The 72,089-nt window shown below is 36.9% G+C and overlaps 3 protein-coding genes and 1 long non-coding RNA gene across 4 annotated transcripts; 2 read left to right on the top strand and 2 right to left on the bottom strand.

Annotated features, from left to right (window-relative positions):
* Nucleotides 1-12,681: 12,681 nt before the first annotated feature.
* LOC138906102 (uncharacterized) lies at nucleotides 12,682-13,631 on the top strand. Its single transcript, XM_070194624.1, has 2 exons — nucleotides 12,682-12,895; nucleotides 13,255-13,631. The coding sequence occupies exons 1-2, from the start codon at nucleotides 12,682-12,684 to the stop codon at nucleotides 13,629-13,631; spliced, it is 591 nt and encodes a 196-aa protein (XP_070050725.1).
* Nucleotides 13,632-28,514: 14,883 nt separating this feature from the next.
* LOC138906101 (uncharacterized) lies at nucleotides 28,515-35,191 on the bottom strand. The gene is made up of 9 exons (XM_070194623.1): nucleotides 35,161-35,191; nucleotides 34,794-35,082; nucleotides 34,119-34,135; nucleotides 33,971-34,035; nucleotides 33,534-33,877; nucleotides 32,631-32,898; nucleotides 31,966-32,050; nucleotides 30,866-30,953; nucleotides 28,515-28,626 (listed from the first exon to the last, which is right to left on the bottom strand). The coding sequence occupies exons 1-9, from the start codon at nucleotides 35,189-35,191 to the stop codon at nucleotides 28,515-28,517; spliced, it is 1,299 nt and encodes a 432-aa protein (XP_070050724.1).
* Nucleotides 35,192-37,877: 2,686 nt separating this feature from the next.
* Nucleotides 37,878-44,878, top strand: LOC104098489 (MLO-like protein 6). Its single transcript, XM_009605237.4, has 15 exons — nucleotides 37,878-38,450; nucleotides 38,539-38,596; nucleotides 38,831-39,087; nucleotides 39,482-39,598; nucleotides 39,827-39,887; nucleotides 40,027-40,115; nucleotides 41,147-41,221; nucleotides 41,592-41,686; nucleotides 41,803-41,852; nucleotides 42,430-42,470; nucleotides 42,668-42,841; nucleotides 43,297-43,332; nucleotides 43,494-43,561; nucleotides 43,700-43,760; nucleotides 44,109-44,878. The coding sequence occupies exons 1-15, from the start codon at nucleotides 38,328-38,330 to the stop codon at nucleotides 44,595-44,597; spliced, it is 1,794 nt and encodes a 597-aa protein (XP_009603532.1). The 5' UTR covers nucleotides 37,878-38,327; the 3' UTR covers nucleotides 44,598-44,878.
* On the bottom strand, nucleotides 43,997-49,450 carry LOC117277296 (uncharacterized). The gene is made up of 2 exons (XR_004507568.2): nucleotides 48,781-49,450; nucleotides 43,997-44,510 (listed from the first exon to the last, which is right to left on the bottom strand). It is a non-coding gene; the product is annotated as an uncharacterized lncRNA (long non-coding RNA).
* Nucleotides 49,451-72,089: the final 22,639 nt, after the last annotated feature.

Below are 72,089 nucleotides of genomic sequence, written 5' to 3'. Positions count from 1 at the left end.
TTGTTCCAAGTTAGCACGATCAATGGTTGCCTCATTAAAAACTCTTGCCGAAAAACCCATTTGGGACAAAACCGGTCTAAGGAAAAAAGAGTGTAACGCGTGCTTTCAGACCTAAGGCTTCGTGTTGAATAATCCATCTTTGTTCCTGATCAAATTCATTAATCCTCGTCTTTGGTCGAACACCTGCAAGGGTTAGTTTCGAAATATAATTAAACATGGGGGGTCGTACCTTAGCAGTATTATCGTTTTAGCCGTTTATCATACCGAGCTTGTAGGATTTCCACTATACAGCCGGTATCGGTCTTTGATCGACCTCTATTCTCAGTTGGCAGCCGTTTTAATAACGGGCCCAGAACCCAACTGGTCGTCTTCGACTCTTATTTTGGATTGATATCGATTATGCACATTGGCCCAAGTAATAGCTCGGTACTCGATCAGGTTATGCTTCAACCGCCGTGAATCCATCGAGCTTTGTTAGTTTAGACCTTGAATGAAAACTTGAACATCCCAATCGTCTGTGACTGAGGGTAGATCCATTCATTCCATTTGGAAACGAGATACGAATTCTCTTAGCATTCGTTATCCTTTTGTCTTAACTTGAATAGGTTCGACTTCCTGGTCTCGACCTTTATGGCCCCAGCATATGCTTTTACGAAAGAATCTGCAAGCAAAGAATAAGAATCGATAGAGTTAGACGGTAAATTATGATATCATATCATTGCTCCGTTTGTCAGGGTTTCACCGAATTTTTTCAATAATACAGATTCGATCTCATCGTCCTCTAGATTATTCCCTTTTATGGCACATGTGTAAGAGGTGACATGTTCGTTGGGATCGGTACCATTATATTTAGGAATCTCAGGCATGCAAAACTTATTTGGGATCGGTTTAGGAGTTGTGTTTGGGGGGGAAAGGCCTTTGTGTAAATTATTTGGAATCTAAGCCCTTCAGTATCGGTGGTGCCCCCGGGATCTGATCAAACCCGGAGTTATATGTTTCTACATTTTTGTCATTTGCCTCGGTCCTCCTTTCTCCTGATTCTATTCATTTGGTAAGTTCTTCGAACATCTTAGCAATTTCAGGATTAGTCCCTGACTCTTGCTCATTTGGCCTTACTATAGCTGGTTCCATTTTGTGGGTGACTTCTCGGGGTGGACTGGGCTCCGGCCTGCTCGGTACCTTGGTTCGACTCTGCAACTGAGCTATCTTTACCTGTTGAGCTTGCAACATTTCGAAAAGTATACGCAAGCTGATTCCGTTTTTCTCAACGTTATGGGTTTCTCGAGCTGCAGATCAAGTACCACCATGAAAGCTATTTTTCGGTTCAAAATGTTGGTTTGTCTCAATGGCCTTATGCGAATTAACGTCTAATGGTACTTCAACTCGAGCTCCAACGGCATCGATAAGTGGCCCTTCGGCCCTGGGTATCGAGTTGTTGTTCTCATCTTGAAGGCCAGCTTCGTTGTCGATAGGTAAGGCCATTTAATTGGGAACTCGTCGTTGCTAATCCGAAATCAAAGATACTTTCGAAAAGAAGCGTAAAATGGTGTGTTTTTGCAGATTCGTATCAAATAACAACTATTATCCTTATCCCCACGGTGGGCGCCAAACTGTTTACCCAAAAAACGGATAGAGTTAAATTTATACGTAGTTCTAAGGGTATGTAGTATAACTTGACACAAGTCGTAAGAGTAAATAGAAATATCGAGTGTTGATTGTAGAGAATGAAAAATAAGCAAAATTGAAAAAGGATTATTTATGGATTAAACAAGATGAATCAATCTATGAAGTTAAAAAGGGATAACTCTTCAATATAGGAGTGTATGATATCTCAGTTATAATGTATGCAAAACTTGATGCTTTGCAGAAATATAGCCATCCATTTTATAGTGGGGGAATCATACTTTAGATATAATTAAAAATACATAGTGGGAAACCCATGATAAATTAGTTTTTCCCTAATTCCCGCCGAGATTCTCTCCCTTAGTGCGGCTGCAACGACTCTTGTCTATGAGCTCGATCTTGATCGGACTCAGTATTGATCAATTTCCAATTTTAGAGCTCGATGCGGGTTTGAGCTTGATGCCGACTCGGGGTCCGGTAATGACTTGGGGTCGGTATTGGTTGGCCTCTGGCCCTTAAGCTCGATTCCATCATATCTCATCATAGTTCGATTCGGACCCGAGCTCGAAGGACTTCGAGCTCAGTATTTGACCTGTCCCTGAAACTTGAAGCTCGTTTGTGCCTTCTTCGGATCCCATCTCGATATTATGAAGACTTTCTTCGGTCCATTATGTTCTCATCTCGATCAGACATACGAATGCCGAAATCAGTTTCGACCGTATACATAAATCTATTCGAGGTCTTAAATCACATAACGGAATGCTATAACTCTAAACTATCAGTTGGATTATTACATCCGTCTGACGAGTAGGTGATCATTAGGTGCCAGTCACGGATAGGAGTATTTTGGGTCTTCACACCTAAAATTTTGCGCATTAGTTGTTTATATGAATTGCGTTGTTAATTTTCTCCGGAGGTGAATTCATATTTCCTCTCAGATAGCTTGGCAGCATATGATTGTAATAATATTAGTGCTATAAGTATGTCTTTTTTCAATTTTCTGCCTAGCTTTGTCTGTGTGTTCTTTTAGAGAGTGTTTGGATTAGGTTTTACGTTCGTCAAACTAACTTTTAAGCTTTTAAAATTATTTTTTCTGTGCTTAACAATTTTTAAAAATATTTAAACTAAGTTAAAAATATTTAAAATAAGTCAAAGCCATAAACCGGACAACCTCAACTTATAGCTTGTTGGCTTTTAAGTTATTTTTGGTTGACCTATTTACATTTGTATCCCTTGTAAATTTTCATAATTCCTGCGATATCCCTAGTCTACTGTTATTTTCATTTCTTCTTTCAACTGAATCCCTCTAGTTCTAGCCCCCTTCTCTGCTTAATATCTATGATGACTCCCTTCCCTTTCCATTTCAGATGGATTACCTACTACTTACTGAGACTTGGGTTTACTAGTGGAGCATAACGTTTCTGTTATTTGCCACTATTTTCTCAATTCGTACATAACATTGTTTCTGTCCTTTCTCAAGATAGCTTGGTACAGATTTTAGTACCTTTATTTTTAAATTTATTGAACTTAACATTTTTATCTAAATACAAATAATTTCTAAAGTTTTTTTAGAAGCCTCCCACGACGACATCTTCAATGTTAACATATTTTAGGATACTATAGTAATTTTAACAGAAAAATGTGCTCATAGGCACTTTTTTACCAAATATATTACTGTTTATTTTTAGTTTTACTATATCTATCCAAACACTTATAAAACTCACACAAACACTTAAAAAGTACTTTAAGCACGCTTAAAAGTTACTTTTATTTAGCTAATTTTATATCGGTTAATAGCATTTGGCCAAGTTTCTTCAAGTTAAAAAGTATTTTTTTTTAAAAAAAGTGGTTTTGTTTCTTTTAAATTTGAAGTGTTTGGCCAAGCTTTTAGGAGAAAAAAAAATATTTTTGAAAAGAAGCAGAAGCAGAAAAAAATAGCTTCTTCCCAGAAACACTTTTTTGAAAAGCAATTTTGAGAAAAATATTCTTAGAATCACTTTTTAAAAGTTTGGTCAAACACGAATTGCTGCTTAGAAGTATTTTTAAAATTAATTAGTCAAACACAAACTGTTTCTCACTAAAAGTACTTTCCAAAAAAACACTTCTCAAAATAAACTGATTTTTTCAGCTTGACCAAACGGGGTATAAGTCTACTTAAGCAACAAAAAGAATTGAGGGAATACCGCGATCTCTTTGATCGATTGAGTCGGTGATTCTGTATTGTCATTTAAGTAACTTTGTATTTTTCACATGTCCAAAATACTATAATGATTAATTCTAAATTTTAAAAAAAAACAATTTTAAAAAATGCCAAATAGAAGTATTGCTTGATTAGCTGAATCAGGGTTCCTTGTAAGAATAAAATACGGTCAACAACTGGATACGTAATCAACGAAAAGATCATCACCAGTATTAAAATACATAAAATATGAAAGAAATGTCCTCATGGAGTCAGCAGTCTAACCAGTTTTCTCCGCTTGGCTGTATACTGCATTTTTTATTTATATATTATCTGAAAAGAGAAAAATGTATGTGAAAAGAACCGTTCTTTTATTATTAAAATATGAGTAGTTTAATCTAACTTCCATCTGTTATCCTATATATTATGTCTTAATCAACCTTTTTCAGTCAATATACGTTGGCCTAGGACAAGATTCTTTTGCCTTTGATTGGTAAATGGCTAGATACAACAGCTACTAATCATTATTCTTGGAAAAACAGGCTGATTTGGGGAAATATATAACGGTATTCCCAGTCTTATTAAAGGTGCTATGCAAATTAGATTTCAAAAGTAAGTCATTTTCCAAAGCAAGTAAGGGTGTCCATTATTCGGATGAAAGCGAAAAATCAAAACGAACCAAACCGAAATTCTAATTTGGATTGTTTTTTCAGGTTTTTAGTTTGATTTCGGGTTGAGAAATAAAAAATCAAAAAATATTAAAAATATTAAATATAATATATGTTTGTATAACAACTCGGCCGGTTGTTTTGAGCTTTAGCGTTCCATTCGATAGTTTGAGACTTTGAGTAGTTCGTATTATATATTATAACTTGCGTGTATGGTTGGTTCCGATTTTCGAACTGTTCGGGATTGATTTGGAATAATGATTCTCGTTTAAAAAGCTTTAAGTTGGAAGAGTTGATCAATGTTTGACTTTTGGGTAAACGGACTCGAAATCGGATTTTGATTATTCCGATAGGTTCATATGATGATTTTGGACTTGCGTATATGTTTGAATTTGATTTCGGAGATTCGTAGAAGAATTCGAGACTATTTGTCAAAGGTTGGCAATTTGAATAACTTAAGAGTTCATAAGTTTGACCATGAGGACTTTGATGTTATTGGACTCCAATTGGTATTTCGAGACTTTGGATAAATCTATATAGTTGAATTAAACTTGTGTGCAAAGTTTGAAGTAATCTGAAGTGTTCAAGTGTGATTCAGACACTTTTTTGAAAGATTGAAGATTTAACAACTTAAGAGAAATTTTATTCGGTTTGAGCCTCGATTCTTTGTTGAGATATTTCCGTGGGTATTTTGAGGCTTTGGATAAGTTTAAACAATATATTTGTACTTTGTTGGTATGATTGTATGGGGTTCCGAGGGGCTCGGGTGTGTTTTGGATCATTGGTTGAGAAACTAGTTAAGTTAAGGATTTGAAATTTGACCATGATCAAATCGGGTCAAAATTACCTCTTTTCGGTGTTTTGAATGTGCGAGCAGCTTCGTAGCATGTTTTATGATTGAAATGCATATATGGTTTGTGTCCGGGAGGTTTCGTATGAGTTTTGGGTGCTAAAACGAAGATTTTCTAATTGTTGGTTTTCTTTCTAGCGTAAGTAATTACGAAAATATCATTTATGTCCCTGAAATTTTCAGATTTCTTTTAAAGATTCAAAACATCATATCTCCCTCTTTTTAATGCCATATTGGGTGATTCTAGAGGCTATCTTGAATTTCGAGATCATCTAAGAACTTATTCACGCTGGGGATAGTTGCTGCATTTTTTTCTTTTTCCAAATTTAGTTACCTTTTTTCACAAAATTTTGGAGCTCGGTTTTGACTCGTATTTTTTATTATTTAATGATTCAAACCTCGATTTTAGTGTATGATAAATGATTTGAATTGGAAAAATTGGAGAATTTAGGAAAAAATTTCTAAAACATAAATTGATAGTTTGAAGGAGGATTTGAGGTCGAAATTGAATGATTTTGGTATGGTTGGACTCATATCGGAATGAATGTTCCGAATTTATGGGTTTTGTCAGGTTCCGAGACGCGGGTCCGGGGTTGACTTTTTAGGTTGACTTTTTTTATTTTAGTTAAAGATCGCATATTTATTATCCGAAATTATTTCCTATGGCTTTTATTTATGAAATTAAATTATTTTGGCTAGATTCAAGTCATCCGAAGGTAAATTTGCACGGGAAGTGCTTATTAGTAGACTGATTTACCTTGTTTGAGATAAGTATCTTGCCTAACTTTATGGGAGGGAACTACCCTTTAAGATTGGGTTTGATTTTGCTATTTGAACAATGTGGAAGACGTGTACATGAGGTGTGTAAATTTTGACTGATTTAGACTCTTAGGCTACTTATAAGCACTTAATTAAAGTTATTATTGTTTGTTCTATCTTTCGTTATCAAGTTTAGTCTTACATGCCTTATTTGAAGTCGTTATTACATGTTCTAGTTTTCATTGTCAAGATTACTCTTATATGCATTTATTGGTATTTGTTGTTATATGCTATTGAGTTATTCTCGTGCAATTAGTCGTAGATGTTATTTCATGCTATTTCTTTCAATGCTAGGCGTATGTTATGTACTTAAATTGGAAGTTGCCATTTCATGGGGATACCTTCATTGTTGAATTATTGAAGTTGTAGTTGCGAAAGCTATTAACAGGTTGTGGTTGAAGTTGTTGATTATTGACATGTCTTTCCTTGTCGAATTGTTCCTCATTCGTTTTGTTGTTATTGAGATTCTTGAACACATTATGGTTGAGTTGTGGGTTATGTATTGAGGTAATATTGGTATTGCTGTTGTTGGCAATGTTGTGGCATATGGGCACGCGTGGTACGAGTTGATTATTATTGTGATATTGATGCACATGCGGCGGTATAAGGATAGGGGTAGATGTGCATACGGCGAGATAAGGTGAGATTTATACACATGCTGCTAATAAGGGAATTATTTGAAGCCACACAGTGAGATACAGAGGCTAAAACGCGTGTAGCTATTTTGAAAAATATATTTTAAAAATATAAAGGCAAGGCTCACATGGCGATATAAGGAAGTTTGTGATTGTGACTTGTGAAATGTTATTGTGAGGTGTGGTACCTCGGTTGTGATTTGACTTGTACATTCTATATTGGAACGACTTGTTGATTGAACAGTTATTGTTTTTCTTACATCATTTTACTTGTATTTTGGTTGTATTTGGTTATTTGTTATTATTCTTGAGTTGAAACAATTGTGACTTCTTGTGTGAGTCATGCATTGTACGTGATTTGTTGTATTGCTTTAATGTGCAAATTTGTGCCTCTGTTGTTACTGGTGAGTTGATTGTCAAGATGAATTTACTTGGAGGCCATTATCTCATATTATGTTGAGTTGTTGGTAATATAACGGTTTTAAATAAAAGAATTATTAACGTGCTTTATTTTATGTGACTCTTAAGATACAACCCGTTATCTCACTCGATGCTTTACTATTTTTAAATGGTTATCATATTTTTACTTTAATTAGTTTCTCAAATTAAACTCATTATCCTATTTTATGTTGTCCATATTTAAATCATTAACACGCTTTACTTTAACAAAATACTATATTTAATTCGTTAACTTGTCTGATGTTTTACTTTGTTTAAAAAATATTATTTTACTTTACTTTATTAATTTATAAACTAAACTCATTTGATACTCTAGTTTGTACAAATTATACTTTATTTTAATTTATTTAATTTCTAAAATAAACTCATTATCTCATTTGACACCATACGTTATTCAAGATTGTTATTATGCCTTATTGCATTTAAATAAATCTCTCAAATATTTATTTGGCATTTGACACGGATACAATGCACATGATAGCACGTGAATCTTGTTGTGTGAAGGTGATCGATAATGTGGGCACGAGGTGCCATACATGTAAGATTCGAAATTGTGGCTTATGATTTGTGGTTACGAGATGTGGTGCCTCATGCAACTCTTGTTGTAAGACATACATTGGGAATGGTTTGCTTACTTAAATTGAGTTCATTCATATGCATTTGTATTCTGATTATTTACCCATTTGCTTTGTGTTCACATTTGTGTTTCTATTATTCCATTGTTAGTTTTATATTAATACTATATCTGTTATTAGTCTTACATTGATGTTCTTTCCATTTCCAGATTTATGTTAATATATTGCACATATTTTATATCTAGTGAGTGTCTCGACTTACCTCGTCACAACTACATCGAGGCTAGTCTTAATAATTACTGGGTACTGCTATGGTGTACTCATGCTACGCTTTGGAATAGGTTTTGTGCAGATCTAGGTACTTCAGATCGTGTTGTTCTTGAGAGTTGTGTCTGTGCGGCTGGATACTTCAAGGTATACCTGGTTGACGCTCGCAAGCATCTGAGTCACCTCATGATATCATCTTTACTACTATTTATCTTTATTGCAAGTTGTATTGTACTTAGAAATTCTAGTGTATTTCATTAGAGCTTATGACTTTGTACTACCGGTTCTGGGGAATTATATACCTATTGTTCAGTTTTAGTTATGTTATTTTGTTTATCAGTTTAATTTTTATATAGTTGAATTGATTATTTCTGTTAGATCTCTCCATGTATCAAGCTTACCTAATCTTAGCGACTAGGTGCCATCATGATACCTAAGGCAGGATTTTGGGGTCGTGACAATACATGAGTTAGAATTTAATATTTCATCACTTTCTGCCTTACTTAATTAATGGCCAATTTGGACTAGGGTATATAATGCCTCATTCTTCGTCTTTAAAATATAACTCCTTGTTCCTCGTCTTTAAAATATAACTCCTTGTTCCTCGTCTTTACTAGATTGTCAAAATAGATTTACATAATACATAATTTATGGTGTGTTGGGATTTTCTTCTGAGAACACTAGTTGATTATAATTTTCCTCTTTCAATAATTAAGCTTATTGTGAGTTGTGTTACTGGCGCTCTTCTATTATTTGGAATAGTGAGACTTTACCTGCCTTTAAAATGAATAGAGGACTTAGGCAGGGTGATTGTTAATTACCTTATCGCTTTGTGTTATTGTTGACCTGAGTGGATTTGGTTTTGATGATCGACAAAGGAACACATGCATGAACCAGGTCTATGGACAGTATACACATGTGACAGACAGAATCAAGAAAAAGGCATACACGTGAAAGGGATAAGTATAAGTAGTTATTTCAGATAATCTCTAAACGAAAAGGCTACATATTTGATAAGGAGACGGATCCTTACTTGAAGAGAATTCTATCCAAGATAAGGAAGGAGTTAGAACATGAAGATAACTAGAACTCCTCCACCAAGGAGGAGTAAAACATCAGGTTTCTAGTTAACTCTTATTCTACTAACTCTATAAATATCAGTTTGTTCTTTTTTACAGGTGACACACACACGCTGAAGTTAAGCAAGAATTGAGAGCAAAATAGCAAAGCAATTCTATGTGTTTCAAGAGTGTGAACCTGAAGCTACATGAACCAAATAGAAGAACCAGTTCCATGTGTCTGTCTTTTATTATAGATCAATTGTAGTAGGTGCTTTTGAGTGGTACCTTAAAGCTTTTGTTAGAAGCATTTGTATTAGGTACTTGAGTTGTGTTGTTCAAGCTAGAGTTAATTTGAAGCAGACGCAATAGTCTGTGACTTGTTGCTACAAGCGTTAGAGTTAATCCTTAGGTGTTCAAGAGTTTGTAAACATTGTTGTTTGGATCAGAGTTGTAGTGAAGTTTTAGGAAAACTCCTACTGGGTAGTAAGTCGTGATTTTTTCACATTTTGAGACGGGTGTTTGCCACGTAAAAATACTTGTATTATTTACTTTCTGCATTATTTATTCGGCAAAGTAGATTAAGGAACACATAGAAGATGTGGGTCGGTGCACGCGAAAACTAGACACCACACAAATCATCCCCTCTCATTCTTGTGTGGTATAGTATAAAACATCAATTGGTATCATAGCGGGTTATCCTTGAAGAGGCTATCACCCTAGGAAAAGATCAATATGAGTGCACCACCTAAAAATTGGAAAAGGCAATCCACTGGTAGGCCACCACTCTTCAATGGTCACTACTACTCATGGTAGAAAACTAGGATGAGAGATCACATGCAGGTAGAAGATTACGAGTTATGGGATATTATCACTGATGGTCCACTACCAACAAAGAAGAAAAATGCTGAAGGTGAGGATGTTCCAAAGACAAGAACTGGCCGCAATGCTGAGGACTTGAAGAAGTGGGAGAAAAATGCTAGAGCCAAGAAATGGCTTATTTGTGGACCTGGTCCTGATGAGTACAGCAGAATCTAAGGTTGTTCCACTGCCAAGAAAATATTGGACACACTACAAGTTGACCAAGAAGGAACAACTCAGGTAAAAAGATCAAAAGGAACTTTGTTCTTTTCCCAATATGAAAACTTTGCGATGAGAGATAGAGAAACCATTAAGGATATGTACACAAGGTTCACTATCTTGATAAATGAACTAAAGTCTCTTAGAAGGACTACTCCTGAAGAAGAAGAAGAAGAAGAAAGGGCAGAGAAGATACAAACTAGGGTTTTACCAATCACATTGGAAAGGAATATCACTGCCATTTTGGAATCAAAGAACATTGCTACACTTTCTTTAGATGAGTTGATTGGAAATCTCAAAGCTTATGAACTTAGAAGGAAAACCATGAAGATGGATGTACCTTAGAAGGAAATGAATCTAGCACTCAAAATCATTGAAGGTTATGATTTGGAAGATGATGAAATGACCATGATTACTAAAGACTTCAAGAATTACCTAAGGAGAGGAAAGGGTTCTTCAAGAAGTGGAAGCTACATCAAGTCCAAAGCTCCAGAGAAGCAGGAAAATGATGAATGCTATAAATGTGGAAAGCCTAATCACATCATATAGAACTTTCCCTTGTGGGATATTGAATGAAAAAAATAAAAAGGAAAGAGCTGAATGACGGAACAGAATGAAGGAACAAGTTCATCCCAAGAAAACCAACAACAAAGGATCAACGAAGGAAATGGTTGTTGCTTGGGAAGATAGCTCAGAGGAGAGCTCAGATGATGATGATGATGATGATGATGATAATGATGATCAAAAAGCTCTAATGGCTATTAGAGAATCTGATGAAGAACCTGAGGTAAGTGTCTTTCAATTAAAAGATAAGATTAAGTTTTTGTCTAAAGAAAGATTATTTGAATTACTATGTTTTTGGCTATTAAGTTTTGAAAAGGAACAATTGTCAAAGGAATATGTCATTTTGAAAGAAAAGTGCAAAAGCTTGGAATAACTTAGGGCTTGTGAAACTAAAAATGAAAGTGATGTGTTGAAGAACCAGGTTCATGCACTTGATAAAACTATTTTAGAACTTAGATCTGGGACACTGAAATTGATGTTACTAATATGTAAAGAAATAGCTAGTGACACACAATTCACACTAGAAGAAGATTTAGGTAAGGTGAAAGATGAGTTATATAAAATGGGTGAACACGTAAGAGCTTTAAAAGAGGACTTGACTAAGGTTAAGCATGAGCTAGACAGAACATGTAAATAGAAGAGGTCCTCTGATGCACTTTTGTGGCTACAAGAACACTATAGTAGCAATAGAAGGGGACTTAGCTTTGGGAACTCTGCACCTAAATGGGATCCCAAAAGCAAGTACCTCACACTCCTTGAAGAATAAGATTCACACTCACTGTGATAACACTAAACACTATAAGGTGTGCTGCAAAATAAAAGGCAAGTCTAAGAGAAAAAAATTCTAGGGAAAAATAGGTTACCAAGTTGGGCTAAAAAGAATTTGTTTTATCCTTTTGCCTATAGAAAGGGACCCTAACTAGTTTGGGTTCCTATGACTAACCCCTGATTTTCTTTTGCAGGTCCAGGTGAAGGAGAGAAACCACATATGACACATAGATAGTGGTTGCTCAAAGCACATGATAGGAAGCAAAAACCAATTCCATTCACTTGCGGACCTTAAAGTGGGTAATGTCTCCTTTGGAAATGGAAAGAAAGGCGAGATCATTGGAGTTGGGAAGCTAGGCAAATCTAATTCTCACTCAATTTAGAATGTATACATGATAGATGAACTGAAATACATCTTGATAAGTTTATTACAACTGTGTGATATAGGAAACATGGTAGCTTTCACCTCTACAAAATGCTTTGTGATAAATCTTACCACTCACAATATAGTTTTACAGGGAAAAGGAGTGAACAAAATATATGTGGTGGAACTGTCCATACTCTCAGATAATGAACTCACTTGTTTAAGTATGTTGGACGGTGATCCCCTCCTTTGGCATAAGAGACTTGGACATGCAAGTCTGAGTCAACTCAACAAACCAGTCTCCAAGGACTTGGTGATAGGACTGTCTAACATTAAGTTCAAGAAAGATAAAATTTGTAAGGCTTGTACAAGGGAGAACCAGTTAAGATCCTCTTTCAAAAGTAATAAAATGGTGAGTATTACCTGGACGATGGAACTGGTCCATATAGATCTGTGTGGACCAATAAGGATAACAAGTTGAGGTGGTAAGAGATATGTTATGGTGCTTGTTGATGATTACTCTAGGTTTACTTGGACACTATTTTTAACATCTAAAGATGAAGCATTTTATACGTTCACTTCATCTGTTAGAAAAACTCAGAAACAACTAGGTAATCAACTTGCATCAATTAGGTATGATCATGGTACTGAGTTTGAGAATGCTAAATTTTCTGAATTTTAGGATGGGCATGGCATATATCATAATTCGTTTTCTCCTAGAACTCCACAATAAAATGGAGTAGTTGAGAGGAAGAATAGGACTTTAGAGGAAATGGCTAAGACTAAGTTACTTGCTAGTAAATTGCCTCATAACTTCTTGGTAGAAGCTGTGAACACTGCATGCTACATCATAAATAGGTACATGACTAGACATCTTGTTGAGAAGACTCCCTATGAGTTACTTAAAGGGAGAAATCCAAATATATCTCATCTTTGGACATTTGGATGCAAGTGCATTGTGCACAATAATGGAAAAAACTCCCTAGGTAAGTTTGATCCCAGAGGTGATGACAGAGTATTCTTGGGATATTCTTCACATAGTATGGCATACAAGATATATAACAAAAGAACTATGTGTGTGGAAGAAAGTGTACATGTTATTTTTTATGAAACTAACATTCTTTCTGAGAGGAAGTAACAAAATGATGAAGAGAATGGACTGATAAGGAACTCAAATAATGAAACCACAGTCTAGCTTGAAGTTGTATCACATGAAGGAACAAGTGATGGAACAGGTCCTTTCACTCAGGGAAACCTGACAGGGAAACTGATAACTGAGGAACTGATCCTCAAACCTCGAGGGAACCTGTCCATGAACCTGTTCTTTAGTAATAAAACATTGAAGAAACATCTAGGGAAAACCATTTGGTTGTGAAGTCTTACAAGTATCAAATTTCTCATCCCATTGGGAACATAATCACTTATCCAACATCTGGAATCAAAACTAGATCTTTTTTAAAGAATCTATGTGCTTTTGATGCTTTATTATCTCTTATTAAACCTAACAATGCTTATGAGGCTTTGCATGATGCAGATTGGGTGAATGCAATGCAAGATGAACTCAACCAATTTGAGAGAAGTCAAGTTTTGCATCTGGTATCAAGACCCAAGGATAAAATAATGATTGGCACTAAATGGGTCTTCAGAAATAAACTTGATGAAGATGTAACAGTTACAATGAACAAGGCAAGATTGGTGGTTCAAAGATATAGTCAAGAGTAGGGCATAAACTATGATGAGACTTTTGCTCCAATTGAAAAATTGGAAGCTATTAGACACCTTATAGCCATTGTTACTTACATAGAATTCACTCTCCACCGTATGGATGTCAAGAGTGCCTTTCTCAATGGCTATCTAAAGGAAGAAGTGTTTGCCAAGCAAACATTTAGCCTTGAAAGAATGAAATGTCCTGATCATGTGTACTAGCTTGAGAAGGCACTTTATGGGCTCAATCAGGCTCCAAGAGCATGGTACGAAAGATTGTAAAAATTCTTGTTTGAGCATGGCTACAAGAGAGATAAAATTGATAACACTTTATTCTTTAAAGAAAAATGTAAAGATATCTTGGTAGTTTAGATATATGTTGATGATATAATCGTTGGAGAAACTATTGTTAGGTTAAGTAAAGAGTTTGCTAAGGTAATGGGGAGTGAATTTGAAATAAGTATGATGAGTGAGCTTAATTTATTTTTAGGCTTAAAAATTAAATAAAATTCAAATGGGACTATGATCCATCAACAAATTGTCGCACCCCTACTTTCTTGCGAAATCGAGCTTCGACGTCGTGACAACTCTTTTAAATGAAGGGTACTAAAAGAAAGAGTCGCCACCTAACGGATTAAGGTGCGTTAGGGCACCTATTTTTGCAAATAACTCTAGATTAACCAGTTCGCGTCACCAAATATTGTGTAAGGGCTCAAATTACCTTGAGGAGAAGGTGTTAGGCACTCCTCGAGGTCTACAATCATGGGTCCCGGCCAAACTCGAATTATATGAATTAGTCTAAGAGAAGGGAAGCAATATGGGAAAATAAAAGGATTGACTTTAAACAAAGGTGGGGGGAGGGGGGTCCTAAGTTTTTTAGCCTAAAGGATCACCCCGTGCAACATAAATAATTCTACTTAACTCCCTCAAGATGGGGTGTTACTCATACTATTCAGCGGGCACAGACTATCATCTCCTGCTACCCGATTACTACCTTTAAGTTGTTTACCTAAAGTGCACTAGTCAATTCTAAGTCGTACTCTATGCGTGCACTACCCGTCCTATGCCTATGGTCAAGGAGGCATTTGGACCTCTATTTCAGGGTAGTTCTAGACCTTAACTTAGGTTGATCAAAAGGGAAAATACTAGGCGACAAACAAAACATTTAGGACTTTCACATATAAGCAAATAAGGGCTCAAGTTAGCCTCTGCATTTAGACAACAAATGCACGCCAAACTGATTAACGTTGACAAATTTTAATGAGTTAAGGTTGTAGAATCCTATAGGCAGGATCTCTATGTGATACCAAATTAATGAGCAGACAGCTACACGCAAAAGCCATTTCCTAAATACGATTTCCAGAAACCTACATAATTTGCCTACTGATTTTAAGCATAAGGGGATTAAACCTATAGGCATGATATCTAGGTATTCTACTTAATAATAAATAATGGTAATCACGTAAGGATATTCAGAATTACTTATTTAGTCCTATAGGCATATTTTCTAGTGATAATAATGACACAGTGTCGAGAACTCCTGAATAAACGAGCAAGATGATAATTAAACTAATTTAGACCTATATGCATGCTTTCTATAATTTAATCCAATTTTAGATCCTATAGACATGATCTCTACAATTTGCGAATAGGGCAGCATGTAAACGCATATTGAACCATACAATTCCCTATAGGCATGGTTTCTAATAAGCATAAATAGAACACAATTGAACCAAGTATTGAAACCATAGGCAGGATTGCTAACATATAATGAATGAACATAATAGGATACCTATAGGCATGATTTCTAACACACGATAACTAAACACACATTATTGAACCTATAGGCAGGATTTCTATCCCATTTATTACAAATATAAGATAAAAATCCCTTTCCCAATTTCACTAATATCCCAAATGTTATTATAATAATTATTACAAACCCAGAATGAATAGCATGAATTACATAGGAGAATAACTATAGGGAGCCTACAACACGCCCAAAATACGGGTTTCATCATGGAAGAGCCTAGCCTTTATTCTTACAAATCACAACAGTCTCCAAGTTACACAACCATAGACATACAACAGCCAGGAATTGAATGATTCACCCAATAAGCACAAGATAAAGTTGAGCATTTAGAACCAAGGCCTTAGTGTGTCAGAGTTCCCAAGGGCTTCAAGAACCCCGGGAAGTGCTCACACTAGGGTGGTTAACAAGAATAGTTTAGAGGAGGGATTAGAGACCAAATCCTAGTGTGTCAGAGTTCATAAGGGTCTCTAATGAACCCTGAGTAGTGCTCACACTAGGGAGGCCAAAGGACAGAACTTGGGCAGCATTGGCTAAGAATAGGATTTAAAAGAGCTTAGGTGACAGAGAAAGAAAGACCAAAATTGAGAAGACATGAATTGAGGATTTAAACAGACATGACCAAATTGAGTCAACAAGCAGACACTTAAATATAACTTAAAAAGAACTAGTTTAATGAAACTGATAAACATGTTTCAAACTCAGCACAATAGCAGTCACATGCTAAAAGTTGGCAAAGAACATGTTTGCAAGTTTGGCAAAATCATAGGTGTAGAATGAGTTAATGCATGCTGAATCATATTAAGTACATTACCTAGTGTTATTATCAAGAAAACTAGAACAACATCATAGAAGGGGGGAGGGCATCATGTTTACAGTCATAAGTCAAGACATACACACTCAGTAAAATCATGTTAAGTAGCAGATAACTTTGTTATAATGATCTAACCAAAGATGATCCAGTTTGTATCAAAGGATAAAGCAGCAATTCGAACATGATAAGACAACTATTCCAAATTACAAACAAACATTAGAGGGGGTGTGGGATCGAGTGATCATGTTAACACAATAGCAAAGAGGCAGATTATAACTAGTAATAAGAGTCACATATGTGAGGCATTCACTACAGGAGTTCAGGGTAAGGGGATAAATATGTTCATAGGTATTCAAGGATTGATACACTAACTGGATAGACCTTAATTAAGTTCAAATAACTTCAACACATGTATCATTATGAGCAATTAAGTGTTAAAGGGACTAAGACATACAGATTTGATAGAGCTATACTCAAACACCCTTCCAAAGCATATTGAATAAAAAATTCAGTAGTAATCACCTATACAAATTAGGGACATGTAAGAATGAAAGTGCAAAAGTTAGGTGACTCATCAGTTAAGCGAAAAAAATGCACAAAGTATGGAAGTCCACAGTATATATCAAGATTTCAGAGTTGACTGGCCTTGGCTTCCAGCCGGCCAAAGTTAGAGTATAGAATGCAAAATCAGAATAACCTTAGGTCTAGTAAGTCTGTAGTGAGTTCAGAAAGTAGTCGAAGGTCCTTTTTAAAAGGGAATGGGGGAAGAGCATATATAGTGATAGAAATCAGCACATAAACATGGAAACAAATCAGTCATATGCAAGAAAATATTTCAGAATCAGTTATAGGTAATTTAGGGCACAAATCAAGGGATTCAACAAATTAGGGAAACACCCGAGATTATTCAGAATATTTAAGGTAAATACACAGACATACCAAAACAGAAATCGTTCAGACTTATTAAGGCAGACTTTAAAGGACACACAAATAATATCGAAACAAAAAATTATTCAGAATATTTAAGCAAATATTAAAGGAAACACAAATAATACCAAAAACAATTATTCAGAATATTTTAAAAAATATTAAAGTAAAAAACAGGGAAAACATAAGGAAAGAAAGTAATCGAACACATAAAGGAAAGATTCACCAGAATCGGTAAGAAAAGGAGAAAGTTTCAAACCCTAGTTTTAGGAAAAGTGTGAAATCAGTGGAAAATAAAGTAAAAATCGCACAAAATAAGATGAATAGAAGAGGAATAACATTAAAAATTAGAAAATCTGACCTATTTTGGTCTGATTGAAAGGGTTTAAAACCCCTAATTTGGGGTAGGTAAGAATCATCAACAGATGTGAAGAATATTCGTTACTCACAAAGAATCAATGATGAACATAGACGGAATAGCCACAGAAATTAGAGGTGTGAACCGATTTGTTTTAATTTTGGCAAGATTTGCTTGCCATGTTAGGCAAGCAACTAAGTAAGATCATAGACGAGTGGCCAGTGGTGAGGAGAGGTAAATAAGGTAAGGGAATCCATGGTGGATTCTGTTTTGGGGCCGGATTTGGGGGGGTTTGATAGGAACGACGGCTAGGGTTCATGAGAGATGAGAGACGAGGGAATTCCAGGGCAGGGAAGTGGTATAGAATGATTATGGTTAGGGGTTTAGGTTGGTTTAAAGAGGAGGGTGTAACGTGGACCATTGATCTTAGAGATCAACGATCACGATTTAAAGGGGTCCTGGGTCAGGTGTTTAAATGGGTATGGGGATTGGGCTAATGGGTCTTGGGCCAAGGGTATTGGGCTGGTGTAAGGGTGTTGGGTTAAATCAGAAAATAGGGGATTTTAGGGCTAGATTTTAAATACCCATTATTTAAAAAATAAATAATTTATAAAATAATTAATAAATAAAAAAAATATCATTTGTGTATAAAAATGATTAAAAATAATTACTTAACATTATAAAAATATAAAAAGTCATTTTCTGTATGAAAAATGTAATTATATATGCATATGGGCTATTATTGCAAAATATGCAATTTGGTCCTAAAAATACAAATATAATTATGATAAATGCACTAAATATATTTAAAACCTCATATTGGTATAAATTATAAGTTTAGATGATTAAATCATCATAAAAATAATTTGTAAGGTAATTATTGGATATTTATATAATAAAAATACAGAAATAAATTGATTTAAAGTCTTTACAAATTATGAAAAATACTTGTGTATGCTTGTAAATCAAATGATGATGCATATGGGATATTTTGAAGGTGTATATATATATATATATATATATATATATATATATATATATATATATATATATATATATATATATTTGGAAAATATGAGGGAACAATTGGGTATCAACACAAATGTATGTGAAAGATTTGCTCAAAAGGTTTAATATGGAAGATTCAAAAGACATTGACACTCCTATAGCCACAACTACGAAATTGGATTTGGATGAACAGGATTCATCTATTGATCAGAAAATGTATAGGGGAATGATTGGCTCTTTGTTTTATCTCACTGCTTGTAGACAAGACATTATTTTCAATGTAGGCCTTTGTGCTAGATTCAGGCAAATCCAAATGAGTCTCACTTGAAGGTTGTCAAGAGGATCTTGAGATACTTAAAAGGAACAATTGATCTTTGTCTATGGTATCCAAAATGTAGTAATTTTGATTTAGTGGGATATGTTGATGCGGATATCATGCCCCGACCTCGGGGAGCGTGACTGACGCTCAACAGAGTTACCCGGTCGAGCAAACTTGTACAGTGTCATCTACCCAACTCACCCATGAATAAACAGAAGAATATATTTTATTAATTAAATAGTAAGAGGTCATGTGAATAATACCAGTTCATTTACATCAGTTACGTCATTAACAAGTCTCCAAAACAGTACATTGTTCAATCATAGTTAAAGTGGAATAGATGATATGATTACAACATATTTAGTTTAACCTTCCAAAAATAGATACAACCCACATTATTCTACGGAGCCTCTAACAGGAACAAAAGAGTGCTACGACAGTGCCGACAATAAGGCCCCGACTATACCTCAAACGATATGTACAAAGGATAAGAGATACAGGACCCCGAAATGAAGTGGGGCTTACCAAGTCAGCTGAGGAGAGGGTGTGCTGCTATCACTGATCAATAACACTTGATGTGGAACCACCTACATCCATTAAAGATGCAGCGCCTCTAGTAAAAGAGACGTTAGTACATATGGAATAGTACTAGTATGTAAAACTAAATATCCTCTCAATAGAATGAGTAAAAGTAAACGGAGAATAAAACATGAAATCAATAAGAGACTCAAATAGTACCAAGGTGTCAAGTTAGGGGAAAGGTAAATTTCAAGTATGTTTCAGTAATTTAAGTTGGGAGATCTTTAGCACCGATACATCACTGTATTTTAGCACAAATTCCGATCTCAGCCCGACCGGCTAAGCCGTCACACCCTGATACATACACTCACAATACCACCATGTGCTCGGCATGACGTCCAATATCAGCCCGATCGGCTAAGCCGTCTCAACACAATGTCGTGTGGGTCGACATCACATCACATCTCGCTAGCAATAATCTCATCCCATTTAAGGGGAAACACTTCAACACACCAATCTCATCCCATATAAGGGCAAACAATCTCATCACATTAACACGAGGATTTAACCCTCAATCACTCCTACACCGGCATGTGTAGTTTCAGGGTTGGGTTGTTCTGACCTACCCTTCCTCGGTGGCTAAATAATAGTCCCATAACATTTATTATTAAAAGGATTTACCACTCATTTCGTAATCTTTTTCATATCATTCATATTATTGGCACCATTGGCCATAACGGAATATCATTCTTGGCACGTTGGTCATACTTCATAATTCATACTCACTATTCCACTTTCAAACATTATCACGGATTGTCAACAATAAACATTTCTACTCAAGACTTTAAGCACACATTTGAGCAATTTAGGGTCTTAGGCACATGAGATTTCTTACATAATTGACATGATAGCTTTCATTAAAATCACGTTTTAAAATCATAACATAATAACACACAGCCCATACTTAAACCACATTCTCAACAATGACTCAACATAACAAGAATCTTTGGAATACATATTGAAGGCATATTTATTTTGACACAAGGCTTATTTGGGATAATCAATTTATAATGAGTATCATGGGACTTACAAGGATATTGTGGGGTTCAATTCTACATACCTCGCTTTGAGCTTTTCTTAACTCAGTACACCATTCCGAAAATCGTAGCAATTTTGATCTATTTAGAGATATGGCCAAATTGAACACAAATTAGGAAGGAGTTCATAGTTCTAGCACACTTGAGAATTTTATCAAACACTAGGTATGCATTAAGGTTTCAAGGTCCTCCTATGGTGGATATTTTCATCCTACTACCCAAATTTTACCCAAATGAGTTCAACAATCTTCCCACTACCCTTGATGGTACATGAATATAAAATAAATAACTCCCACACCTAAGAATTGCTTGGCTTATTACCTATTTTCAGTTAAAATCACGAAATCGAGGGCTAAGGAATATAATCTTACCTCTAAGATGAAGACCTAGTGAATTCTTCTTGTAAATTCTTCAACTTTGAGAAAGAATTAATGAATAATAAGCTTAGAAACTTCCCCTCTCACTCTATGGTAATCACTCTCTCTAGAAATATCATATTTTTGCTTCAAAAGTGACCCTTTGCCTCAATATATCGAAATAGGGTCGGGTCAAAAATTAGAAAACAATGAAGCACCGATGCAGATTTGCGGTCACATATGCGACCACATACCGCTTCTGCGGTCCACAAAATGGACCGCATAATGGTCCTCCAGAATGAAGCACCCATGCCTCACTCTGTGACTGGTCTATAGTCCGCAGACCAATTCTGCAGTAGCATAATGCACCGCAGAACTGCCCTCCAGAATTGTTTTTGTGTTGGGTCTACGATGGCTTATGCGGCTCGCAAAATGATTATGCGGACGTATAATGGACCGCATAATGGTCCAAATATTTTTCCAGATTTCTGCCTTAGTCTGCGGCAGATCTGCGGACCATCAGTTCTGCGACCGCAGAATGGGCTGCAGAAGCTCCATGCACCTTCATATAGTTTCTTCAACTCTCCAACGCACTGTTTAACCCAATGTGAAGAATCTCTACAATCATCAACACATAAGTGTACTTTGGCACCACGAAACCCCGACCGATCATTTTATGTATTGTATCCTCGTCCCCCTATTTATCACTTATTTTATATTCATTCATAGTTATGTGATTTGCTGGGATGGTTGGATTTGTTTCATAGAGGTTTCAGAATGAGCTGGAATACTTAGTCGCAAGGTTGAAAGTTTAAGTTGAAAGAGTTGATCGAAGTTTGACTTATGTGTAGACAACTTCGGAATGGAGTTTTGATGGTTCTGATAGCTTGGTATGGTGATTTTGGACTTAGGTGTATGTCTGTATATTGATTTGGGCGGTCCGTAGGTTGGTTTGATGTTTTTTGGCGAAAGTTGAAGGTTAGGAAGGTTGAGAGGTTTGATCGAGAGTTGAATTTATTGATACCGGATTCTAATTTTGTTTCCGCGGGTTGAAATAGGTCTGTTGTATTATTTGAGACTAGTGTGCAAAATTTGAGGTCATTCAGAGTTGATTTGATATGGTTCGACATTGGTTTTAAAGTTGGAAGTTCATTAGTTTCAATAGTCTTGAATTGGGGTGCAATTCCTGATTTTAATATTGTTTGACGTGATTTGAGGTTTCTACTAATCTCATATCATGTTTTAGGACCTTGTTGGTATGTTTGGATGGGGTCCCGGGGGCCTCGGGTGTGATTCGAATCAAGTTCGGCTTCATTTTGGTCTTAAGGAACTGTTGATCTGATGTTTGGTGTATCCTTCTTCACGATCATGACATATTGGTCGCATTCACATAGTGTTATTCGATGGTAGGTGGTTTTGTTCTTCGCGTTCGCGAAGAAGGTGATGTGTTTGTGAAGGTTTAGAGGGGATGTGCATCGTGATAGCGAGAGTGGAGCTGCATTCGCATAGAAGAGGGAGGTTGGCATGGGCACCAGGCCTTAGCCTTTGCGTTCGCGGATAAGGGGACACGTTCGCATAGGTGTAGCACTGTGAGGCATCGCGTTCGCGACCTGGGCATCGCATTCGCGTAGGAGGTTTTGGAAGATGGTGTGTTTAGTGCTTCGCGAATACGAGGAAGCTTCTGCGTTAGCGAAGAGGAATAACTAGGGCAGACTATGTTAAATCCCATTTCGAGGGTTAGAGTTATTATATCATATTTTGAGGTGTACATCTGGGTTTTGGGCGATTTTGGAGAGGATTTTCACGTCTTGGATTGGGGTAAGTGTTTTTGACTCGGTCATTTATCATGATTCCATCCTAGTTTATATCATTTATTTGGTGATTTGGAGTAGACAAATTAGGGATTTATTACAAATTTTTCAAAATGAAAAATAGAGATTTTAAGGTCGATTTGAGATCGAAATTGGATGATTTTGGTATGGTTGGACTCGTAATCGAATGAGTGTTCCGAATTTGCAAATTTTATCATGTTTCAAGGTGCAAGAGTGGGGTTGAACTTTTGGATTGACTTTTTGATTTTGGTTAAAGATCTTAGCTTTATCATATGGAATCGATTCCTATAGCTTGTATTGAATATATTAAGTTGTTTTTGACTAGATTCGAGTCGTTAGGAGGCCGATACACATGGAAAGGGATCTTTGGAGTATCGAGCTGCGTGTTTTGAGGTAAGTAACATTTCTAAACTTGTAATTGAGGGTATTTATCATTGGGAAACATGTTATTCTTGTTGTGTTGGGGTGACGCACATGACAGGTGACGAGCATCTGAGTGTACACCATGTTAATCATGATCCTGATTGATTACTGTGTTGATGTCAAGCCTTGTTTTATCTGTGTAATCCCTACATGTTAGAGTAATTGAGTTGTGATTCATGTTAGAAATCATGTGTAGGCTATGCGCTTATTCAGTTGAGACCAAATGAGGGTTATTTTGAGTTATCTGCTTTAACTGTAATTATATTTTGAGTCATGGTTCTTCATTTCCATATCATATCTCAGTATCTGTTTATTATTGACTATACAACATATGTTATCATTATTGGTCTGAGTGGTACGAGATTGTGAGCCCTTGAGACTTGAGAGATTAATTACTGAGGTGGGTCTAAGAGCCATTTTGTGAGTGATATCGTGGATTGGGCTATACGCTGCAGCATGCCATATTGGCTTTACTACTACTATTATTATTATTATGTGGATCGGACTGCACGCCACAGTGGGCCCTATAGGTTTTGATTAGCGCTTGGGCAGGATCTGCCCCTCCCGAGTCTAACATACCAACAGTGAACATAGGCACAGTAATATATAAACGTACTTTCGTGAGGGTCATTGATGCCAGGCACCCGTATAGTGCCGAGTGACTGTGTGTGTGATGAGTGGGCATTTGAGACAAATAGATTGAGTATTCTAAGAGTGTGAGTACTTGGGAGATATCACTGTGACATAATACATTTGACATTCATATTTGACATGCAGGCATACAAATGTATCATTCCTCATGCTAGTTGTGCTTGACATGTTCTTATCAGTGTTAGCCTTTAATTATTGAACATGAAAGCATGTCTAAATTTCGGTACCACGAACGAGCTGATTATGAAAATTCCTCTGAGTGAATTATTGTTATTGTCATTAATATACCAGTGTTGTCATTATATTGGACTCTGGTTGTCTTCTTCTGTGCTCGTCACTACTTTCACCCCAAGGTTAGTTCTGTTACTTATTGAGTACATGGGATCAGTTGTACTCATACTGCACATTGCTCTTCATGTGCAGATCCAGGTGCATCCGGATGTGGTGACTGCTAGATCTGTGTTAATACCTATTTGGAGACTTCAAGGTAGTTTTTGTGACATCCGCAACCCTTGGCTCTCTTTTCTTTTACTTTCCTTTAGTACTGTTCTATCACTCAGATAGTTATACTAGTGATTTGATTTATTTTTTATACTTAGTAGAGCACATGCACTCGTTGACACCAGATTTTGGGGTGGTTGTATTAGTATTTCAGTTATTTGTATCAAATATTTATGAGATTTTCGATGTTGAGTTTTATTAAAACATGTCTTATTCAAATTGTAACGAGCCGACCCATCGTTTTGAGATCTAGCGTGTAATTCGGAGGTTTGAGGATGTGAGTAACTTTACTTCATATTTTATGACTTGTACGCATAGTCGAGATTGAACTTCGGGAACTTCAGAGTTCATTCAGATGGATAATTCTCAATTCGAAAGCTTTAAGTTGGAAGAGTTGACCAAGGTTTGACCTTTGAATAAACAACCTCGGAATCAGGATTTAAGGTTCCAATAGGTTCATATGATGATTTCGGACTTGGGCGTATGTTCGGGTTAAGTATCGGGTGGTCCGGTAGCATTTCAACACTTATTGTGGAAAGTTTGCATTTTGAAGGTTTTAGAATTTTCTAAGTTTGATTTGAAGTGGACTTTGGTGTCATAGATGGACGTTTGGGATTCCGAGACTTGTAATAGGTTCGTATTCTGATTTTTGACTTGTACGTGAAATTTGACATCATTCTGGAACGTCTAAGTGGGATTCAGACGAGTTCGACGAAGTTCGGAATTTTGAAAGTTGAAAGAATGATTTTTATCGTTAATTCATAGTTTTGATATTTTGTTTTATGTGATTTGAGGCTTCGGCTAAGTTCGTATCATGTTTCAAGATGCGTGGGTATGGTTGGATGGGGGCTCGGTGGCCCCGGCTGTGAATCGGATTGGAGTCGAATCGAGTTTTGGATTTAAAGAATGGCTGAAGCTTAAGGCTTTTGGTGTGATCGAACCTGCGAGGTTTGGGCGCATGTGCGAGACCGCAGAAATATTCCAAGGGTGGCAGAAGCGGTTGGGGTTGAGGCTAAATGGATTTGCAAGTCTTCCGCAGATTTAGAGGCTCAAGCACAGGTGCGCTTCCGCGAGTGCGAAGTATTTTCCACAGAAGCGAAAAGGGGCCTGGGATGAAGATGCGCATGAGTGGAGAAAACATCCACAAAAGCGGAGTAGTAGTAGCAGATCTTTGTCCGCATAATCGAAAGTGATGGAGGAGGAGGGTGTTTGCAGATGCGATGCTTTGACAACACCTAGGGACCGCAGACACAGTCAAGTGACCGCAGGTGCGATGATCGTTGGGCGGAAGTGGGTTTTATTTCGGGACTTAGCCAATTCCTCTCACATTTTCACTTGGTTGGGCGATTCTTGGAGCTCTTGGAGAGAATATTTTCATCATCTATTGTGAGGTAAGTTATTCCCAATTATTATAAGTTAAATACATGGATTATATATGGATTTAAACACGAAATTTTGTGGAAATGGTTGGGTTTGGAAGAAAAACCTAGCATTAAGTATTTTTGGATTTTGACCACGAAATTATACATGGAATTAAGAATAAATAATATATTTGAGTTCTTGGTGCTATGGGTAATGTTTACCTTCGAAAATATTCGGAATTCGGGAACGTGGGCCCGAGGTTGACTTTATGAACTTTCGAGCAGAGGTGAGAATTGTTATAAATTATTAATTTATGAGTGTTGAAGTATATTTTGATTTTTTTGCACGTTGTTTGGATAGTTTTAGATCGATGGGCACCAGTTTGAGGTGTTAGAGAGGTGTTGGATTCAGTTATTGGAACTTCGGAGCAAGGTAAGTCTCATGTCTAACTTTGTGAGAGGGAAACCACACCGCATGTATTAAGATTTGTTATGTGCTACTAGTTGTGGGTTCTACGTACGCACGATGTGACGAGAGTCCGTACGTAGCTAAAAGCATATTTATATCCGGGTAGACTTAGGACTTTATCACGTAATATTTGAATTATTTGAACTCATTTTGCTAGCTTAATTAAGTGAATTTATAATTGAACGATTTGGGAATATATTAGGTCGGGCTTTATCGCCTTGTGTTGTTTGGAGAGATATTTAATAAACGGTAAAATTCATGTTTACTTTATGCTCATATACCTATTTTGTAAGCACGCGACTCGCAGTTTGATAAGTTTCCTCCTTTCTTGTGGATTGGGCTGAACGCCTCGGTAGTATATGTATTTATATAAAATGCATTTATGGATCGGGCCGTACGACCTCGACAGTGTATGTATGCGATTATATGGATCGGGCCGAACGACCTCGACATAATTCGTGCGTGAAATTACTAAGAGTCTAAATACCCACGAGATTACCCTCTTAATTAAACTTGGGAATTATGTAATATTCTCTTTATGAACGGAGATCGGGTATTTAATTGATGGTTCCTATTTATTGAGATAACATGTGGCCTTTGGGGGCATTTTAACTGGTAATATTTGTTAAAGGATTTCCTTATTTATTGTTCCTTATTTTATCGATCATGTTGTATTTCATGCCTATTTATGATCCCTACATTTATTTATTGTACCACTAGTAAGTGTCGATGTCATTCCCTCGTACTACTTCTCCGGGGTTAGGATACATACTTAATGGGTACGTGTTGATTTATGTACTCATACTACACTTCTGCACTAAATGTGCAGGATCTGACAGGTTCCTTTGATGGTCATCTTGGTGCGTAAGCGCAACTGCTAAGGAAACTTTATGGTGAGTTGTACTCTATGCTACGCACCACAGCCCATAAAGTCCCCATCTTAATTATTTACTTTATCATGTCTATTTTACATTTCAAACATATGTTGTATTATTATTGTACTCCTTAGTAAATACTTAGGCACTTGTGATACCGGGTTTTGGGATGTTCAAAATTTTGTTAATGGTTGCCTTACATTGACACATTTTACTTTATATTTATCCAAAACGTATGTATTTATGACTTTAATGCATAAATTCCTCTATCTAATAAGATTCATAATTTTAAAAATAATAAAATGAATAATTAAGTTGGTAGTTCACCGTTAGCTTGCCTAACAGTGACGTTGGGTGCCATCATGACCTATAGTGAGTTTTGGGTCGTGACAGCTTGGTATCAAAGCTCTAGATTTACTTTGGTCTCATGGGTCATGAGCGAGTCTAGTAGAGTCTTGCGGATCTGTATGGAAACATCTATACTTATCTTTTAGAGGCTATAGGGCAGTTAGGAGCACTTCCCTTCTTGATTCCTCGTCATGCGATTTGACTCCATCGAAGCTTATGCCTTCATTTCCTTCCTACTCATTCTTATACGATGTTGAGCACTCGTTATCAATTGGGAATCGGCGAGTTGTAGTGGTACTGCAGATGTGGTGCAGGATATTTCTCCCTGTGTATTCGAGCATGTTATTATCATCGTCTTGTGAAAGGGTGTTCTATCGTTTCAGCCCAGTGTTAGTGTTGCCTATGGTTTCGAGGCTATGCAAAGTGTATTATGATGTTCATGTGTTGTTATTGTGCAGTATTGGTGTAAAGGGTAGAGTGCTTATTTATGTGACGCGACAATGAATGACTCGAAATGAGGATTTCTCGATTCTTGGTTGAGAGGGTCGGCATTTAATTCTAGCAGAGGAAAGGCAATCTGACTATGGATTTTCAGGCCTTGGTTGACGGAGCAACGAGACTTGAATGGTTCATTTGGTAAAGACTTGCTTCAACCCATTTAGTGATATTTTGGTAAAAACTTGCTTCAACCCATTTAGTGAAATAATCGGTTAAAATAAAAAGGAATCTTACCTTTCTGGGGTCCGGTGGTAGTGGACCAACTATATCTATCCCCCATTTCATGAACGTCCATGTGGACAATACCGAATGCAAGAGTTCATTCGGTTGGTGCACCAACTGTGCATAGCTCTGGCATTTGTCACATTTCTGAACGGACTCTTTTGTGTCTTGTTCCATCTAGGGTCAGTAGTATCCTTCCCTAACCAGCTTTAGTACCAATGAATCTGCATTGGAATAGTTTCCGCAAATTCCTTCATGGACTTTTCTCATAACGTATTTCGCCTCGGAGCCTCCTAGACATCAGGACAACGGGCTTTGGTACGATCTCCTATACAATTGTCTGCACATAAGGCAGTAACGAGCCGTTTTGGTGCATAGTGCCTGGGACGCCTTTGGGTCTTCAGGCAACTTGTCAAGCCGAAGGTATTCGACAAACGTATTCCTCTAGTCTCAGACTAGGTTGGTTGTATTCACTCCACAATAGATGTACACATCCAACACCGAATGCATAAGCTAAACAAAAGTACCGGAGTCAGATCCTTTCATCTTCGTGGACGACCCCAAATTGGCCAATGTATCAGCTTCTACGTTCTCTTCTCTCAGAATGTGTGTGATCCACCACTCCCTGAAACGTGCAAGCAATGTCTGAATTGTAATCACATATTGGTGCATGCATTCCTCCTTTGCGTCGAAAATCCCGTACACTTGGTTTACAACTAGTTAGGAATCATATTTGATATTTATGACCTCGGAGCTAAGTGCTTGGGCCAGTTCAAGTCCTGCAACCAAAGCCTCATACTCGGCTTCATTGTTAGTTAACATAACGGTCTTACTGGCCTACCTCAGGGTTTCCCCCGAGGGTGTGATTAGAACGACCCCGAGCCCGGACCTTTTTACGTTGGAAGCTTCATCCATAAACAAGGTCAAAACTCCCGATGTCATTTCTAACACCAACATTGCTTCTTTAGCAGCTAGGGGCATTAACCCGGGACTAACATCGGCTACGAAGTTGGCCAAAACCTGTGACTTGATTGCAGTCCTGGGTTTATACTCAATGTCAAATTTACTAATCTCGACTGCCCATTTAGCCAATCGGCCTGACAACTTGGGCTTGTGAAGAACATTACGCAAAGGGAAAGTTTTCACGACGACTATCGGGTGGCACTGAAAATAAGGCCTAAGCTTTGGAGAGGCGACTACGAGATCTAAGGCCAGCTTTTTGAGGTGTGCATAGCTAGTATCTACCCGTGACAAAATTTTACTAACATAATAGACAGGAAATTGCGTACCTTAATCTTGCCAGACTAAAACGACACTTATCGCTACTTCCAAGACTGCTAGATATATCAGTAATTGTTCACCTTCCCCCGATTTTGATAATAATAGGGGGGTTTATAGGTAGCATTTCAGGTCTTTCAAGTTCTTTTGGCATTCTAGAGTCCACACGAAATTGTTCTTCTTCTTCATAAGTGAGAAAAAGCGGTGACAGTTGTTTGAGGATCGGGAGATGAAACTGCTTAAAGCGGCCAATCTTTCGGTTAGTCTCTATACTTCTTTTACACTTGTTAGCTGGTACGGAATGTCTTCGAGGGATTTAATTTTGCCGTGATTCACCTTGATCCCTCGCTGTGAGACCAAAAATCCCAAGAACTTACCGGAGCCAACCCCGAACGTGCATTTTTCGGGTTGAGCTTTATGCTATGCTTCCTTAAGATATCAAATGTTTCTTGGAGGTTGTTTCAAATGATCACCTGCATGCAAAAACTTGATTAACATGTCATCAATATATACTTCCATTATTTTGCCTATTTGCTTTTGGAACAACTTGTTCACGAGCCTCTGGTAAGTGGCTCTGGCATTTTTAAGCCCAAATGGCGCCACATTATAGCAGTATGTGCCAAAGTTCGTTATGAACGAAGTTTTTTCCTAATCCTCCGGGTTCATCTTGATTTGATTGTACCCGGGATAAGCATCAAGGAAACACATTAACTCGTGCTCGCTCGTTGCATCAATCATTTGATCAATTTAATAGTGGGAACGAGTCTTTAGGGCACGCCTTATTTAAGTACTTATAATATATGCACATTCTAAACTTATTATTTTTCTTTGGAACCACAACTACGTTAGCTAACCATTCGGGATACTTTACCTCACGGATCGAACTGATGTCAAGTAGTCGAGGTACCTCTTCTTTAACAAATTTGTTTCTGACCTCGGCTATCGGGCGTTTCTTTTGCTTCACCGATGGGAAATTTGGATCCAAGCTTAGCTTGTGCACGACCACCTCTAATGAGATACCTATCATATCCGAGTGCGACCATGTAAAACAGTCAACGTTAGCTTTGAGGAAATTAATAAATCTTGACCTGAGCTTGAGATTGAGTCTTATTCCCAAGTGAAACTTCCTTTCCAAGAATTCTTCGAACATAGCCACTTGTTCGAGTTCTTCTGTAGTGGACTTGGCTACGTCTATATTTTTTGATACCTAGAAGTATCTCGGCACCTAGTGGGATTCCGATGACTTCTCATCTTCATCTTCATTGGTTAGGGGATAAGGCGTCGGTTCCAATAATTGCTATTTGTTGGGTTCCTTCCCTTTGCTACTAGAAATAAAAAATGTGTTCATCTCTCTTTTTATAGGTTGATCTCCTCTAATCTGTTTGATTCCCTTCAGGGTCGGAAATTTGAGCAGTTGATGATATGTTGAGGGTACGACCTTCATCTCATGTAACCACGGCCTTTCGAGGATTATTTTGTAACCCATGTTGTCGTCGACCACTTTGAACATGGTGGTTTTTGTTACCCCTTCGGCATTCGTGGGCAGAAGGATCTCTCCTCGAGTTGTCACACTTTTCATGTTGTACCCAGCGAGGAGTTTTGTCGCTGGAATGATGCTTCTGGTTAACTTTGCTTTTTCCAGCACTCTCCATTGAATGATGTTGGCTAAGCTTCCTGTGTCAACCAAAACATGCTTAATTTTGAAATCTAAGACATTGAGAGAGTTACGAGGGCATCGTTATGTGGAAGAACAAGCCTGTCATCGTCTTCCTCCGTGAAGGTGATATCATCTTCTGTGACCTCCCGAAGTCTCTTGGTTTGAGTCACTGATACCTTTGTCTTCTTGGCCACCTAGAAGCTTACACCATTGATTTCATTCCCTCCGAAAATAATGTTGATAGTCAACTGAGGAGGGTCTTCTCCTATCTTCGAGGGCTTTGCATTGTCCCGGTTGCGGCCATAATTGTTCCTAGCCCGGTCGCTCAAGAACTCCTGAGATGGCCATTTTTCAACAACATCGCCACCTCTTCACGTAGATGACCGCAGTCCCCAGCTCTGTGGTCATGAGTCCCATGATATTCGCACCATGAGTTAGGATCCCTCTAGCTGGGATCCGATCTAATTGGCTTCAGGAATCGTGCTTCTTGGATATTCCTCATCGCCGATACTAATTCCACTACGTTGATGTTGAAATTGTAATATGAAAACCTGGGATATGTGGAATCTCGGGCCCCCGGTACCTCTTTTTCTTACAACGATCTGTTGTTCCAGCCACGGTCAGTTCTTCTATCGGGAGCGAACCTATCCCAGGACCAGAACCCCTTGCTGCCGGATCCTTCGGTTCTCTCGTATGGCAAGAACCTACCTTTAGAAAATCTTCGGACCGTATCAAAATAACCTTTGAACTTATCATGGTTCTTATCTTGGTCCCGTCCCTTGGTTGATGTCGGGAACCCGAGCTGATCATCTTCTATCCTTATTTTTGACTCATAGCAATTTTGAACATTCACCCATGTAGTTTCTTGGAATTTGAGCACGCTTTTCTTCAGCTTTAGGGAGGCGTCGGAGCTTTTTGGATTCAAACCCTTTGTGAACGCCTGTATTTCACACTTATCTGGTACGGCCGGTAGTAGCATTTTTTCTTTATGGAACCTGATCACGAACTCCCGCAATAATTCTAACTCACCTTGAGTGATCCTAAATATATCCGCCTTTCTGGCTGGAACCTTTCTAGCTTCGGCATAGGCCTTTATGAAGGAATCTTCAAGCATCTGAAATGATTCAATTGAACGTTCGGGTAAGGGCGAATACCATGTCAGGGCCCCCTTTTGTGAGGGTTTCTCCAAACATTTTCAATAGAACCGATTCGATCTCATGTTGAGCCAAGTCGTTCCCTTTGACAGTCGTGGTATAGGTTATGATGTGCTTTTGTGGGTCCGAAGTCCCATTGTACTTTGGTATGTCTGGCATCGTGAACCTCTTTAGAATTAACTTTGGTGTTGTGCTTGGCTTAAACGACAACTGGGTATTTTTTTTTCAAATGTGGGACCTTCAAAACTAGTGGTGCATCGGGAATCTGATCCATTCGGGCGTGAAACTCCTTCGCATTTTGATCCACCCGTTCATTTATTTCCCTCATAAATCTCAATGAGCTCAATTTTGAAGGGATCATTACTGTTGTCGTTACCAGATCCGCTACCGGTCCCCCCGCCACGATCAAAACTCACCTCACCCCCCGGGTGTTGTTATCAACGTTTTGAGCCGTTTGATTTTCAGGAGCACCGAAAGGAACCAGGCCCTTTCATTTATGTTGTTAGAAGCGCCGGACAATGCTTACTTCAATTCTGTTACCATCACTTGATCTTTTCTTGAAAGGTGGCTCATGATGGCTTTCTGGTGCTCACTTAGGATTCTGACTTTTTCCTCAACATGTTCCTCTTCCACGTCATCGGGAGTTGGCTCCCATACATGTCGGGGGTACTTTCCTCTATGGACCGGAGTTGCCTCGTCCCTCTCGTTGTGGGTGTCACTGATTAAAGCCTCATGTTGAGGTAGATTTTCATGTCCCTCAACGTTGTGTGTGATGATGACATCGTTAGTTGCCATTTTCGATTTCTTGCTAAGGAACAAAGAATAAAAAAAGTTAGTAATAAAATGCAAGGATCGACTCAATTACGCAACTGTCTGAGACCCACAGTGGGCGCCAAACACTCAAGTGTCTTAAAGACCTTAATTCTCTATCAAAATTTCATAGCCACGAACAGTTCGGAGTTACCATCGAAATCGGGCCTCATTCGGGCTTCTAGAGAATGGATGCTCTAGATTACGTCTAATTATATGCTAAGGCATTAAGAACAATCCATAAATAAAAATTGCAAAGAGATGTTGAAAAGTAAAAGAGGCGGTGTTGCCGAAGGAAATGTTTATATATATATATATATATATATATATATATATATATATATATATATATATATATATATATATATATTTCAAAAGGTATTTACAAAGGCACGATAAAAAGGCCTCAAAATAAACAAAAATGAAAATGTATAAAAAGGAAACAAAAAAGGAGCTAAGGGATCTCCGCCTAATCTTCACTAGAGCTCTACTCGGCACCAAAACCTTTGGGACCTTCAGGCTCATAAAGAGTTTTTGCCTCAGCCTCGAGCCTCTTCAATCTCGACCGACAGATCAAATCCCTAAGCATGAATCTCCTTGAGGGTCTCCCTCCAGGACAACTGCTTTACATACTTGGCCTTCATTATTAAACATGTCTCGGCTATTTCCACATCAGTTTTATACTGGGCCAGCATTTCTTCGACCTCGGAGGAATCAATCGAGGTTGCCTCTAACTTGGACTTCAGAACAGTATATTCCCGTCCAAGGTCATCCAGTTCCGAGACGGCTGAATCTAGTTGTGCCTGGAGTTCGTCATTTAGCCTAGACCACTTGTCAGCCTTATCCCTTGCCACCTGGAGCCGGTCCTTGACCGATACCAAATCATCTTTTGTAGCCTCATGTTTCAAGGCCAGAAGGTTCATCCTGCTCCTCAGCATCTTGGCCAAAGCTTTGAGCTCGTTCATCTCAGCCCGGAGCTAGTAAATCAAGTCTATATTCTCTTGTACCTACGAGGTTGTGTCATTAGTCACTACGCGTAACCTCTCGTATTTAACCTCAAAACTTCTTACCTTATCAACTAGTTCAGCATGCTCCCGTTTGACAGATAAAGTTTCCTTTTGAGCATTCTTCAGCTCTGTTCAAAGAATAGGGAGATCCTTGAGGGCCTCGTCTTTTTGCTCACTAAGGACCCAATACATGTCCTTTTGCCGAACTTACTCCTTGAGCACCGAAGCCTGAAAAACAAAACGATAAGATCATAAGGACATACTAAAGTTAATTAAAATTCACAAAGGGCACAAGGAAGGGGAAACTTACCTAGTTCGGTGCTTGTTGTGCTTCATTGAAGAGACTCGAAGTGCTCACTTTGCTCATCTTTGCCCGGTCACCTTCGGTCACCAGGCAGTGAAGGTAGCTGGCTACGCCCACTGGAGAGGACAACACCTGAGTGTCCGCCGAGATAGTAAACATAACTATTTTTTATGGTCGGGGTCCACGCTAGGAGTAGGGAACAACCTCACCAGCTTCTGGCTCGATCTCGGCTTGCCTGCCTCCGATGACAGGTCCTTTTTCGGGATCTCCAGGTGGCCAAACTCAGAATTATCCTCCAGCACGCCCATGTCCATGCCATCAAAAAACATGTTGAGGGCCTCATCTGCGCGTCGTGCCATATCATTTGACTTCTTATTATTGGCCTAAGCCTCGTCGAACATGGACTATGTATGAGGCGGTGACTCCACGATATCAATGACACTGGCTATTTCCTTCGTGGTAGGGATAGTTTCTCAGGAGGCCATAGCCTCGGACTTTCCTTATGGCTCCAGATCTAAAGAGGGATCGGCCTCTCGGTCACCTAACCCGGTTGCTGCCCATTCTTCTTCGTCAATGGTTTACCTATGAGCAACGGACTCTAGTTCATCATCTTCATAGTAATCCTTGAGTCGGTAGAGGGAGTTGGGGTCTGGTAGCCTGGCTTGGGTACTCCTCTTGTTTCTTTTCCGAACCCACACAATTATCCTCTTCTTCTTGACCTCGGCGTCCGGAGAGCCGAAAGATTTTCTCTTTTTCTTCTTTTTCTCCTCATGCGCAGCAATTCTGAGTTGTCCGGAAGCAGAGGGTTTAGCAAGTGAGGACAGAGCTTCATCCTCATCCAGTGGCCGAAGCTCAGTGGTCGTGGGCAAACCTATAAGGACTTAATAGAAATAAAGGATGGGTATAAAGGTAGACTTGTTCGGGAAGAACACTCACCATGGGAACTGACCTCCTACTTGCCCTTTGAAAGTTTGCGCCATTCGCGCTCAAAATATGACAATTGTTTGCATATCCCTTCGTTTCACTCCTTAAAGCGAGGGACTGTGGTAGGAACTTGGGCGACCACTGCACGATGATAGGAGAAGGGAATTATAAAAAGAACAAAAGAAATTCCAAGTACTCAAGAAGGAAAGAAACTTACTGGTTGAGTTCCACTTTTCACAGAACGGTAAACATTCCGGGGGAATAAGGTCTCTGGTTTTCACCCGAACCAATCTCCCCTGCCAACCTCGATCCCGATCTTCATCGAGGCTCGAGAATAGAGCTTTACTTACTCGACGAACGAGCTTGAGCAACCCCTCCCCCTCGAAAATCTCGGGGCATGGAGAGAGGAAGCAGGTAGTTAATGGTAAATCGAGGTGCTTCCGTATAGTTGACGAAATGGCGGAGGAGGATTACGATCCTACAAAAGGACAGGTGAATATGCCCAAGGCAGACCTCGTGCCTTTTGCAAAAACTGAGGATTATAGGATCCATCGGGGCGAGAGTCAAGGGATAAGTATAAACACTTAGATACCCCTCCACGTGAGTGGTAATATCCTCATCGGGATCAAGGATGACCACTTCTTTGCCCTCCTAGTGGAGTCCTTCCGAATTGTAGGGAGTGTATCCTTGGTAACAGAGCACATGTACCTTCATGCCCCCTCGCCTCGGTCCTGTTGGCTGGAGGCTTTCTCGACTTTGAAGTCATTCTCAATAGAGCAACCCCCGGTGATGAAGCTCTTCTTGGCCGGGTTGGAATTTGAAGGGACTGTCTGTTGAGGTACGAATTTGGAGATCTTCGCCATTGAGTTTTGGAAAATATGAAGATTTGAATGTGAGGATGAAGATTTGAAGGTCAGATTTGAAGATTTGAAGGAGTATGAAGATGAAAATATGAAGATCTGGAAAACAATGTATGAAGGTTTGAAGGGATTAGGAATAAGTGAAGAGTTCGAGGGTAAATTAAGGAGCTATGGAATTGAAAAGTAAAAAGGTGAAAAGAAGTATTCAATGTGTGACGTTTCGCAATCGGGGACGGTCAACTGGCGGTTGACACATATCCAAAGTCAGAACGACGAGACTGATGAGTCATTTCACTGACCCATCAACTCAGTTGAAGTGTACGGAAGAAGGAACCAAGGTTAATTTATCGCTTCCCGTCACTTCGATAAATTTACTCTCCGAGAAATGAGGGGACTATCTATGTACAGGTAAAATCGGGAGTAGAGTTTTTCCTGATTCCCCGATGAGGAAACAAAGGAGAAGCATGGCTCAACGTGATTATAATCGAGGCCCAAGGAACCCTCATATCAAAATTTAGGAGGAATGAACGATGTACTTGGGATCGGGCACAGTGAAATAACGGACTCAGACCTAGTATAGTTTCTGGACCTCGGGAAACGCGAAGAACGATTATGCATGACGAGTAGGGGACCGTAATATTCACCCTCAACTGGATATTACGGCGCGAATCCCGTTTGATATCAACTGCGGATCGACATTTACTGAAAAAAAAAATATTTACCTTATTTAGACTTGTACTAGGACTAAAAGTCTCCTACTATATAAAGGGAAAGGTTTTCTTTATTCTGACATATTGTGACACGCAAATCAAAGCAATAAATTTTAATTTTGTCTTCTAGTTATTATTCAAAGTGTTCTTCATTTGTTCTCTTCTTATTCGCGACCGAGCTTGTACCGAAGGTCCGATCGAGGACGAATTCCATTGTTCAACCTAAGATCATGCTTGGTCATCACATTGCGATTGGTTTGATCATTTATTATACTTTTAACCTATATACCTGTTGTTCTTAATTATTCGTATTGAATTAAATCACATATCTTTAAAATTACGTACAAATTTAATTGTTACTCATTTTTGGGATAAACAGAAGGTCATAGACAAGAAGAAAATTTGCTAACTTGGGAAGATACGCTTAAGACAATGGAGTTTTTTTTTTCTCGGAGGATCGGAGCAATGTAGCTTATGAAATATTTTATGAAGTTTACTTAGTCTTTCTCAATGTACCAAAAATATACGCCATCCGTTTTAATTTATTTGGACCTATTTGACAGGACACGGAGTTTAAAAACAAATAGAAGATTTTTGAACTTGTTGTATAAAATGAAGCACACATATTGTGTGACTATAAATTATTACATAAAGGTAAACTATTTCCAAATATAGAAAGAGGTCATTTTTTTGACATAGACTAAAAAGGAAGTTCACATAAATTAAAACGAAGAGAGTATAAGAATAATATAAAATATTTTTACACGGTAAATACATGTAAGTTAACTCCTAGAAAATTACATACATTTCCATAGTCCATAACTAACTCATATATAAATCTGTTTCCTCTTTCATCAAATCACGTTACTTATTAGAGAGACTCAAAGAAATCTGCATATGCATGATGACTAGATAATTATATTGAGCAGTACTTATCTAAGCCTAATTATATATAACAACGTGAATGAACTGAAATCATGTTTGGACATTAAAATAGTCTGAAAATCGTATAGTTTGATAAAGTCAATATAACTCAGAGATAAATGTTAAGTACTAATGATTTCGGATTTGAAATTTAAATATAAAGTGATATTTGTTAGGAAATACTTTATTCCCAATCTAAAATTTTGCATCGCGAATTCATATTTAATCAAGACCGAATGCATACATGGGACACAGTAGAAAGTTCTTTGTTTCTCTCACGCGGCAATGAAGTCAAAGCCATCCACCTCATTCAGTCATTTCTCTGCCTGCTGCCTCTTCTCTTCACGACCACTTATATAAAAATTCACTAATTGATTGAACCATTCTTCCCTCGTATACTCATTCCTAATATTCTTCTTTGCAATTTTTCTCTTATTTCATTTGCCATTAATCCCCAGCAATTGAATCCTTATTGTTCCCACATATTGTACTCCTTACTAGGATTCTTCTTTGCACTTTTCTCTTATGTCACTGCAATAAATTGCCTGCAGCATTTATTGTGTTCGATTATTAATTTCGACAAACTAGCTCGTCTTTTTTCTTGGTTTTATTATTATTTCTCTCTTATAAGTACTTTATAAGGCAATCTTAAGGAAGAAGTTTCAGGTTTTTTTTTTAAAGACGGCGAAACAGAAAAGATGGCTGGTAGTGGAGGTGGAAGATCGTTGGAGCAAACGCCGACGTGGGCGGTTGCCGCAGTTTGTTTTGTGTTAGTTGCAATTTCCATTGTCATAGAACACATCATCCATCTAATTGGAAAGGTATACTTTATCATGCAACATTTCAGAATAAAATGCCATAAATCTTTAATTACACTTCTTCACTCCTTTTATTTCTTTTTTATTGCAGTGGTTCAAGTCTAAAAAGAAAAGAGCCTTGTTTGAAGCACTTGAAAAGATCAAAGCAGGTTCTTTCCTTTAAATTTTAGCCTATTTTGTAGTAACTGTGATCAGTGACAGATTCAAAATTCAAACACCATCATTTCTGAAACGCATATCTAGCTCTCTCTATATGCTTGTTTTATAACCTCGAAACGTTGATTTTGCCGAACTCGCAAACCCATGGTTGGATCGCCACTGCTGGTCACCATTTTATGCTAATTTTCAAGTTAATTAACCATAATTCCTTTTTTTTTTTGAAGAGCTAATGCTGCTGGGATTCATATCATTGCTGCTAACAGTAGGACAAAGTCCGATTTCCAACATATGTGTATCTGAGAAAATTGGAAATTCATGGCATCCATGTAGTAAGCAGAAAGAAGAAGACATAATCAAGGGTGAAGACATTAATTCAGAAGATTCGTCGGAGCAACACCGCCGGAGACTTCTTATGGCGGCTGCCGGCGGGAGCGTTCGGCGAATTTTGGCTGGTGGTGGAGAGGACAAATGCGCAGCCAAGGCATGACTATTTTGTTGTTCAATTTCCTTTTTGTTTTTTCATTCTAGTAATTATTACCAACTTTGAACAATTTAAAACATATGAGAGAAATCTTGAATGATTAGCATATTCAATCATTCGTACAAGATATAAATGAAAATCTTTTTTTTTTTTATAAGAAAAATTTTCCCAGGATGTTTTTCTTTTAAAAATTTAAGTTATGTACACTGATACAATGAAAAAGAGATTATATTATCAATATTGCTTAACAGCTTGTTATAGTTAATAAGTAACTTATTATTCTTTTTTGATTAGTAATTAATATTTATAATAAATAAAAAAGTTACTTGTTAAAAAATGCACAACGTGTTTACTTTGAACAGAACATAAATTCTTTCTACTTTATTTTTTTCAGGGAAAAGTACCATTTGTGTCTGCCGATGGTATTCATCAACTACACATTTTCATCTTTGTGCTGGCTGTTTTTCACGTTCTCTATTGTATTCTCACTTTGGCTTTGGGAAATGCTAAGGTACTTTATTATTTACACTTTTTAAATATCGTAAGCCTTAAAAAGAATACTAGGTTTTAGGTCTTCTTGGCTTTTTATAACGTTGAATTTAAGAAAATATCTTTTTTAGATCTCTTATGTGTAAAAGTAAATCTCTCGTATGTAAAAGACCAAAAAATCAATTGAAGAAAAGTCTCTTTCAAATTCGTTTCACTTTTTTTTTTCTTTCTGAATTTGTTTAATTTTCAGATGAGAAGTTGGAAATCATGGGAAAACGAAACCAAAACAGCTGAGTACCATTTTACTCACGGTAAAAGAAAACTCAATTTCTTTTTAACGTTCATATGTGAATAGAAAATATTTTATGTCTTTTTCACGTACATTTAGAAAATTAAAAGAATCTAGAAAAAGTTAAATCTGACATTGACGTTATCTTACATGAATGACAGATCCTGAGAGGTTTCGGTTTACACGAGAGACATCGTTTGGGAGAAGGCACTTGAGTTTTTGGACCAAAAATCCTGTCCTACTTTGGATTGTAAGCATATTTTAATCTCCATTACTTTTTCTTTTTCTCTGTTTTTTTTTTTTTTTGAGTTTAACTTCTTTATTATACGTTGACAATGGATAGAAAAAGTTTTACATTGTCAAATCATGCCTAAAAAGATAACAACGGTTAACAAATCAAATAAGTAAAGATAATGAAATATTCTTTACAATATTAGAGTATATTAATTATATCCTTTTTGGGCAATATACGATTATATTACACATGAATTACACGTGTATATTATATATTTGTTGATTATTTTAATTTAAACGATTGAGTTTGCAGCTATTCAGATTAAAAATATACTTTCTTTAAACATCTGTATGGAATAATCCTAGATCCTTTTTACCTAAATATTTAATGATAAAGGTCTTGTTTATTGATGTTAAATGAAAGGTCAAGAATTATTAAATGACAAATATAGACGTTTACCCCAAACTTTATGGGTTTAATTGTTTAAGAAACTTACAGACATGGAAAGAGAGAACATTATACAGTATTAGATAGCCTAGGATTATTCAATGAATAATTGCTATATTTTTCAATTATCCTTACTTTTTCAAGAAGCAACTTAGTTTGACTTTGACTTCAAATACATGAAAAATATACCTCGTAAAAGCAAGTTTCCTGTAACTTTTTATCTTTTGGTTGAAATTTCTTTTAACTAGTCGTTTCCGAATACCTTTGGTTGATGTTCACATCTGATGCACTGTATACACAAATTACATTTGCTCTCAAAATTTATAAAAATTGTAGTCAGACTTAGGCGACTTGGCCGTCTCCACAGAAACAATCCAGAATTTGAGTTGATGGATTCTATATTTAAAAAAAAAAAAAAAGTTTATTGGATTCTAAGTAAAATTTCTATATATTTAACCGGTAGTTAGATTGTAGCTCTGCCTCTGCATCTCCATCACTTTCGTTTCTCTGTTTCAGGCTGCCCCCACAAGCCTAATTAAAACAAGATAATAAGCTAGATATTCTTTTTTTTCTTAATTTTCACTTGGCCTTTTTTGCAGATTTGTTTCTTCAGACAATTCGTAAGATCTGTCCCAAAAGTTGATTACTTAACCCTAAGACATGGATTTATCACGGTAATTTCATCTTCATTTGTTTTTAGTTTCACGCATGAAAAACAAAACTAGAATAGATATGTATTTAGTTATTCTCGTCATTAAATTTTGAAAATAAAATGTAAACGGTAAATCCGATATACATAAATTATATGCTAATTATATACGGTTAAACGCATTTTATACATATACATATACATATATATATATATATATATATATATATATATATATATATATATTGCCCAACTATTTTTAATTTAAGTTGGGTGAATGACTATTTAGGTTTATTCTTCCAAAAGCTCGTGGAATATCACAATACAAAGTATTCTTAACAAAAACTTGTATTTTTAATTATATTTATTTTACTAATTTGCTATAATATAATCAGGCGCATTTAGCACCTCAGAGCCACCACAAATTCGATTTCCGGAAGTACATCAAACGATCACTCGAAGAAGATTTCAAAGTGGTCGTAGGGATCAGGTTATTTTAGCCTTCAATTTTAAGTTTTAACTTAATAATATTTTACATTATTTAGGTTATTATGTTATGTTATGCTAATCTTTTGAGTTTACTTTTATCTTTTATGCTTTTCTCAGTCCCCCAATATGGTTTCTCGCTGTGCTGTTCCTACTCTTCAATACTCATGGTAAACTACTTCACATATATTTTTAATATATATATATATATCGATAATGGAAAGAATGTTCAAGTTATTGATATATAAATTTTAATTCATATGTTATAGTAGGTAAATTATTTTATTTTTCAAGTTAGTAATCTCAATACTTATCTATTAGCTGATCAAATAGTCCAGCAAAACATGACAATATGTAGCTGTCAATAAAAAATAAAAATTATCATGTTCACTAGCACTTGATATCCTAAATTATCACACACACGCACACAGAGTCTCCCGTTGAGAGATTTATTAGTGATTGTGTCACCCCCTCTCCCCCGCGAAGAAAGAAAGGCAGGTTTAGGCGATTGATCAAAGTCTTTATGATAGAACAATGGAATGAAGCGGTGGGGTATATATGTACTCCTATACTCTTCGAGATCCATGACTATATCAAAAATATTGATAGGCTTATAAATAGGTGTAATGATGTATTGCAAGTGTTTATCTAGGTGTAGAAACAATTACTTTAATTCTCAAGCTGTGTCAATCATTCCTTAATTGCGATTAGATTTGACTAATACAAGGCATTACTATTTGTGGACAGGCTGGTACTCTTATCTCTGGCTACCATTCATCCCCTTGATTGTAAGTTGTAGTTCCCAAGTACATATCTTTCAATTAACTTTGTGTGGATGTTTCATTTTCATTTTTAACAATTATCTATCTGTTTTCAAAGTTTACACATTTATTTTTTACTATGTTTTCTTTGGTCTCATACCAAAAATATTAGCTTTATTTATAATTGTATGATGGAAATTTAAAGGGTGGCGAATAAAATGCAGGTCATATTATTAGTAGGGACCAAGCTACAAGTGATTATAACAAAGATGGGATTAAGGATTCATGAAAGAGGAGAAGTAGTGAAAGGAGTCCCTGTCGTTCAGCCTGGGGATCACCTTTTTTGGTTCAACCGTCCTCGTCTCATTCTTTATCTCATTAATTTTGTCCTCTTTCAGGTAACTAATTGTTTTTTAATCAAAAAATTCTATACTATCAAATCAGCTATAAGATAATTATATGCAACTGCTTAAAATGAAACTTAATTACCTAGTATAAAATAAAGTAGTTAACCTATTAAAACAGTAAATTATGGAGTACTACTAATGTAAAACTTATTTAAATTATCAGTGCACCTAAGTAAAATCCAACTATCAATTAGATTAATGTTATATTCATTGACAATGCAAATAAATTTTACACAATTTGTTCAAATTCATCTTTTATAGAAGGTTAGTTGCTTTAGTTGTCATGTTAATATTTTCATCAATTATGAATAATTACCTTTAAAATAACCTGATAATGTAAATATTCTTTAGGTTGTGAATGCTAAATATTAGTCAAATACTTATACATTTAGCTCTCTTATGGCTCATCTTAATGGTTTTTATTTACTTCTTGTGAATGAATGCAGAATGCTTTTCAATTGGCCTTCTTTGCTTGGACTTGGGTAAGCACTATGCACCAACTTTTTCCTATTGCCAGTATTGCTAAACTTTTTGTGTTTTTTAAAACCAAATTATTGCAAAAGAAGCAATGAAATTTAAAAAGTGAGAAGGAAAAGAAAACTAATAACCGAATCTTTCTTTTCTTTCTTTTGGGTAATACCAGTATGAGTTCGGGCTGAAATCTTGTTATCACGACCATACTGAGGATATCGTCATCAGAATATCTATGGGGTAAGGACTCTTTATCATTTGCTGTTTGGCTTTTGCTTCTATTTCTTATTGGATTTTTATATAAATAATCAGTTCTTCATTACTTCTTTTTCTTATCACCTCTTCATTTCATAACATTTACAATGATATTATGAGCAGGGTTCTCATTCAGATTCTCTGCAGTTATGTCACCCTTCCTCTTTATGCTCTCGTGACACAGGTAATGAACTGAATACAATTTCAGAATTCTTGTCATATAAATCTTGAATATTATATATCTTTTATTAGTTTTGACCGGCTCAATCTCAAGATAGCTACCTACCAAGAAATGAGTGTTGTATTTCATAGAATTTAAGTTACATACACCATAATTGTTACATTATCAGTTTAGCTTTTCATGTTATAATAAGTTATTTATCAATTATTCTAAGTTAACAATTAGTGCTCATCAACAGATTTACATGTAATCATTTTAAGTAACTGATTATGAAAATATTTTTCACACGGTCAGTATATATATATATTCTTTGGAACGAAATGCTCAAATGTGGTATAATTATGAATACAGATGGGTTCAAACATGAAACCAACCATATTCAATGAGAAAGTAGCAACAGCATTGAAGAACTGGCACCACACAGCAAAGAAACACATTAAGGATCAAAGCAAGCATTCAAATACAGTGACACCAATGTCAAGCAGGCCAGGAACACCCTCTCATGGCATGTCACCCGTCCATTTGTTGCGCAGTCATTACAGGAGCGATGTGGGCAGCCTACAGAACTCGCCTCGTAGATCAAACTATGATCATGCTGATCACTGGGACAATGAGGGCGGCTCCCCTTCACCCTCCCGGTTTTACCAGGAGGGTGATGGCTCATCATCGTCCTACATGCACCAGATTCAACTTGGTCACTTGGAACATGACTCGCCAGAAGTTATTGGGCCTAGTTCGTCACAAGTGGTTCCCCTGCCACAAGAGGATCGCGACCAACATGAGATCACCATTGCTGGATCAAGAGAATTTTCGTTTGAGAAAAGAACGACAAGTTTATAGAATTAACAAAATCTTGCACAGGGACTAAGTGAAGGAATTTTTCCTAGCGCATTGCAAAAAGAAGTCTGTTTAGACTGGCACAAAAATCAGAAAGATGGGGTAGATAACATACGCACTCGCGATATTTTTTATTAATTTATTACTTGATTTCAGAAATGAAGATTGTAAATTAGATCCTGATTGCAGTATTGCACTGTGTAAATCTCTGTAATTAAGAGATCGAGAATTTGATCGGAGTTCTTCTACTAAATACAAGTAAAACATTTGATCTTCTTCGTTCAGTTTTGGGCTTTTGGTCTGGATCACACAATCTAATTGTAGGGCGGTTAAATGTTTGAGCGGGGTAAGATTGTTAAAATTCGAATACACACAGAGCCTACACAGTGGAATATTAATAGGAACGTACCTTTAGCCATGTTGTTTAAGCGTCGTAGGGGCCTTTGAAACTTTTAGCAGATGCCTATCGTAGGATGCCAAACTGATTGAGTCACAAGCGTATTTATAGGTAGGCTAGGGACTCTTAGGCAAATACTTTAGCCCAATGGACTTTTTCTATAAAATACGGTTACCCTAGCGACTTTTTCCATAAAATACGGTTACCCTAGGGACTCATAATTAATAGTTTCCTTCAATCAAAGAAACTACCATATATACATAACTACAGAATATTATTTGATATATTATGTACTTGGGAGATAAGGTAAATAATTTATTACCTAATATGTAGGCCACACTAGAAGTCTCCAGAAGAGATTGTGAATTTCTAACATTCTCCCACTTGGCCCACATATTAAAATCAGAAAATCCTTTATGAGAGATAAACATAATAATCTGGTCATAGACTTTATCACTCAACTAAACTTTATGCAACAATCACTTTAACTAGAATATATTATTACATGAATCATGGCGGTCATGCTTTTAAACAAATACTTCCTTCCATGTATTACAATGCACAATATATTCTAACAAAGTATCTAACAACTTTATGAATAAACTTAATATAAGTCATTCAGAGTCCAACTATATCGATCCAATTATCACAAATAATACATGAAAACCCAAAAGTGTGCATTGTCATGTATATCAAAATAAAAAAAAAATGTCTAGACAAACTGTTAGAGAGCAAAGTAAGACTAAATTGAGCTACTAAGCCTCATATGGGTTACATGATCCTTGAAAATATTAGCCGGCGGACCTTTAGTCATAGGATCAACAATCATCAAAGTAGTACTAACATGCTTAAAACTCACATATTGCTTCTTCACATAGTCTCTAACCATCAAGTACTTTATGTCGATGTGCTTGCTTCGGCTGCGACTTTTATTGTTCTTAGAAAAGAACACTACAACTGAATTGTCATAGAAGATTATCAATGACCTTGAAATGGAATCGATAATCCTAAGGCCGGAAATAAAGTTCTTCAACTATAACGCCTATGATGTAGCTCCATAGCATGCTATAAATTCAGCTTCCATAGTGGACGTTGCAACAATTGTTTACTTGACACTTCTCCAAGATACAACACCTCCAGCAAGAAGAAAAATGTATCGTAAAGTGGATTTACCAGTTTCTTTGCATCCACCCAAATCAGAGTCTGAATATGCAACCACCTCCAATGAGTCAGAGTATCTGTATGTGAGCTTAAAATCCTTGGTTCCTTGCAAATATCTCAAAACTCTTTTACCAGCTTTTCAATGATCAAGACCAGGGTTACTTTGATATTTGCCAAGCATTCCTACGATAAATGCAATATCAGGTCTAGTGCAGATTTGTGCATACATAAGGATCCCAACAAGCGAAGCATAGGAAATGCCTTTCATTTGCTCCTTTTTCAATGCATTTTGTGGACATTGATTCAATGAGAATTTGTCACCTTTAATTATAAGTGCTGCTATAGGTGAACAGTTCCTCATCCCGAATCTTTCTAGAATTCTTTCAATATAGGCCCTTTGAGACAGTCCAAGTAATCTTTGGGATATGTCTCTGTAAATCTCTATACCAGTGACATAAGAAGCTTCACCCATATCCTTCATCTCAAAATTTTGGATAAGAAACTGTTTAGTCTCGTGCAACAACCCCAAATCACTACTTGCAAGCAAAATGTCATCCACATATAGGACTAGAAAAATATATTTGCTCCCGCTTATCTTAAGGTATATACACTGATCAATCATGTTCTCCGTAAATCCAAATGAAGAAACAACATTATGAAAAATATACCATTGGCGGAAATCCTGCTTTAGCCCATAAATGGATTTATTCAACCTGCAAATAAGGTGGCTTTTGTCCTTATCACTAAATCCTTCAGGATGACGCATCTATACCTCCTGTTCAAGATCTCCATTCAGGAATGTTGTTTTCACATCCATTTGATGTAACTCTAAATCAAAATGAGCTACTAATGCCATGATTATTCTTAATGAATCCTTCTTTGATACTGGAGAGATGGTTTCATAATAATCAATACCTTCCCTTTGAGTAAAACCTTTAGCTACAAGTCTGGCTTTATATCGTTCGATATTACTAGATGAGTGTCTTTTAGTTTTAAAGACCCATTTGGAACCTATCATGGCATAGTCACTAGAAATTGTTGGTTTTCGAACTCTTGAGGATTTTCTTACTCCCGCTGGTTCAGACTCTTCATCAGTGGGTTCGGATAAAACAGATTGAACTTCATGTGGCTCCTCAAGTGGTGGTGGCTCTTGAACTTGTTGTTCAGACAATTCATGAGAATTTTTCTGAGCAACATTCAAGTTCCCAATAAATAAAAGGTACGACAAGTGGTTCCTTTATTTCTTCAAGTTCCACCTTCTGAGTCAAACCACTCCCACTTTCTTCATGTTCCTCAAGAAATTTAGTATTTCTAGCCTCAATAATTTTAGGAGAATGAGAAGGACAATAAAACCTAAATTTCTTAGAGTTAACCGCATAACCTATAAAATAACCACTTATTGTTCTTTCATCCAACTTCTTTAGTTGTGGGTTATAAACTCTCACTTCAGTTGGACATCTCCAAACGTGTAAATGATTTAAACTAGATTTCTATCCTTTTCATAGTTCAAAAGGTGTTTTGGGGACAACCTTCGATGGAACCCTATTTAAAATATACACAACACCTTTAAGGCTTCACTCCATAAGGATAAAAGTAAACTTGATCTTCTAATCATGCTTCTTACCATGACCATTAATGTTTGATTCCTTCTTTTTGACACACCATTTTGTTGTGATGTTCCTGGCATGGTATATTGGGCAATTAACCTTTACTTTCAAGGAACTCAGTAAATGGACCCTTAACTTGTCCCTTATCTGTGTACCTACCATAATATTCGTCATCCCTATAAGATCTTACAATTTTGATTTGAGCACCAGTTTGTTTCTTTACTTCTAATTTGTAGACTTTAAAAGTATCAAGTGCTTCTGGTTTGTTAAACAGAAAATAGAGATACATATATCTTGAATAGCCATTAATAAATGAGATAAAATATCTCTTGCCATTCAAGCAAGGGGTAGGAAAAGGTCCACATATGTCTGTATGCATGATCTCAAGCAATTAAGAACTCCTTTTGGCACCTTTAGTTGATTTGTTGGTCTGCTTACCCTTTATGTAGTCCACATAAGTCGCAAAGTCAGAAAAATCAAGAGCTTTTAGAACTCCATCATTAACCAACCTTTCGACTCTACCAATAGAGGTGTGTCTCAATCTCTTGTGCCAAAGACTTGATGAGTTCTCATTGATAATATATCGCTTACTGCCAATTTTTTTGTCATGCAATGTTAAAACATTGCATTTAAATGTGGGGTCTAGATCAAGTTTATATAAATTTCAAAACAAATAACTTTATTATCTTTCAAAAGTTTTACAGAAGGATAACGAAAATTTAAATCATATCCACTAATCGATAGTCTTGAAAGAGAAATTAAATTTCTAGAATATTCTGGAACATAAAAAAAAATTCTAAATGTAAGTGAAAACCATTCTTCAAAATCGGCCTATAAGTCCCCACGCCTTCCACACGTGAACGCGTTCTATTGCCAGAATAAACGTATTGTTCACTTCCTATCGGCTTCCTATGAGTTAGAAAGATTTTGGCAATGTGAATTGTAGCACCGGAATCAATCCACCATGTATTATCAGAAACTTCAGTTAAATTAGATTCATAACATACAAAGGTAAAATTACCTTTTTTCTCAAGCCATTTCTTGTATTTCACGCAATCCTTCTTCCAGTGTCCCTTTTTCTTACAGAAATGGCAAGCATCTTTGTCAAAGGTGCTTTTCTTCTTCGTGGCAACACTTTTTCCTTTCTTTGCATTTCTCTTACCACTACAAGAAAATTGTTAATTACCTGGAGATTTGATTCGCAGATAATACTTGTGGATTTTTATGGGAAAAATTAAAATTCCTAAATTTAAAATATTTTACCTGCGAAAACTATTTTTCTACGAAAATATGTAGGTAACTTTGGCGCCATTATGCGCCAAAATATTACTTGAAAAATTACCTGGGGAAATAAATCGGCAAGTACATTTCCGTAAGAAAATTTGCAGGTAAACAAACAAAGAAAATGGGGAAAAATCATACGTTAATCTAAAGGAAAATCCCTAGGTAACTCTACATGCGAATATAGCCGGGGCTATTTTCTTCGGGATTTACTTGGGCATTTGGCTATTTGGGAAATTACCTAGGGATATTGTTGTTGCGGATTTAGGTGGAGATTATTTCTTGGGAATTTACCAGGGGATTCTCTTAGCTGTGGAATTATATGGGGATGTTATTACTGCGGTTTTCGTTAGGGATATCTTTTTGGGGATTTACCTGAAAATTCTTTTGCTTGGAAAATTACCTAGGGATTTGGTTGATGTGAATTTAGTTAGAGTTTTTTTCTTGGAATTTACTTATTTGGGAGAATTACATGGGAATTTTATTATTGTAATTTATTCTAGAAATTTATTAATATAACTCGGGAATTACCTAGATTTACTTATTTAGGAGAAGATTGTTTCTTGAGAATTTACTTGAGTATTTCATGATACGATTTTTATTGGGGATTTGTTCTTAGGATTTAGGTAGAAAATTTATTGTTGTTATTTTAATTGGATATATAATACTTGAGAATTTACTTGTGAATTTTATAACTACATATTTTACTTTGAAATTCTTTAAATACTTTTAAAAATATTATTTAAAATTTTAAGATGTTATTTTTTAATTTAAGAATTATATTTTTTTAAAGTTGCAAAAATTTGATATGTAAAAAATATCCATAAGAATTGATTTTATCTGTTATATTTTGTCGATTTTTGTGTAGGTAAATGTATAAATGCTGATCCTATATAAAACTTAATGATGTATATATTTTTGGCTTGAGCATATAAGCCATTACGCATAACATAGTCCGTTATAATAAAAAATTCTTTATCACAAAGTTAATTATTTTAAGAATTTAAAATTTAATATGGTTGATATAGAGGACATACTTAATAAAGCTTAAATTCGATTACATTTAACATATTTCTTCTAATATCATCATAAAATATACTAAATGTAACTAAATGATTGAAAGGTTTTTAAGTTTAATTTCTAAGCAGAGAAAAATTATGTTATATTTAAAAAAATATAACTTATTTTTATTAACTTTCTATCTTATGTATGCCATTTTTTATCATGTATCTAAATATATAAAATTCAATTATAGTATGTCTAAAATGATATAATTTGAGATTGTCAGTATCGATCGAATGATGTTATGATTCTACTTTCTAACATCATCTCTTAATTAAATCCAACCATTATTAAAATAACTTAATAACGTATACTTTATTACGATTAGCAAAATAATTCTTACTAATTATCATGTAGAATATATTTAATTCTTGTTAATTAAAGTATTATTTTTATATAGAAAGAGAAATTAATATGTTATTCGAGAAATATAAATAAAAATTTGAAAAATAACTAAGAATGTCTTAAAATTAAAAGTAATACAAATGTAATTTGCTATTACTTGGAAAATAGTGTTTTATTTGATTTATGAAGATCCTTAATTAATGCATCCTTTTACAAAACAAAAATAAATAAGTAGTAAGCACTATTAAATAAAGTAAATAGTACTGTAGAAGTGGCAGTTGGGACAGTCCCACATCGGCCAGAACTTATAAGGTTTTGTACTTTATAATGAGTATATTGGAATGACAATACCAGTAATGGGCAATGCTAGCTGTGAGTTCTTGTGTTGTGGTCCAATTTAACAAAGTTAAATAATTGAGAAATTGCTAAGGATGTAATATCCTACTAAAAAATAATAGTTGGTTCAATGGGCTGTGTTCACACGTACATTAATATTAGTAATTAGTAAAGATTATAAATAATATAGTTGGTTCTCAATAGTGAAGAGTTGATTTAATAAAAGTATATAAAAATACTATGATGGTAATTTTAGATTTTTGTCTAAAAATTTAACATATGCACTTTGGAATATTAGTAATTAGTAAAGATTATAAATAATATAGTTGGTTCTCAATAGTGAAGAGTTGATTTAATAAAAGTATATAAAAATACTATGATGGTAATTTTAGATTTTTGTCTAAAAATTTAACATATGCACTTTGGAATTTTCATGGGGATTTACTTGCAACTATTTTGCTATCAAACTCCGCAAAAAAACTCCTAAGTTTCATTAACTTTTTACCAAAAATTTCATGCGAATATTTGGAATTTCCTATGGAAAAATCCGCAAGTAATCTACATGCGAATTTAAAATTCCAGGTAATTTACATGGGAATTTTTAAGATTCGCAGGTAATAATTACCTACGAAGGTTTTTCCATCGGAATTTTTTCGGAAGAAAATTCCGCAGAAAACTAAGTTTCTTGTGAATTTTCCTGTATAATCCTTAGCAAAATTCCCATTTAATAAGTGATTTTCTTGTAGTGTACTATGAGTCACCGTATTAACACTTTCGGTGTCTCATGCTTCAACCTCTTCTTCTTGAACACACATTGTGAACAGTTCATTGATTGACCATTTATCCTTCCTTATGTGTGTCATACGAAATCTTGAATTCCGCAAGAAGTGAGTTGAGAATGAAATGCACAAGAAATGGTTCGGATATATCAACCTCAAAGGACTTGAGTTTAGCAGCAATGTCTCTCATCTTCATAATGTGCTCACGCACTGTACGACTTCTGTCAAAAGTCATACTTGAGGGCCTCTTCATAAGGGTGCTGACCAATGCCTTGTCAGAGCTTACGAAATGTTCATTAATGGCCTTCATGTAAGCTTTGACCTTATCGCTATTAGGAATAGAACCCCTAATGCGTTGGCTTATGTGGGCTTTTATGAGCATTAAATTTAAGTGATTAGATCGCTTCCACCGCTCATAATTAGCCTTAGCCACTAGCGTACTTAATTCCATGGGAATAGGTGGTTCTTCCATACGGAGTGCCAGGTCCAGATCCGAGCACCCTAAAGTGAGAAGTACTTTCTCCTTCTTCAGCATAATTGTCACGAGAAAGCATTGGAATTCAAGCATTTTTATTAAAAATAGCGGTAAGAAAAGCTGTAAATACTGCAAAATAAGGAAAACATACATAAATTATGAATTTCAATCCATCAAAGGTGAATCGCATAAAAACCGATTCTAAGTAAATTCTAGACCCTCCTGAAGGCAGAGGTTGCAACCCATGCAAAGTTATTACTTTACTTTATTAGACTAGCAAACCAAAATACATAGACTAATCAATTAGTCTGTACATATGGGCATAAGATAATTTTTAACTTAAAAGTTTACTATCACATTCTAATTAATCTCACAAAAATAGTTACTTCCCTGTAGGGCCGAGTTACCATTTCTATAAGATAACTGGACTAAATAGATGTCATTATAATTTTAGTCACCAAGCTTTATGTGATAAAATAACTTAGTTCCTTTTATATCAAGTACCAAGATGCAGTGGATACTCAAAAAATGACATCTCACAATGATTAGTCAAAATAATCAACTAAACCGAATGTTGATTAGAATCATTATGGGTATACACGTTACATAAGCATAATGCTTATCAGAATCCCAACGCTAGAATATGATTCTTATAATTAATTCAAAATTTATAAGAATCAAGTAAAAAATGGCAGCGAAACTTTAACAACATATTTCAGTAAAACATACTGTTTCAATTTATAACTTGTTAAACTTTAACACTAATATAATATGGAGTGCACGATCTCGCTAAACACCAAACACATGACAAGCATATGCAAACAATAACTTATGGCAAGCAAAAACAAAACGCTTCCATAATTTAAAAGTCAAAATTATTTCCTTATAGCCAAATATGCAAATACACAAGAATCAAAAGCTCTTATGATAACTAAAGAGATAACATCAATAGTTTCATTGTCTGATCACGTGGGCTTACCAACCTCTTCTGTTCATATTACATTAATTGATCTCTAATTGTCATACAAATGCACAAAGTTCATTCAAACTTGTAGGAAATATTCTTACAACAGATCTAATATTTTGCGATTCAAAATAGTGAACTAATAAGACAATTCAATTAATTGTCAATATATTATACGGGCAGAGATTGTAACGGCTGCGGGTTTTCTCTCTTGCTAAAAAAAAAAAACCCAAGTAACTACTATTACAGAAAAGAGAACAACTAAAACATGTATAGATCGATCATAACTGACGGAAGCACCCACCAAATAAATCATCTAGATCTTTCTTGGATCAGCAGAATAAACAAAGATTTCTACCCCTTGTTCTTAAAACGTGAAATCAAAAGTTCATACATAAGGCAGTTAACAACAATATACTCGGAACCAAAACTAAAGATTAATCTATCAACAAAAGTTCGATTCCGTGTTACGAATTAGTTGTTGCAGAAATGTCAGTATAGGATGGTAAATTATATTTTTAACCACCATCGGCAAAACTAGACACTGAACACACAGCTAAAGGTAGGCTATATCACATGTTGAAATTCGAATACACACAGAGCCTGCGCAGCGGAATATTAATAGGAACGTACGTTCAACCATATTGTTCAAGCATTGCACAAAATCGCCTTTGAAATCTTTTGCAGAAAACCTGGAGAGCCTTCTAGCCTGTGCCTATCATCGGATGTCATACTGATGGAGTCACAAGCGTATTTATAGGTAAACTAGGGACTGTTAGGCAAATACTTTAGCCCTATGAACTTCTTCCATAAAATACAGTTACCTTAGGGACTCATAATTAATAGTTTCCTTCCATAAAAGAAACAAGAAACTACCATATCATAACTATAAAATATTATCTGATATATTATTTACTTGGGAGATAAGATAAACAATTTATTACCTAATATGTGGGTCACACTAGAAGTATCTAGAAGAGACGGTGAATTTGTAACAATAATTAGTTGAGTTGCTACATATTTTTTGAACATTCTCGCAAACCGCCGTGGCTCCCACTGCCTTATCCCCATAAAAATTGATATTATCTTTGGTATTTTCTGGTATTTCTCCCAAATGCAATTCAAAGGTACGTCACAAACAAATAATATAGTAACTTAGAGTCGAATATCTAATCCACATAGACTTATCATTAAATATCTATTAATTCAACTAAAATTCGTTATCTAGTCAAGTTCACCCAAGTTGAATTCCAATCTACTAAGTAGAAATTAAATAAGCAATAAAATTATGACAGTGGAGAATTGTTGTTGAGAGTTTAATTCAGCAGAAATGAGTATTCTAGAGTTATGACCGGTTCACCAATTCTATTGAGTTCTAGCAATTTCCCTACAATTTGAATTACTATGCTTGCTACATTACTAAAAAAAAGTGCATTTTTTCAACTAAAGAATCGACTGAAAAACTGACCGAAGTTGGTCGATATTTTGAAAATACATTTTTTCTCAAGTGTTTTTTCCAAAACCCGAATTCGATTGATATTTTTTGCGCTAAAATGTGAGAAATTATTTTTTCGACCAATTCAATCAGGAATGTGTACCGAAAATTTTATTTTTCAAGAAACTGGCTAATTTCGGTCGGTCCTTTATTTAAAATAAATTAAAATTAATATTAAAAAACCGAGCGAAATTGACTGGTTTATTTCAATCGGTTTTTTGCCAAATCATTTTAAAAAAAATCAATCGATTTTGGTTGATAATTTTATTTTTTAATAAAACCGACCAACATCGGTCGATTATTTTTGCGTAAAAATGCGATTAAAGAGTATAAATAAAAAATAAAAGTCTTAAACCGATAAGCATCAATCGTCTACTGGTAGAATAGTATTCTTCTACGGTCATGACCCCAATTTTCCTCCGTAGGATATCGTGATGGCACCTAATATTTACGACTAGATAAGCCTGACAAATAAGAATAACTTGGCAGATATAATCATCAAAATACTAAAACAAAGCTGAATAACTGATATAAACTTCTGAAAAATAGAATCTCAACCATAAAATCCCCAAGAACTGTGAAACGGAGTCATAAGCTCTATAGAACAAAATCAAGATATCTAATACATCACTGTCTGAAAGAAATACAACAGGAAGCAAAATAGGAAAGGTAACTCCGAGGCCTGCTTACGTGGAGCAGGTATAACTTGAAGTCTCCACAGCTGCAACTCAAATCAAATCTAGCGTCCGACACGAGCAGACGTACCTGGATCTGCACAAAAAATTATGCGTAGTATGAGTATACTACAATGGTACCCAGTAACTGTCAAGCCTAACCTCGGTAGAGTAGTGACGAGGCCAGGTCAAGACACCTACTAGGATGTAAATAAGCAGTATAGAAATATAGTAAGGATAAATAATGAAAAGTAGAGAAATAACTGATACGAAACAAGATAATAACATGAACTAATACCGAAAATTAAACATGGGAATACATAAAAGAAGCAATTGATGAGAACCAATATGATCATATACGGACAACAACTGCTAGAACAAAGAAGAACAAAACAACACGAACACTCCCGCCAAAAGCTCTTTGCAATATGAGATAAACAACAAAATAACATAACGAGGTACCACCTCGTGTACAATAAGAATTACCACTGAGGTAACGCCTCGTATTCATATTACACAATTTCAATCACAATCTTTTCTTATACCGCTGCCTGAGCCTTACATTTGAAATAGATTTTGAAAAGCAGTTTTTTCCAAAATAGCTACACACATTTTAGCCCACCGTATGACGCCGTGTGGCTTTAGGTAGTTCCCCTACAAGCAACACGCACATAAGTCCCATCTTATACCATCGTATGCACATCAACCCCAAGCCTTATACCTCCGCATGCGCGTCAATATCACATTACAATAACAACTCACACCACAAGTGCCCATATATCACAATTTGCCAATAATCCACAATATTAATATTTTCACAACAATAGCCCATGGCTCCACCACAATGGGTACAAGAATATCAATAACAACGACAAATGTAAAATGTTCAAAAAGGAAGATATTTCAACAATAACAATCTCGTCTCAACGTGATAATAGCTTTCACAACTTTAACGTTAATAACTCAACAATGAGAGATAATGTATAACCACAATGTTAAATAAGAATAACTCACAATGGAAGAGATAACGTGTAGTAATGACTTCAAATAATGGAAATCAACAATGAAAGAAATAACATGAAAAATAACTTCAAATAATGGTAATCAATAATGAAAGAGGTAACATGAATAATGACTTCAACTAATGATAATCAATAATGAAATAGATAACATGTATAATGACTTCAAATAATGATAATCAATAATAAAAGAGGTAACATGTATAAAAACTTCAAATAATGATAATCAACAATGAAGAGATAACATGTAACAATAAAAGAGGCAATAAGTTAAACTAAAGCATGAGAGCAATTTATCAATTAGGAGTAGAACAAGTATTAACGAAATCACTTAAGACATGTAAGGATAGACTAACAAAAGTAAGAATAGATTGACTAGGAGAGTTTAGGATATGATACGACATATCAATTAAAGCATAAAAATAGTCTAAGTAGCCTAAATCGATCAAATACCACGTACAACCCGTGTACTCACCTGTCACCCTGCGTACACGGATTTCACTTAGCACAATTGAATCGAACAATACCAATCCGAAGGGGCAGTTTCCCACACAAAGTAAGACAAGACACTTACCTTAACTAGGTCAAATCAACACTCGAAAATAAATTTTTCCTTAAAATCCAACTCCACACGGCTCAAATCTAATCAAAATCGACTTAATATCATCAAACAATGATAGATAATTCAATTGTAATAGATAAAGCTAAGATCTTTACACTTTTTTTTCAAAAAGTCAACAAACGTTAACCAGGGGCCTGCCTGGTCAAAACCCGAGTCCAATGGTAGATTCCGTATACCCATGACCCAACGAGTTCATATATGTGATTAGTTTCAAAATCCGAGTCCAAATCGACTCTTCAAACTCAATTTCTTATTTTTAAAAAATTTGACAAAGTTTCACTTTTGATTCACATGATTTTGATATTAAAATCTAAGATATATTGATAGAATATGGTTAGAAATAGATTAGAAACACTTACCTAAGGTTTGTAGGTAAAAATTCCCTCTCTAAATCGCCTCATACCGATTCTAGGGATTCATAAATGAGAGAATGAGTTCAAAAATTCCATCTCCCAGCCCTTTGTGAACCCTCGCAATTGAGAGCTAGGGCTCGCATCTGCAAACCTTGACAACCTTATGCATTATCGCATTTGCGAGAAAGACTTCGGAATTGCGAAGCTAGAAACATCGCAAAAGCGAACATATGTTCGCAATTACCAATTTTGCCCAAATTATGTTGCCTTCGCAAATGCGATAGGGATGTCACATTTACGACAACTTCCCCAATTCTGTCACCTTCGCAAATGCGACCCTGGTGTTCGCAATTGCGACACCAGAGCACTAGACACCAGATACCAGATTTTTGTAATTTTTGTCCAAACCACTCCGGAACATGTCCGAAACTTATCCGAGCCCTCCAGGCTCCCAACCAAACCTCCTCACAAGTCTAAAAACATCACACGAACTCACTCGTGCGATCAAAACACAAAAATAACATCTAAAATTGCGAATCAAACACTAAAATGCATGAATTTCAAAGTAAAGTTCAAGAATTTTTAAAGTTACAACTAAACGTCCGAATCCTATCAAATCAACTCCAAACGACACCCAATTTTGCAGAAAATTTCTAAAGACCATAACGGACCTATTCCAAGTCCAAAAATCAAAATTCGAGCTCGATAGCTAAAAGTCAACCTACGATCAAACGTTTTAACTTCAAATTGCCATGTTTCGGCAGATCGACACAAATCAACCTACGGACTTTCAAAATCAAATTCGGGAATACAACTAAGTCTGAAATCACGATACAAAGCAATTAGAGCCATAAAAACACAGTTCCTGGGTCATTTTTACAAAATTTAAAGTTTGGTCAATATTTCTAATTCAAAATTCTAAGTCAAGAATCAAATGGTCCAAATTAACCCGAAAGCTTCCCGGAACAAAACTAACCAACCCCACAAGTTAGAAGATCATAAACACATATGTGTAAAGCATAAAAAGGGGTAACGGGGAGAAATTACACAAAATAGCCAATCGGGTCGTTACATTGTCCCCATCTTAAAACAAACGTTCCTTCCTCGAACGTGCATAAGGACATACCTGGAGTGGTGAATAGATGAGGATAATGACTCCACATGTCATGCTCGGTCTCCCAGGTCGCCTCCTCGACCGGATGACCCCTCCACTGGACCTTTACTGATACAATATTCTTTGATCTCAACTTTCGGACCCGTCGGTCCAAGATAGCCACATGCTCCTCAATATAAGTCAAATCCTTGTCCAATTGGACTGTGCTGAAGTCTAGAACATGAGACATGTCACCATAATACTTTCGAGGGCATAGATACATGGAACACTGGATGAACCACAGATAAATTAGGTGGCAAAGCAAGCTTGATGTCACCTATCCAATCCTCTCAAGGATCTCAAAAGGTTCGATATACCTAGGTCTCAACTTTCTCTTTTTCCCGAACCTTATCACACCCTTCATAGGTGAAAGCTGGAGAAAGACCCACTCTCCAACAATGAATGCAACATCACAAACTTTCTGATCCGCATAACTCATCTGTCTAGACTGGGCTATACGAAGCCGATCCTGGATCATCTTGACCTTCATCAAGGCATCTCGCACCAAATCTGTGCCTAATAACTTAGACTCTCCCGACTAAAATCACCCAATTAGATAACGACACCGTATCCCATATAGAGCCTCATAAGGAACCATCTGAATACTCGAGAGCTGTTGTTGTAGGCAAACATCGCAAGTGGCAATAACTGATCCCAAGCACGCCTGCAATCCATAATGCAAGTATGACGCATATCCTCTAATATCTGAATAGTGCGCTCAGACTGTCCGTCTGTTTGAGGGTGAAATGTTGTACTCAACTTAACCCGTGTGCCTAGCTCACACTGTACAGCTCTCTAGAAACATGATGTGAACTGAGTACCCCGATTAGAGATGATGGATACTGGCACACCATGAAATCGGACAATCTCGCAGATATAAATCTAAGCCAACTGCTCTAAAGAATAGGCAGTCACTACCGAAATGAAATAAGCCGACTTGGTCAACCTATCCACACTCACCCATACCGTGTCAAATCTTTTCTGAGTCCGTGAGAGCCCAACAATGAAGTCCATGGTGACACACTTCCATTTCCACTCGGGAATCTCAAGTCCTTGAAGCAAACCTACCGGCCGCTGATGCTCATACTTCACCTGCTAGCAATTTAGGCACCAAGCTACATACTTCACTATGTCTTTCTTCATCCTCCTCCACCAATAGTGCTACCTCAAGTCCTAATACATCTTAGTGGCACCCAGTTGAATGGATTACCGCAAACTATGGGCCTCTTGAAGAATTAACTCACGCAAACCATCCACATTGGGCACACATAAACGGCCTGTATCCGTAACACATCGCCATCCCTAATAGTAAACTCCTTGGCATCGCCGTGCTGAATCATGTCCTTGAGGAAAAGCAAATGGGGGTCGTCATACTGATGCTTTCTGATACAGTCATATAGAGAAGATCGAGAAATCACACAGGCAAGAACTTGACTGGGATGCGAAATATCTAATCTGACAAACTGGTTGGCTAAGTCCTGAACATCCAATGCTAACAACCTCTCTGCTACCGGTAGATAGGCTAAACTACCCAAACTCTCCGTCATTCGACTCAAGGCATCAGTGTTACACCCCAAATTTGCATACATGAGAGTACGTCGTAAGTCAATTGATATAAGCTCAGCAATGAAATTATATTTTAAATTACATAAAGTAAGTTAATAATGTTACTTTGGAGGTCACAAATCGTTAAGATCATGGATAACAAGTACCAAGAGGGTTGAAAGGCTTAAAAGCTAAGCAAATTGAAAAAAATAAGTTTTGTCGAATGTCGACAAATTGGGAATGTTAAAACATATACTTTTAGGGTGAAACTAGGGTTCTTAAAATGATAAGGAGGTTATGTTATGAGTTATTTTAGTCGTATAATAGTCGCGTATTACATTTTGAAGTCAAGCGAGTTGTGGAACAAAAGTTGGCAAAGGTCATCACAAGCTACAATCATAAATGTGCTTAAAATTAGGTCAAATGTAGCTAAGATTTTCTCCCAATATAATTGTACTTATGGGATGATACATATACCTAATTGAAAGTATACGAGTCTAGTTTACAACACATTAAACCGTTTGTCGATATGACATCAGAGTAGATAGATATTCGCATTTTTGCGAGACTACGCAAGTAGCTCCCATGGGACCTACTTAGGCGGTGGATGACCCTTGAACATTTAAAAGGGGTTGGACGGCTCATTTTTTGTCATTTTCGACCAAGGATAGTTCACAAACTCTCTCAACACCGCTATAATAGTTCTCCAAGGTTCCAAGTTGAATCCAAGGGGATTTTACCTAAACCTAACCTCAAAGGTTAGCCTAAGTGAAGAAGAGAGTCTCTATGGTGTTGTGATGGATTTAAGGGTGCTTGTAAGCTAAAGGAAGCTTTGGTTCGAGTTTGTTCTGATTATTTAAGGTATGTATAACATTCTATTTCTTCGGCTTAAGCTTATCTATGTGTTGGTTAAGTTATTTTGATGAAGAATTACAAGAGAACTTGAAGTTGTATAAGAAGTTGTTGTCACCTATTGGACTCTTTTTGAGTTGTGTATATGACTTCATATGGCTGAAAATCGTGGGAAATATCTTGGTTATAATATTCTTATTGCTGTTTTGGTTGTAAATATGTTGAGCATATTGTAAATAGGAGAAGAAGCAACCACACATTACCTAGAAGTGTCCATGCTATTATATCTTGTTGGGTTGTTTGATGTTACTTTTACGATGGATATAAGGTTGGAATATCATGTGTGTGTGTGTGTGTGTGTATGTGTGTGTGTGTGTGTATATATATATATATATATATATATATATATATATATATATATATATATATATATATGTTTATATGATGTACATGTTGATGGTGTTGTAAGTACAGGGGATATGGGAAAAAGAGTTAGGGTTTGGTTCCAATCTAAGCTTGACGCTCGTCGTGTTAAATAGTAGTTTCGCTGGTGACATTTATGCCCTTGTTGTTGTGTAGAATTATTTTGTTGTTGGGCTGTTGAGTGTGTTGTGGTGCGGAAGGTATATAGTTGAACGTAGTATGTATTCTTGTTATTTTGATGGACTTGGTGTAAGCAAGGAAAACAGGAGAGATGCTGCCTGTTTTAATATAAAATAAGTTTGTCATTTGTTGTATGATAGTTGCATCATTCGTAGCTTAACGATAGTATTATTATCGTTGTTGTAGATTAAAGTGCGATGAGATGAGTTCAACATGGTCATTGGACAGATTGTGATAAGGTATGTTAAGGCTATCTCTTCTTTCCTTTTGGAATGATCCATATGATACAAACGAAACGAGCAAACGCGGAACTTTCACAAATGACTCTATTCTTAGAAGTACTAGGGGTGCCTATGTTCTTGATTCCCCATGTATCCTATTATTACATCATATGTTCACGGGTCTCAGAAGATATGCAAGTTGATAAAGTTTATTTTATGATATTAATCAAAGGCATATTGATCTTAAGACATCACGAGAGATCTTATTGACTTACTTCTTATACATTGCATTCATTTATACATGTACATTGACCCATGATCAGATGGCATTATATACGCATATATTATATATATATGGGGTATGGGGAAAGGTTATGGCATTATATACGTACCACCACCTGATCAACTGGTATACGTTAATCATTTCACCCACATAGGCCGAGTTGATATGATGGGATGCCCTCAGAGGCTAGATGATGTTATGTACGTTTATACCTATGCATGATATGAAATTTATACCCATATTCATGGTATTATAAATGTTTCATGATTCACAGAGCTATTCAAACTGATCCTGGTTATCTCATGACGACCTTTCTGACTCATTTACCCATGATAGTATGATCAGTAAGAAACGTTACCTAGGTACTCTGTTTAGTAAGGCACTGGGTTCCCGTCACGGCCCATCAGTTTGGGTCATGAGAAAAGTGGTATCAGAGCAGTTCTATCCAAGGGAGTCTACAATCCGTGTCTAGTAGAGTCTTTTTATGGGTGTGTTGTGCACCATACTTATAAGCAGGAGGTTACAGGGCATTTAGGATTGTCACTCTTTCTTCTTACTCTAGATCATATGGTAGATCTCAGTTGTATGAAGTCAAACTCCTAAATTCTATTTTATTCGTAATACAACGATACCTAAATCTAGAAAGACGGTTGGTAAGAGATTGAATATGGGTGTGAAAGAGTTAAGTCAAAGGAACTCAATTTTGCATCATGCTTATGATGAGTAAATGTGAGGTCTTTAGTAGATCTTGTGTGTACTAAGACGTGTAAGCTTCTTGATAAGGAGCCCCAATGCATGAATATCTATCCACACATATGGTAAAAAGCAATATGAGAATCAAAAGGTAGATACAAGTTTCAACAAGTAAAAGAAGTAAGGTGGAGAAGGGTACGAGGTACCTAGTTAGTGAAGGTAATCAGTATTTACAATTCAGGCAGAGAAATATAAGCATTCTAAGTTACCTTCAACAGTAACAAAGGTATGTATAATTGGCCACACCTATATTAGTTATGCCTTATGGGAGCTAACAGATATAGTTTAAGAGAAGGATGGGATATTAGGATCCAGCTGGGGTTAGAGTAACCCAAAATTATGTATGAATTGTTATCATTAGCTAACATTTCCGAAGGATAGTGAAAACGTGGTAATAATTCTCCTTGGGAGACACCCATATGGTGCACTCTAGAATAGTACAGTCAGATATGAATACTAGAATGTTCAAAAATTTCAGAAGATAAACAGTAGAATCATAGAAGGGATAAATATTTACCTTAGTATGACTCCTGCCCCTATGAAAAAAGAGAATGTTAGGTGACCCGAAGAGCTAGTGAGATGAAGCATGTGGAGCTAAAAGTGAAAAAATATTTTGTTGATGTTTTCAAAATAAGGTGATATACAGAAATATTAGCAGGAGAATAAGAAGAGAGTAAATAAAGTATTATGAGTAAGATGTGATAAATAGGTGATAATGGTAAATCAAAATATGACATGATGACAGACTCTATAATCAAGTGAAGGAAAAGACAAGAGGTGACAGGTCTTGAGACAATAAAAGAGTATAGGCCAAAGGTCATATCCTCATTTCGAGAAATGAGTTGGTGACTCTCAACGTGATTGCTAGAAGGCTAAGTTATACCCCTTGTAGTAACATCAATTAGTATGGTCTAATAAACAAGATAAAACCGAACATGAATTAGGGACCGGAGGGTTTGATAATAGTCGACATCATGACAATTTCAGAGATCGCGTTCCGGCAATAATAGAATGGACAACAAAAGAATAACCTTTAAAGGTTATTTAGGAAGACGCTTCCCTAAAGCAAGCACTGTAAGCAGATTTAAACTTAAGGGAAAAAGTATGCCAGTTACACTAGGTGTTACTTTCGTGTGTAAGAAATTCAGTTATCCCTAGTACAGAAGGGTTACCGCAAGGCGAGTAAGAGTTTGTGAAGATGTGAAAAGATGCCAAAGATGGAGAGGTAAAACATTTATAGGTAAATCTTCATAGCATTAAATGTTAGTACTCCCCTAAAGGGGGAGTATGGTGTGATATGGTATTAAGTGCGAGTTATGTGGTTCAGGTAACTATGGAATAGTAAAGGAAGAATATGATAGAAGGGCGAAAGGAATGAGATTGCATTTATTCAGATCCTACAGATATGTTATGACTCCAGAACATTATGCAAGCACGACGCCGGGGAGAGGCAGTAAGGGTTCGAGCAGTTGATTTTATTGATAAATAAGTGCAAATGAACACTTGATACATAAGGAGCCAGTGCGAGGGGTAAGTTAAGACAAAGGACATAACCCAAGAGAGATTAAGCAGGATATAGTTATGAGAATGGACCAATGAGTAGTTAGTAGTTGATTCAGCAAGAGCCTAGTTATGGCTAGACAAGAGGATATAGACAAATCAACAGATTGTGCAAGATAAATGTAATGAACCCCAACATAGTGAATTCAGTCTCGCAAATATGATATCATGATCCTTGATAAATATTCAGATTTGAGTTGGGGTAGTTAAAGGAAGCGTATAAGTGTTACGGAAACAAAAGAGAGTGCCACTAGGGAGACAATTTAAATTTCAGTTCTAGAAGCAACCCTATGAGCACACAGGCGCAGAGATAAGTAACTAAGGACAATTATAGGCGAGTAAGAACGTCAAAAATCCTTCGGGTATACAATGTAATAAGCTCACAACTTTACAGGAGTCACATGGTGTCCCTTAAGTACAATAATAAAAGACTAGCTGAGGAAATAAGGAAGAAGGCTTCAACCTAAGAATAGTGATCTAAAGAGGAAATGATCTTGTAACAATAGTCTCACTACAACATTGTATGCACTCCATAAAAAAGTGGCACCTATCGTGGCTAATGAACGGAAAGTAAAAGTCAAAACTGATATTTGAGATCATACGAGTTACTGGGAATTCCAGTATTCGTGGGCAAGTAGGAGATACCAGGAAAAGTAATTGCTTATGTTTAAAGGAAATTGAGAAGAAACAAAAGAAAATCTATAGTACTAGCAAGTTAAAAGAAGGTTGCGAGTAGTATGAATAGATATGTGTTGGTCGCAAGATAAAGTATCGAAGAGTGACTAGGTTTTAGGTCGATAGGAATAAGGATAAGAAAATGTGAGTGAGAAGGTGACGAGAATAGGTAAGTCCTCGGGATCAAACCCATCAAAACAAGAGAGCTGATAGTTTCCGTAAGTTATAGAAAGCTCAGTATAGTCTTAATGAATGCAAATGAGTCTAAGACTAGGAGTATTTAGAAGAGATGGAATGCTACCCTGGTAGTAAAATAAGGGTTACCCATACTCACCGTCTTTCTACTCAAGGCATCGGCCACCACATTGGCCTTCCCGGGATGATACAAAATGGTGATATCATAGTCTTTCAACAGCTCCAACCACCTCTTATGACTCAAGTCGAAATCCTTTCACTTGAACAAATAATGTAGACTCCGATGATCCGTGAATACCTCACACGACACGCCGTAAAGATAGTGCCTCCAAATCTTTAGTGCATGAACAATGGCTACCAACTCTAAGTCATGAACAGGGTAATTCTTCTCGTGAACCTTCAACTGCCATGACGCGTATGCAATTACCCTGCCATCCTACATCAATACTTCATGGAGCCCAATATGAGATGCATCACAATACACCGTGTAGGATCCTAAACCTGTGGGCAACACCAACACTGGCACCGTAGTCAAAGCAGTCTTGAGCTTCTGAAAGCTCAACTCATACTCATCCGACCATCTGAACGAGGCACCCTTCTGGGTCAATCTAGTCAATGGGGCTGCTATAGATGAAAACCCCTCCACAAACCGGCGATAATAACCTGCCAAACCCAGGAAACTCCAGATCTCTGTAGCTAAAGTAGGTCTAGGCCAGTTCTGAACTGCCTCAATCTTCTTAGTATCAACATTTATGCCCTCTACCGACACAACATGCCCTAAAAAGGCGACTGAGTCTAATCAAAACTCACACTTTAAAAACTTGGCAATAATCGGCTATCTCTCAGAGTTTGAAGCACAATCCGAAGATGCAGTTTATGCTCCTCTCGACTGCGGGAGTAGATCAAGATATCATCCATGAATACAATCACAAAAGAATCCAAGTAGGGCTTGAACACCCGGTTCGTCAAATCCATGAATGCTTCTGGGGCATTTGTCAACCCAAATGATATTACTAGGAACTCATAATGTCCTTATCGAGTCCAAAAAGCCGTCTTAGGGACATCGGAAACCCTAATCTTCAACTAATGGTAGCCAAACCTCAAATCAATCTTTGAAAATACCTTGGCACCCTATAGCTGATCAAATAAGTCATCAATCCTCGGCAACGAATACTTGTTCTTGATAGTTACTTTATTTAACTATCGATAGTCTATACACATCCTTATCGACCCATCTTCTTCACGAACAACACGGGCGCACCCTAGGGTGAGACACTAGTTCTAATGAAGCCCTTATCAAGCAAATCTTGCAACTGCTCCTTTAATTCCTTCAACTCCAGTGGGACCATAAGGTATGGTGGAATAGAAATGGACTAAGTGCTCGGAGCCAGATCAATCAAAAACCAATATCCCTTTCAGGTGGCATCCCGGCAGATCTGCGGGATACACCTCTGGAAACTCACGCACAATAGGTACTGAATCCATGGAAGGAACCTCTGCACTAGAATCACGAACATAAGCCAAATATGCTAGATACCCCTTCTCGACCATATGTCGAGCCTTCACATAAGAAATAACCTTGCTAGAATAATGGCCAGGAGTCCCCCTCCACTCTAATCGAGGCAATCCCGGCATGGCTAAGGTCACCATCTTGGCGTGACAGTCCAATATAGCAAGGTAAGGTGACATCCAATCCATACCCAAGATAACATCGAAGTCCACCATATCAAGAAGTAGGAGATCTATACTAGTCTCAAGACTCCCAATAGAAACCACACACGAGTGATAAACACGATCTATAATAATAGAATATCCCACAGGTGTGGACACATATACAGGAGCACTCAAAGAATCACGGGGTACAATCAAATATGAAGCAAAATAGGATGACACCTAGGAATAAGTAGAGCCCGAATCAAATAGAACGGAAGCATCTCTATGGCAAACTGGAACAATACCTATGATAACAGTGCTAGATGACTCTGCCTCGGGCCTAGCTGGGAAAGCATAAAATTGGGGTTGGGCCCTACCACTCTGACCTTCGCCCCTCGGGCGACCCCTAGTTGGATAGCCTCCACCTGTAACGGCATGACCTCCACCTCTAGTGGCCTAACCTCTACCTCTAACAATCTGACCCTCGCCTCTAGCTGGTTATGTGGGCGGTGGGGTAACCGGTGCCGGTATGATGGCACGAGAACCCTGCTAAGATCTGCTGCTCGACAATCTAGGGCAATACCTCCTGGTGTGACCTATGCCCCCAAACTCAAAGCACTCCCTCGGCTGCTAAGGCTGCTGAAATGAGGACTGACCCTAACGGTCCGAATAGCCACTGTAGTAACTCTAAAGCGGTGGTGCACTGATAGGAGCTGAATATCCACTAAATGGTGGTTGCTCAAGACAAGACCCGTAAAAACCACGACCCCCCAAAGCACCATGGGCTACCTGAAGAGCTGACTGAAATGGCCTAGGAAGATGGCCTCTACCAAAAGAACCCTTGCCTCCAGATGAGGCACCACTGAACCCACCGAAATGATGAGGCCTCTTATCAGACACTGGCCCTCTCTCCTGAGTATAAACCATCTCGATCCGTCTAGAAATATCTACGGCTGTTCGGAAAGAAATATCACTCCCGGTCTCCTTGGCCATCTGTAGCCTGATAGTGTAAGTGAGCCCATCAATAAACCTCCTCACTCTCTCCCTCTCAGTAAAAAACAAGATAGTGGCGTGGCGAGCTAGGTCCACGAATCAAGTCTCATACTGGGTGACGGTCATACTACCCTGCTGAAGATGCTCGAACAGCCTACGGTACTCCTATATCATAGTGACATGAATGAAATTCTCTAGAAATAATTGTGAGAACTGATCCCAGGAAAGTGCAGGCGAACCAACTGGCCTAGTCAATATATAATCTCTCCACCATCTCCTGGCGCAACCAGTCATCTGAAATGCTGCAAAATCGACCCCATTAGTCTAACCTACACCCATGTTCCGCAGCACCTCGTGGCAGCGGTCTAGATAATCATATGGGTCCTCAGAAGGTGTACCATTGAAATGAACAGGAAACAGCTTGGTAAAGTTATCCAACCTCAACATAGCCTCAGAAGGCATAGCGGGCCTATCACCGGCTTGTGCCGCAAAAATCGGCTGAACCACCCCAACTGGCTGCGTTTCTGGAGTCTGATATAGGGGATCCACCTTCTCCGGAGTGTGAGTAGTAGGAGTCTGTGCTCCTCCCCTAGCCCGAGAGACGGTTGATGCCATCAGAAATGCACCGGTCTGGGCCACACTCTTCATAAGGCCCACCAAGCGGACAAGGACGTCCTTAAGCACTAGAGTGGCTATGAATCCCTCTGGAACCTAGGCTGGTCTGACAGGTATGGTCTGAGCTAGGATATCCTCCTCATAATCAATCTGAGGCTCCTCTACGGGTGCTGCTGCTCGAGCTCTAGGCTGAGCTCTGCCTCGGCCTCGACCTCTGGCTCGACGTCGACCTCGACCTCTACCCCAAGTAGCAGCTGCCAAAGGAGGCTTCGGCTCCTGTCCTGCTGCTGATGTTGTGCGCGTTTTCGCCATCTGCGAGAGAACAAGAATAGAATGGTTCAATCATCAATGATAGATGGAAATCGCATGATAGAGAAAGAAAAAAGTGAATTTTTTCCTAAAATCCATCGCCTCTAAGACATAAGTACAGACGTCTACGTACCGATCCTCTAGACTCTACTAAGCTTGCTCATGATCTGTGAGACCTAGGCAATCTAATGCTCTGATACCAACTTGTTACAACTCGAAAATCCCTACCCTCGGGACCGTGATGGCGCCTAAAATTTCACTTGCTAGGCAAGCCAACGTTAGATATAGTTATCAACCATTTTAAACAAACTTCAAATACGATAATGATAAAGAAACTAAATAGTCTGAAACAAGGTAAATAAACTAATAAGTGACAAAATCCAAATACAAACCCCGGAACTAGTGTCACGGATACATGAGTGACTAAGATACTATAGATAATGGTCTGAAATAAACATAACTGTCTGAGCCAAATAAATAAATAAAAGTAATAGAAAGGGACTTTAGAACTGCGGACGCCGAGCATCTGTACCTCAAGTCTCCTCTGAATAGCTAGATCCGAGCAACTCTACGGAACACCGCTGGGACCAATTTTGATATTTGCATAAGAAGTGCAGAGTGTAGAATGAGTACAACCGACCCCATGTACTCTATAATTATCGAGCCTAACCTCGATGAAGTAGTGACGAGGCTAAGGCGGGTCACTTACATTAATATGTACGCAGTAGAAATAATAATAATAATAGAAAAGACATGAATAAAAGTAAAGCAGGTAATTCATATCAACGAAACCAACCCCAACTAACAGAGAGTCACGAATGACAAGTCATATAACTCATCTCAACAACCGAGGCCAATCCAACAATCACAATAAATATAACTTTTATCAATATGTTGCGGCATGCAACCCGATCCCACAATATAAACTTTAAATAATCCTTTGCGGCGCGCAGCCCGATCCCACAAAATAATCATCTGTCAACATCATAGTCCGTCCTTATTCTGCCTTTTCAATTCATTTCCTTTCAATTTTCGTTGCGGCGTGCAACCCGTTCCCCAAAAAAGTTTAGTTAATAATAACAACTCAATAAAAAAGATTTACGAGAAATCATATGTCAAGAGAACAAAGGCATGAGAAATAGAGAATAACATGATAACCGAACAGACTCAAACTACTCAGATGTCTCAGCTTTACCAACTTAACAGTATCTACCATTTAACAATGCATTCAAGTGAAACTACATCAATGAAGGCAACAATTAATACGAAACTATAAGGCAAACAAGGCATAAGACAATTTAGATATGTAAGGGAAGAAAATAGAGACAATTAAAAAATAAGCATGGAATCATGGAGGGGATGAAAATTTTAATACAAGAAATACTAAATGGCAAGTAGCAATTATGGCATGGAAATTAAAAAAGCATGTAGCAATTAAGGCATGAAACAAGATATACTATGAGGCAATGAAAGTAGGGAAGCAAGTAATATAATGGCGCATATACACTCATTACCTCGCATGTATGCCGTTTCACACATAATTCACATAACATGTAATCCAAGGGTCCCTAATTCCCTCACATCAATGTTAGACCCAACACTTACCTCACTACGCAATCAACTCAAAGCTCAACCACGGCCTTGCCTTTCGAACAAGCCTCCAAACCAACCAAATCTAGCAAATTATTGACTAAACAATTCAAAACAAGCTTTAGAAACTGCCCACGAATGAAAGAGGTTCAATTTAGATCATTTTTGAAAAAGTCAACAAAAGTCAACCCCGGGCCCGCTTGGTCAAAAATCAAAATTCGGACCAAAATCCGAATACACATTTACCCCCGAGCCCGGTTATATAATTTATTTTGAAATCCGACCTCGATTCGAGGTCTAAATCCTAAATTTACAAAAATCCCTAATTCTACCCAAATCCCTAATTTCTACCATGAAAATCCTAGATTTGATGTTGAAAACTTATGAAATTTAGTGGCTAATTGAAAAGAAGTAGATTAAAGTCACTTACCAATGAATTTAAGAAGAAAATCTCTTGAAAAAATCGCCTCTAGGGAGTTTAGGGTTGAGAGTTTGAAAGAAATGAGCTAAATCTCGTTTTATCCCTCTTTTACCAGCCGCGAATGTCGTAATTGCGATATCTTGTTCGCAATTGCAAACATCGTAAATGTGAAGCACATGTCGCAAATGCGAACTATGCCTCAAAATCCAGAAGTCGCAATTGCGACAAGTTGATCGCAAATGCGAGTTGCCCCCTTCGCAAAAGCGACCAGATTCTTCGCAAATGCGAAGATGCCCAAACTCACATAGAATCGCAATTGCGATGACAAAGTCGCAAATGCGGACACAAAACACATCGCAAATGCGACTCTTTCCTCAAAAATGCGAGAACCCCAGTCCCCAGCCCATGCTCGCAAATGCGATGAGGTGATCGCAAAAGCGCGAGATCTACAGTCCAACACTAGAAACAAAATGCTTCAGCTATTTCAAAAGGTCCATAAATCGATCTGTAGCCTATCTGAAACTCACCTGTGCCCCTCAGGCTCCAAACCAAATATGCGCACAAGTGTAATAACATCATACAAACTTGCTCTCACGGTCAAAATACCAAAATAACACCTAGAACTATGAAACGGACACCAAAACAAATGATATTTTCAAAGAAACTTAAGAACTTTTAATTTTTCAACCGGGCGTCCGAATCACGTCAAATCAGCTCCGTTTTGCACTAAATTTTGCAGAAAGATCATAAATACTGAAATGAACCTACACTAAGTTTCGGAACCGTAATCTGAACCCGGTAGCATCAAAGTCAACCTACGGTCAAACTTAGAAATTCTTTAAACCTTTAAACTTCTAGTTTTCAACAAATTACGTTAAATCAAGTTAGGGACTTTCGAATTCGATTCCGGACATATTCCCAAGTTCTAAATCACAGTACGGACCCATCGGGACGGTCAAAAGACTGATCCAGGTCCGTTTATACAAAATATTGACCGTAATCAACTCAAATGAGTTTTTAAGGCTAAATTTCACTTTTTCATAAATTTTTCACATAATAATTTTTTGAAAAAATATACGTACTGCGCATGCAAATCGAAGAAGGCTAAAAGGAACTATTCGAGGTCTCGGAGCACAGAAATGAAAGGTAAAACTATAGATGACTTATCGGGTCATGACAATAAAACGTCATAATAGAAAATAAAATATTACTAAATATAGTAGATTATGTAATAGAAGAAAGTGTGGAACTGAAAAGTTATTTGATGATTATATGAATATTTTTCTAATTTCATTAGATTTTCTTGGGCATGTTTCACTGGATAAGAAAAAGGAATTGAAATTTAATTCAAACAATATGATATAATGTGGTCAAACAAATTAGATCACACAACATGATTTATATTCTCCGTGCATCGCCATGGGTGCTATACTCCTATACATAATGTACATGTCTTGTATAAAAGTGCAATTCTTATTCAAAATCAGTCCAAATCTCCATTTTA

This window comes from Nicotiana tomentosiformis, chromosome 2 (genome assembly GCF_000390325.3).
Source record: "Nicotiana tomentosiformis chromosome 2, ASM39032v3, whole genome shotgun sequence".
NCBI classification, from domain to species: Eukaryota; Viridiplantae; Streptophyta; class Magnoliopsida; order Solanales; family Solanaceae; genus Nicotiana; species Nicotiana tomentosiformis.
The sequence above is the reverse complement of the archived record's forward strand: the minus strand, read 5'-3'. Positions and strand labels throughout refer to the sequence as shown.

Coding starts and splice junctions, on each gene's coding strand:
- LOC138906102 (XM_070194624.1), top strand. CDS start 12,682: ATGGCTAAGACTAAGTTACTTGCTAGTAAATTGCCTCATAACTTCTTG. Junction 12,896..13,254: donor TAATGGAAAAAACTCCCTAG/GTAAGTTTGATC, acceptor AAAACATTGAAG/AAACATCTAGGGAAAACCAT.
- LOC138906101 (XM_070194623.1), bottom strand. CDS start 35,191: ATGGCGCAAACTTTCAAAGGGCAAGTAGGAG. Junction 32,899..33,533: donor TGTTTAATAATGAAGGCCAA/GTATGTAAAGCA, acceptor TTTGTTCCTTAG/CAAGAAATCGAAAATGGCAA. Junction 32,051..32,630: donor CAAGAAAAGATCAAGTGATG/GTAACAGAATTG, acceptor GAATCATTTCAG/ATGCTTGAAGATTCCTTCAT.
- LOC104098489 (XM_009605237.4), top strand. CDS start 38,328: ATGGCTGGTAGTGGAGGTGGAAGATCGTTGGAGCAAACGCCGACGTGG. Junction 41,853..42,429: donor CCTACTCTTCAATACTCATG/GTAAACTACTTC, acceptor ATTTGTGGACAG/GCTGGTACTCTTATCTCTGG. Junction 43,761..44,108: donor TTTATGCTCTCGTGACACAG/GTAATGAACTGA, acceptor TTATGAATACAG/ATGGGTTCAAACATGAAACC.